This window comes from Vipera ursinii (assembly GCF_947247035.1).
Source record: "Vipera ursinii genome assembly, chromosome: Z".
Taxonomy (NCBI): domain Eukaryota; kingdom Metazoa; phylum Chordata; class Lepidosauria; order Squamata; family Viperidae; genus Vipera; species Vipera ursinii.
This window is the reverse complement of record NC_139517.1, coordinates 25,895,910-25,967,998: the sequence shown is the minus strand read 5'-3', so window position 1 is coordinate 25,967,998 and position 72,089 is coordinate 25,895,910. Positions and strand designations below refer to the sequence as shown.

Sequence of the window (72,089 nt, the reverse complement as noted above, 5' to 3'; positions counted from 1 at the left end):
ATACTGAATGAGATTTGCTTGCCTCATAGTATATAATACATTAAAGTAGAGATTGTTATTTACTTCTGCAATAACTGGATCTATTTTTTCTCTTCAAATGCACTCTCTACTATATGTTTCCATCTGTTTGAACTGAAAATCCTTTAGTCCAAGATGCTCTGCTTCTATTTTTATATAGTTTCCCCAAGAAATCTGTTTTTTCCCTCTACACCAGGGGTGTCAAACTCAATTTCATTGAGGGCCGCATCAGCATTGCAGTTGCCCTCAGGGGGCCGGGTGGGTATGGCCTGGGTGGGCATGGCCAGCTCTACATCGTTCGCATCAAGGGCGCCTATGAGGGCCTGGGCAGGAGTGGGACAGATCTGAGGGTCTCTGGCAGAAGGAGGGTCTCTGGGCCAGTGCCAAGGCAGTGGGGGCTGTTCCCTCACTGTTTCCAAGATGGCTTCGTGAGCCACATGAAACCACTTCGCGGGCCGGATCTGGCCCCTGGGCCTTGTGTTTGACATGTCTGCTCTACACTATTGTAATACGTAGACATTTAATAAGGCTATTCCAGCTGGGAATGGACTGGGTAGCTGCATACAGTTTTTGTGATTTTACAAAGAGAAATACCATTGTGGGAGAGTGTAGAAGATGGCAGAGACTGTGAAATACAATTTTTTGAATCAGCCTTGCAAAATATTATATTTTTCTTTGACATGCAATCCTGAATAGGTTGAGGAGTTGTTGAAAAATTGTAGGTGGGTAAACTTTTACTAGTGACTTTGATTGAATAAGTATGCATCAGAAGAGTTTGTTGTAGAATTCATAAAGAATAAAATTATTCCCAATATTCTTAAATAAACAAGAGAGAAGATTGGATAGTAAGCTGTTTTTAATTATAATTAGGATTTATTGACCAACAAAATAATAAAAAATAAGGGACAAAATTATACAAGGTAGAGGAAACAGAGAAGTCACAGAAAAGCAGAATCAATGAAAAGCTGAAAATAGAATAGAATAGAATAGAATAGAATAGAATAGAATAGAATAGAGTAGAATAGAATAGAATAGAATAGAATAGAATAGAATAGAATAGAATAGAATAGAATAGAATAGAGGTGGAGGGGACCTTAGAGATCTTCTAGTCCAGCCCCCTGCTCAAGCAGGAGGACCTATACCATCTCAGACAAGTAACTGTCTAGTCTCTTCTTAAAAATCTCCAGTGATGGAGCGGCCACAATTTCTGGAGGCAAGCTGTTCCACTGGTTAATTGTCCTCACTGTCAGGAAATGTCTCCTTAATTCTAGGTTGCTTTTCTCTTTGATTAGTTTCCATCCATTGCTTCTTGGCCTGCCCTCTGATGCTTTGTTGAATAACGTGACCCCCTCTTCTTTGTGGCAGCCCCTAAGAAATTGGAATACTGCTATAATGTCACTCCTAGTCCTTCTCTTTATTAAACTAGACATACCAAATTCCAGGGTGTGTTTTAGCCTCCAGTCCCTTAATGATCTTTGTTGCTCTTCTCTGTACTCTTTCTAGAGTCTCAACATTTTTTTTACATTGTGGTGACCAAAACTGGATGCAGTATTCCAAGTGTGTAACATACCAAGGTGTTATAAAGTGTTCTATGTTTTAGTTGCTAAATATTTTCAGATTAGGTAATTGCTAGACAAAATATGAGCATGAGAAATTGTAATTGCTTCACTTCTCTTTGCATCAAAGAAATAGCAGGAAAAGGAAATTGTAATTATGCATCCCTTTTCAAGGTACAACTACATATCAAGATTATTTCTGGAATACAGATGTTTGGATTAGTCTAAAACTAATCTGAATTACCGGTGCTTACTTTTTAGATGGTTTGCTATTTTTTTCTTGATTTATTCTTATTTAAACATGAACAAAGCTCAGTAATGTATATGGTTTTAATTCAATTATTTCTGTTCTAAACTACTGAATAATGATGTTTGATACTATTAAAAAAGCTAAGAAAGAAATTAAATAATCTACTCTTTTTATTATCAGTCATTTATCTTTCTATAGTTTATGCTATTTTTTATGCAAGTGCCTATGATATCCATTTTTATACATAGTTTTCTCAATATACATTGTTTTAGAAAACATTTTATCTGAGAATGACATATTATAGCTGATTTCTTTCACATCCCTATATATTATATTCTTGTCCTGCCCTCTGGTGCTTTGTTGAATAATGCAACCCACTCTTCTTTGTGGCAGCCCCTCAAATACTGGAAAACTGGTATCATGTCTCCCCTATTTCTTCTTTTCTTTAGACTAGCCAAACCCAGGTTCTGCAGCCATTCTTCATATGTTTTAGTTTCCAGGCCTTTTATCATCTTAGTTGCCCTTCTCTGAACTTTTTCCAAACTCGAAACACGTTTTTTGTGATATGGTGACCAAAATTGGCTGCAGTATTCCAGGTGTGGTCTTACTAGGGTTTTATAAAGCAGTACTAATACTTTACGTGATGTTGATTATATGCCTCTGTTTATACAACCCAGGATTGTATTAGCTTTTTTGGCTACTGCTGCACACTGATGGCTCATAGTCAAGTCATCGTCCACTAGGACTCCAAGGTCCATCTCATAGTTACTGTTTTTAAGCCAGTTCTCTCCCAATCTGTACTTGTACCTTTGATTTTTCTTACCTAAATGTACGACTTCACTTTTCTACACATTGAAACTCATTTTGTTGATAGGGCCCATTGATCAAGTTTGTCAAGATCTTTTTGGATCCTGAGTTTGTCTCTTTGGATGTTGGCTACTCCTGCCAGTTTGGTGTCATCAGAGATCCCCTTCAGTTCCCTCATCTAAGTCATTTATGAAGATATTGAAGAGTATTCAGGGCCACTTCTGTGAACTGAGATAATTCCATCCAAATATGAGTTTCGCAGTGTTTTGTTTTCTCTCAATTAACTCCCTTTTTCTTCCTATATTTATTTTGTAACTGGGCATAAGGATACTATATTCTTATGGCCTGCCCTTTTCAGTTCTTTTGACAATCATTCATTCCTTGCCATAGATCACATATTATCCATTATATCTCCACCAGTATTTACATTAAAATGTCTCCATCCATTTTCCCGTTTTCAATAATATTCTATCAAGGTACACAAAGATTGTATATTCACTTGCATTATTTTTCCACAGGTATATCCATCTTTAGAGCCATGCTTCCAATTTTCCCTGTCTAAAAGATTTTGGACTTTTCAGATCTATTGTCTTTCTTGCATCATGTGGTCTATCTAAAATTCATTGCAAATAATTTAGGTTCCCTGACAACAACAAGTTTTTAATTCTGTTCACTCTGCTGAAGGCTCTTTGTTTAGCACTTTTCATGTACAGGACTTCCAAAACATTTTTTTTTTAATTTCCAGCAATATTGCTTGACATTTTATTTGTCTTTTTAAAATTTGTAATCAATCTTGGCTTTCTGGCTACATTCTTTGCAACTACCTTTTTCTACCCCACACACTTCATGTGATGACTGCTGAGTACTGTAGTACCTTTGCAAGATTTGTAGTTTGCTATTACCTTCCTCCTAGTGTTGAGAGAGCATGACTGGCACAAGGTTACCCAGCTGGCTTTGTGCCAAAGGCAGGACAAGAACTCACAATCTCCCACTTTTGCTTGATGCTTTAATCTTTAAAATGAATTGGCTCTCATCTTATATTGATACACATGATATGTTTCTCTTATTCTCACTTTCAAGGCACTCATTCATTTTACAGTTGTTATTCATGAAATTGAAAGTAAAGTCTGTAGTTGAATTAGTTCAGCATTGGCATATCTCATTTTTAAAGAATATCAGCTCCCCCCTGCCCAAATGCCCAAATTCTTCTGTACTGCCTTGCTGTGGTGGGAGGTGTTCATGGGGAGAATGTGTGAAGAACACCCAAAGTGTATGCCAAGAGAATCTTCATACAAAGACATGAAGGTCATCTCAGCTGCCCAGCTATATTTATTTTTATTTATTTATTTTATTGTATTTATATACCGCCCTTTCCCTGAGGAATCAGGGCGGTTTACAGGGAGTTAAAAATCAAACATACAAAAGTTAAAAACCAAGTTAAAAAATATTAAATCAACCCTGTACTATTAAAAACCCCAATTAAAATAATTTTCTCCTCAGCCTGGGCCCGAGAGCTCAAAGAGCCAGGTCTTCAGGCCCCGGCAGAATGATCGGAGGTCGGGGGCAGTCCTCAGCTCCACCGGCAGCTGGTTCCAGAGGGCAGGCGCTCCCACTGAGAAGGCCCTATCCCTGGGTGTCACCCGCCGGCAATCTCTTACCGGCGGAACCCTGAGCAGACCCTCCCTGTGGGAGCGCACTGGGCGAAGGGCGTTTGATGCTGGCAGCAGGTGTTCCCTCAAATACCCCGGACCCAAGCCATGTAGGGCTTTATAGGTAATAACCAGCAAGTACCTTTATTAGGTAGCAGCATATGGAAGATGCTGGAGGCAGATAATTATTTTGGTGACAAGGTATCAATTCATAGCATATGGGAGAAGACAGTGGCAAACTATTATTGTATTATTATTATGAAAACCACATGAAAAAAATAAAAAAAATGATTGATTATTGCAAGATGGCTAGATTCAGTTACAGTAACATGAGTGCACCATTGAAAGTGCTGAAGAACCAAATTGGGAACAGAGCATCATGGAGAAAATCGATCTAAGTCTCAACAAGAAAGTTGAGCATCTAATCAAATCCAGTTGCTGAAGTTTTAAAACACTTATTATTTTTTAAAATGAAGACAACAGAACTGACCCTTTCCTATGGGAAAAGGGAAAAAAGCAATAAATCAGGAGGGACATTTGTTCTGATGAAATAGTAGATAAGGAAGAGAGGAAATAAAAACAAATAGCTTTAAGTTTTAGAACAGAAATGAAAGAAGAAAAAGGAATACAGATGGTTCGGGACAGCAGAGGAGTTTTGAGGATATTTGAGAAAAGAGAGCACCTGGCTAGGCTCAGAGATTCAGCAGAGTTATAAAGCCTAATTGCTAGACACATTAGAAAAGTTTAGGAAAATCTAGGACTGAAGACTACACTGGAAATTTAAAAAAAACAAAATCCAAGAAAACAGCAATGACAACAATGAACTGCATAGAGGTGTCCATAAAGTTGCCAGGAATCAACTTCAGATAATCAGGTCTTTATTTTCAGGTAAAACAACAAAAATACTGATATGGTCATTCTGAACGTATTTATTTATACATATTCCTATAGATCAGGTAGTAATTTGTTCTACAGGATCAGAGGCAAGCAGCCTGATTATAAAGACCCAACTCTGTAATGTTTGGTTTTTAATTTAATCTTCACTGATGGTAAGAGACCAACCATGGTTTACTTAATCAAGACAAAGATTTTTAGGTGACCACAACCAACACAGACTTGTAGAAATTACAATGTTGGATAAACCTGTTAAATTCATCATTAATAAAATATTTTTATATTTTATAATATAATATTTTATATTTTATATTTTTTTTATAATTACATCTTCTTTAGAATAGTCAGCATTCATTCTGGATCAGTGTATATCAGTTGCCAAGATATTATGATTTATGGGATTATGAGAATACTACTGTTTTAATTCACAAGACGCTGGAAATACAGTATGTCACAAAAGTAAACCTCTTTCTTTTTGCACTATTCCCATTTAGATAGAGATGTTCCTATTGCTACTCGTATGATCTTTCTTATAGGTCACATTAAAATAAACAGAGATACCCTACTACTGAGAAAAAAATTGAGAACTAAAGATGATCTCTTTCTGTCCAACTTTCAGCAAGGAAGAAATTGCTCTTTGATCAGTTTTCTTCAAGAGTACATATCAGTATTTGAACATCATGGAACTGGGGACTGGAAAAGAACCAGTAGTCCCAAAATAAAAGACTTAAATTCAAAGGAAACCAGAAACAGTTATATTTATAGTTCATTAGCTCTTCTTATTTAGAATTTTCTTTCAGTGGTTGGTTCAGTGTTTCTTCAATTCTTCCACTGTACCCCAACTCGTCAAAGATTGAATGAATTATTTTTTGCAGGTAAAGCTTTGAGGTATGGTACTTTTTCTTTCAAATGCCTAATAATTACATTTTTAATAATAGTGGAAAAGTCTGAAATTATTATATAATCATGGCCATTAGTAATATAAACTCATTCTGGACATTAAAGAATTGAGATTGCATAAATCTGCACCCAAGCTGCAGATAGGTATGTTTTATTATGCCAGCAGATCAAGGAGATAACAGTCCTTTAACACTGCTCCAACACTGGAAGTTTTTAAGAAGAGACTGGCCAGCCACTTGTCTGAAATGGTATAGGGTTTCCTGCCTGAGCAGGGGGTTGGACTAGATGACCTCCAAGGAACCAAAGTCCCTTCCAACTTCCTCTTCTTCTTCTTCTTCTTCTTCTTCTTCTTCTTCTTCTTCTTCTTCTTCTTCTTCTTCTTCTTCTTATTATTATTATTATTATTATTATTATCATCATCATCATCATCATCATCATCATCATCATCATCATTATTATTATTATTATTATTATTATTATTATTATTATTATTAACTTTATATTAATTTTAAATACTGCCTTTTAAATATCTTGGAATTGGAACAACCCAGTCCAAGCTTTAAACAACTCAAGCTATTAGACTTATATATACTGAACAGTATGAAAATTATAAGAAAATAAGAATTTGTATTATGATTGTCAGCCTTGTTACTACACTTTTTCCACCAAAAATAAGACATGACCTTTGATGATTAATTTATGATCTGAAAAAGTAAAAATATTAGTTTTAAACTGGATTTCCAAGATAATATTCAATGTAATATAAAAATATGAAGTGAATGTAGCAATATCTAATTTCAAAAGTACAGTCTATTTACCACCATTGTCATGCCTGTGTTATTTGAAAGAAAGAAGGAAAGGTAAACATATACTTGGGCATTGTTATAGGTCAGGATTCAAATAATTTTACAGCAAGTTTTCCAGCTGAATTGCAATATAAATAAACATGACAAAATCTCTTTTGTTTTAGATAAAATGTTTGAATCTAAATTAGAGTAGTTGAAATAGGACTTCACTTCAATCAGTTGGGCAGCTATAATTTCCCAGTAAATTATACTCCATTCAGTGGAGTTTATACTAATGAAATATATGAACGCAAATTTATATTATCTAGCTACCATACTCTAGTTTTCACACAACTATATTGGTGATCTTTCCTGGACTTGATTTAAAACTTGGCATTTAATTATCACAAGATAAGAATAGAATGTGGTCATAGCCCACTTCTAGTTGCATGAAAGATGAATTTGCTTTAAATAAATGTAATACTCTTTCACAGAAATGACAGAATTTCATTGACAATTTCAATTGTTATGTATTTTATTTCATTTTTACAGATATCATTTTGTAACAATGGCCCCAAGTGAAGAACAAAATCAAACCATTACCAAATTTCTTTTGCTGGGATTTGGAGATTTTGGTGATCTGCAGTTTCTTCTCTTTATCCTCTTACTGATGGTCTATATTATGACCATGGTTGGGAATATCCTTATAATTGTCCTGATTGTTACTGATTATCATCTTCACACTCCTATGTACTTCTTCCTGTGTAATTTGTCCTGTCTTGAGACATGCTACAGCTCTAATATTCTTCCAGTAACATTGACCAACCTTCTATGTGATGGTCCAATAGCCATTTCTATAATTGGCTGCATGATACAATACTACTTCTTTGGTTTCTTGGCAGCCACTGAATGTTACCTTCTAGCAGCAATGTCTTATGATAGATATGTAGCAATCTGTAATCCACTACTTTACAAAGCCATTATGAATGGCAGGGTTTGTCTGAAGCTTGTGGCTGGATCCTGGATAAGTGGATCATTGGCTATTAATATAACTATGTATCTAATGTACCAGTTAAAATTCTGTGGCCCCATTGAAATCAACCATTTCTTTTGTGATTTCAATCCAATACTAAATCTTGCATGCAATAATACACATGTAATTGAAATTTTAACTGCATTACTAGCTGCTGTATGTTCATTGCCACCTTTTATGTTGACTTTGACATCCTATGTTCATATAATTTCTACTATTGTGAGAATCCCATCCAGCAATGGAAGGCAAAAGGCCTTCTCAACCTGTTCATCACACCTCATGGTGGTGTCCCTTTTCTATGGTTCAATAATGATTGTCTACATTTTGCCAAAAACAGATGGACTGCGAGAAATCAACAAAGTTTTGTCTCTGTTTTATACAGTCCTGACACCTTTATTAAATCCCTTGATATACAGCCTAAGAAACAGGGAGGTAAAAGAGGCTTTTGGAAAAGCAGTTGCTAAATTATGTACTGTTAAAAGAATACATCACTGGAATTTAGTTTGAACGTTTAGTAAAATGCTAGTTGGGTTCCCATTTGGTTAAAGATGTTGGTTTTTTGTCTCTTTCTCTTCCACTACACAAGCCAACTATTTTTTCAAAGGGTACATATGATTAAGATGTCTTCTGTTGATTTAATTAAAGTCTGGTGGATTCACAGTAAGACTATGATTTCTGGTGAAACACATTGCTGTTTGTATAGTACTTCCTGGCCTGACCATGCAACCATAATGTTATGGAAAGCTATGATAGCACTGAATATATGAGGCAAAGATAATAATATCAGATGAGTTTCTTGTAGTATTATTCATGTTGTACTCTGTCTCCTTCCACTTAATCTCCTGGTATTTGCATACAAAGATAACTAGTGGACCAAATAAATTAGATAGATTCTGTCTTTTATAAATAGATAAATACAACAAACAAATAAATCTTTTACTATATTATTCAAAGTATGTTTTACAAATGTTATATTTGGAGTTTCCCTCCCAATAATTTAAAATGTATGTTCTCTACTTTCAGCTCAACAGATCGCGTTTTAGCACAATATAATAATTTGTCTTCATTTGCTTAAGCTTGTCTCATATATAAATATATTATTTAATATAAGCAGTACAGGGATACTACATAAATGCTAAATGTTTAATCAGAATATAATTATGTGATGTGAACCATGTTGATTCACAGGGAATCAGCATCTTTTTGATACTAGCCCCTGTAAACTAATCACTAAGGTAGAAAATCTTCAATATTTTGTGTGTAATCAAACATTATATTTTGAAGTTATATTTAAACTAAAATACATTTATTCAGCCTGGTGCTTTCTAGATATCTTAGGAGCATGATTGCCAGAATTATAAGATGGGAATTCTTGGCAAATCTAAAGCATAATGAAGAGAAATAAAACCTAGATTATAATTCCCATTATTTGAATGAATGAACCTTTATTGTCAAAGTACAACCATGTATACATTGAGATTGGCTGAGCCTCCCTTCGTGTCCCCCCCACAACTCACAGTGACAACAAACCCTCCATCTTGTTACACCATGTGAGCTAATTGCAAAACACACCGGCCTCACAAGTCAATCACACATAAAATTATAAAATTATTTCCCATTCAAGAGCCTGACAGCCCATGGATAAAAACGGTTCTTCAGCCTGTTGGTACAGCTGGCTATACTCTTGTATCTCTTACCAGATGGTAGGAGAGTAAAGAGATACTGACCAGGGTGTGAGTCATCCCTGAGAATTTTCCTCACTCTTTCAAGGCAGCGAGCCCTGGCGATGTCATCCAGTGGTGTCAGGGGACAGCCCACAATGTTTTGTGCTGTGCTCACCACACTCTGTAATACTTTCCTATCCACGTCTGTCAGGCCAGCATACCAAATCACAATACAGTGTGAGAGGACAATCTCTATAGTAGACCAGTAAAAGAAGTTCATTAGCCGTTGTTCTATCCTGTTCTTCCACAAGACCCTGAGGAAGTGGAATCTCTGTTGGGCCTTTCTGGCTACCTGGGTCCTATTAACTTTCTAGGTAAGATCTTCACAGAGGTAGACTCCCAGAAATTTAAATGAGGAAACTCTCTCCACACAGCCCCCCCCAATGTAAAGTGGGACATGTTCCTTTCTTTTCCTCTGGAAGTCAAGCACCATCTCTTTTGTTTTGCTGATGTTCAGGTGCAAGTTGTTCTCTGAACACCATATGGATTGTTTTTGTACCTCCCCCCAGTAGGCTGTTTCATCTCCACCTGTAATAAGACCCACTACAGTGGTATCATCTGCGAAATTAATTATTGAAGTAGATGGGTTGGATGATACACAATTGTATGTGTACAATGAGTACAGGTAGGGGCTAAGCATGCAGCCCTGTGGTGAGCTGGTGCAAAGCTTCAGACCCAACCCTCACTGTTTGTAGCCGATCCCTAAGAAAGTCTAATCCAATTGCAGATGGAGGAGGAAAAATTCAAGTCAGTCAGCTTTTCAGTAAGAATGTTCGGCAAAATGGTGTTGAAAGCCGAGCTGTAATCAATGAAAAGCATCCTGACATAGCTTCCAGGTTTCTCTAGATAGCTTGCTACAGAGTGTAGAGCAGTAGTTATGGCATCGTCTGTCGACCTGTTCCCCCTGTAGGCAAATTGATGTTTGTCGAAGTCCAGTGGAATTGCTAACATCTCATCATACACTCACTTATTTAAACACACACACACACACACACACACAGACACACACACACACACACGAGTTACAAATAACTCAAGGCAATGAACCTATCCAGTACACCTTCTTCTTCCTATTTTCCCCACAACAACAACTCTGTGAGGTGAGAGTGACTGGCCCAAAGTCACCCAGCTAGCTTTCATGGCTAAGGCAGACCAACTCATGGTCTCCTGCTTTCCATGCTAATTGATCAGTATAACAAGATATGTAGTCTAATAAAAGTATGATGTTTTCAACCTTGATCTAAATAAAGTTAGATTTACCCTTACAGATGTAAAACCTGAAATGGATCAAATTGTATTATGGGGGGGAAAGAGTAATCCCCTCCTTGTTCAAGAATAGGAATGTCCTGATTTCATCTCAGTTCTCTAATTGGGATCATATATCTTTCCTGCATTCTTAGAGGAATATTTTCCATTCTGACACTCAGGGTATTTTGGGAAGAAACCTGTGAGAATCCTCCAGGTTTCTGTCTTATTTTGCCAATTCTAGTTCAAAACCATTTGGAAAATTGGACAACCCAGAGTTAGATGTTACATGTTTTGTGCCAGCCATGGCAGTTCCCCAAATAGGTCATCAGATGGAGCAAAGAGGCTTCTTTGCTCCCCTGCAGCAGCCCCATTGGCGAGAGAGTTTTATGGCTAGGGAGGGGCCGAGACCCCCCATAAATACCTCTGCCCAGGGGCTGCTTCTTTGTTCTAGTTCTGCTTCTCTTTCTATCTTCTCTCTTGCATGCATGGATGCTTCCATGCCATATAGCTCTTTTTATATAACCTGTCGATGAATAAAGCTTCATAATGACTGCATCTCTGCATTCTGCCTATTTCACTTGGAAGCACCTTAACGTTCCATCGATCTCTTGTGAAAGCTGCTTCACAAGTTGGTAGCAGAGAGGATGGTTAAAGGGAACGCTTCCAAAGCCTGCAGCTAATGCCTAGATTTGAAACTGAAATGGATGGCCGGAAATCGCAGATTGTGACCAGGAGTCTTCAATCAAGATCAACAGCTCTAGCCCCTGAAGCAAGTCCCGCTCCAGGTGAGAGCACAGATGGCTTCCTTCTGCACACCACAGAGGGAAGCTTGGAAGTTTTACAGTCCGCCCAAGACTGTCAAGATGCAGCAGAAGCGCTCTGGGCCCAACGCAAGCAACGCGTGGATCAAATGTCTACACCAGAATGCAAGGAACTGCTTCTAAAACTCCTTGAAGTACAGGAGACCCCACAAGCCTCTCCACGAAGGACATCAGTGCAGAAGGACTATGGATGCCGGGTAAGCCCCCCCTCAGCCACCACGAGGCTCCTCAATATGGCGCCTGTCACCCTGAGTAACCCCGGGACCCCAGGGCTTTCGGCGCGAAATCCCCTGCCTAACTGTGACCTACAGCTTCCTGGGGCAACAGGAAACAAGATGGCTCCGCCCAGGGAGACCGCATGGCCCGGCACAGGAAACAAGATGGCAGCCCCCTGTGCGCCCACATTTTCTAACAGAGAAAGGCCTCAACTTAGTCTGGAGGCCCAGCAACCCCTGGCATCCGGCCGTAGCAACATGCAAACTCCTGGGCTCTCTCCAGCAGAAACCCTCGTGACCTATGATGGCAATAAGACTGCTCATTACCCCCCAAGGCCCCCGACCCTCTCTCCGGGGCCCCCAGTCTTCCTTTCGCCCCCGCCCAGGCGCTCTCCTTACTTGGCCTTCGGGGGGGGGGTTGGCCCCCTCCTCCAGCATCGGCTTTAGCCATCCCCAAGGTCTTCAGGAACAGCAATGGGCTTCTCAAGGCAATCCAGGGCCGGGGAGGCTCCAGGAAGTTTTTCCAGAGCATTTTCAAAACCAAGTGCCGGCCGGCAATCTTGGGCGCTGCCCACCCCCTGATCACATGTTTTCCGGACATGCCCAGTACGGGCTTTTTAACCCAGAAGGGGGGCCATCTGAAAATCAGAGAAATATACCACCAACGCCCACTAGAGGGGTACCTTTACCATTTTTTTCAATGCCAACCTCCCAGATGCTCCAGGAATGGGATAATACGTTTCTGCTTGCCTCCATGTTGCCTCCCAACTTTGAAAAATTGAAAATTGGGGGTGAGAACTATCACAGTTGGAATAGAAATTTGCAGGTATGTCTATTAAAGGATGGGATTCTTGAAATGGCCCTGAACCCACCACCTTTCCCGTGGAGCTCACAAGAAGAGTGGCTTCATAGACAGACTTTTTCCACTCTGATGGCGTCCATCAATGATAATATGTTCCCTAGCATTTCAGATGGACTCACAGCTTGCGCAGCCTGGCGCTTATTATACAATTTATTCAACAGCAAGAGCATGGGTTCTCTCACCAGACTCACAACTGAGTTTTACAACACAAGACTCAGGTTTGGGGCCAGCATGGCAGAACATCTTGGAAAATTAAAATCCCTCAGGGCACAACTAATGTCCAAAAATTACCGAATACCTGAAGAGAACTTGGTCGCAGTTATTGTGGCTTCCCTGGATAAAAGTTGGAACAATTTTATTATTTCCCTGGAAGGGGGCAGGAATGAACCCATGCCTCTGTCCTACCTCGAGGGCAGACTCATTGATGAAGATAGCAGACGTAGACATACGGGAGAATACAACAGAGTCACCAGCCAGCCAGCCAGCACACGACACCGCAACTCAGAGCGGGTTAATGCTCTACTCAAGTGTTTCACCTGTGGCTCTGAGGGGCACCTCAAGAAGGACTGCCCCCATTTTCAACAAGGCCCCAAGCGTGGTCCCAATCAAGGTAGGGGCAAGGGACAAGGAAGGGGCCGTGGCGGGGCCAAAAGTACTAACAATCTTGTGTCTACCTGTGCCCCCACCACAAGAGCTGATAGCTCCACTGACTTATGGTTACTGGACTCTGGAGCTTCTTTTCACATTACCAATATGAGTCAAGGTTTTAAAAGGGTAAAGAAAATTAAATCATCTGTCAAGGTGGCCAACGGTGATAAAGTTTTAGCTATTGGGGAGGGCACGGTTTCTGTACCCGGGCTTGGAAAAGTTGAAGGTGTCTTACACGCGCCCTCTATTGCCAACAACCTATTGAGCATTATCAAGTTATGCGACGATGACAGGGTGGAAGTTTTATTTCGCAAAGGGGGAGGTCATGTCACCCGGGACCAGAGGGTCATTGGAAATATAGCCATCATAGATGATTTGCCATATTTCTCCCCCTTAGAAGGGGCCTCACAGACAACCCCAAGGCTGCTTAACGACCGCAAGGGTGAAGCGGTTGCATCCAAGCCCCCACAGCAAGGCAGTGTGGATAAGAAATCCCAACCTCAGCTGTCACCTGAAGCACCGCTCAAGGCAACCAAAGCCAAGAGGGTGTCAGTCGGGAAGCCACTCCATGATAAGTGTGCCCATATTTTGCACCGAAGATTAGGTCATGCAAGCTTCCCTGTGGTTAAAAAGACGGGAGAGTTTGCTGAGGGAGTCCAGCTCAAAGATTGTGAGGTATTCCTGGACTGTGCAATCTGTAAGAAGTCAAAGAGGAAGGCTGCGCCTATTCCAAAAACATCACTGCGTAAGACCCAATTCCCATATCAACTAGTCCATGTTGATTTGGTCGGGCCTTTCACACCATCCCTAGGGAAAAGTCAGTATTTTCTCACTGCAGTTGATGATTTTTCACGGTACGGCCACGTGTATATCCTCACAGAAAAATCTGAAGCCTTTGATGCCATAAAATCACTCTACAACTTTGTAGAGACCCAGTATAAAACCAAGATCGCACAACTGCAGAGCGACCGCGGAGCTGAGTTCATGTCCCGAAAATTCCAGGACTGGGTAAAGCGTAAGGGCATCCGCCATTTTCTTACCGCGCCTTTCACCCCCGCTCAGAATGGTGTAGCAGAGAAAAGAAATGGAGTTCTACAAACTATGATGCGTAGTCTGATTGCAGACGCAGGGGTCGCAGAATCATACTGGGCAGAAGTGGTAAAATACGCCAATTATACCTTAAACCGCACTTGGACCAGTGTTGTGAACCAGACCCCATATTTCCTAGTTCATGGTAGGAAACCAAATCTGGGACATTTACATGTGTTTGGGTCCTATGCATGGGTTCACATCCCCAAGCAGCTGCGGAAGAAGGGGAGATCTGTCTCCCAGAGACTGAGGTTCTTGGGCTACGCTCCTGGCTCCAAGGCCTACCGTTTCCTGGGAGAAGGGGGCAGGATTGTGACTTCCCAATCTGCCTCCTTCGAAGAGGACTCCAATTGGGCCCAGATACACTCCAATGATCTGAGCCCATATATCAACCGTCCCAACAAGGGCACACCGACTACAACATCACCTGAGATGTCCACATACCCTGCCACCGACGAAAGTGTGGAACAAGACGAAGATGTCATCCCACCTGGTTCAGATGGGGAGGATGAGCCGTCCAGTTCCCCAGCAACGCCTCAGAAACCCGCGGAAGAAAAAGGCGGTGAGTGGCAGAAGGTAAGGAGGTCAAAGCGGTCCAACAAAGGCATCCCGCCAAAGAGAATTGACATTGGGCACATCGCGTCTGTTAACAGCATTGTGGTCACCCCAAAATCCTTCTCTGACATCCAGGAGCTACCCATCGAAGAACAGGAGAAATGGCAGCTCGCGATGGAGAAGGAAATGCAGAGCTTAAAACAACTCAAGGTCTTCACCCCCCAGCAACCTCCAAAGGAGAGGAAAGTCATTGGCACAAGGTGGGTTTACAAGGCAAAACCACTTGCCAATGGCCTCTACCTGTATAAGGCCCGTTTGGTAGCTCAGGGATTCGCCCAACGCTATATGGAAGACTATGGCGAGACATACTCTCCAACTGTCCGGGCAGAGAGCGTCAAGACCGCCCTCGTGACTGCAGCTGCTCTGGGGGAGGAAGTCTTCCAATTCGACATCCAGACGGCTTACCTCCATGCCAAATTGGACCGGCAGATCTACGTGAAGGCCCCTCCTGGCTACCAGCAAGAAGGGGAAAATACATGGTTACTCCACAAAGGGTTATATGGTCTCAAGCAGTCAGGGAAACTATGGTATGACTGCCTTAGAAAAAGTTTAGAACGAGTTGGTTTCACTGCATCCCGTGCAGATGAATGTGTTTTCACACGCAACTCAAAGGGTACCACAGAAAGGGTGTTAGTTTATGTGGATGACCTACTATATGTAGGACCCGACAAGGAAGGGTGTGATGAATTTGCCAAGGCCCTGGAAGAAAAGTTCACTTTGAAATCTTTGGGGCGGATTGACAAGTACTTGGGTGTGCATATTTTGGCAACTAAGGGGGGGTTCGCTCTATCTCAAAAAGAAAAGATAGAGGAGTTATTGGCCAAATGCAAAATGGCAGAATCTAATCCCACGCATAGCCCAATGCAAAGCGACTTTTACAACCATACTCACAAGGACGGTCCTGAGTTCACAGATAATACGCTTTACAGATCTGTGATTGGCTCCTTGCTATATATCAGCAATTGGAGCAGGCCTGACATAGCTTTAGCTGTAAATCTATTGTCCAGGCATGTGGAACACCCAAAGAAATTCCACTGGACTGCTGTTAAAAGGGTACTTAGGTACCTCAGGGGCACGACCGATGCCCTCCTTGTGCTGGAACCAGAGAAGGGGGAGACGGCCCAGCTCTCTGCTTACTCAGACGCAGACTGGGCTGGCGACACCAAAAGTAGGCGGAGCACTTCTGGTATCCTCATATTGCTAAATGGCTGCCCAATACATTGGCATGTTAGGCAGCAAAAATTTGTTTCTTGCTCCACGGCCGAGGCTGAATTTGCCAGCCTGTCAGACACGGCCAATGATTTGACTTGGTTCAATGATCTGATAACGAGCATCTGGGCAGCTCCTCCTCTGCCCATCCAAATTCTAGAGGACAACACAGCTGCCATTGCAATCTCAGAGGCTTATGCAGTAGGCTCTAGATCTCGCCACATAGACATACGCTATAAAAATGTCAGACAGCTTGCCAAAGAGGGTTTTATATGTGTAGAGCACTGTAATACAGCTGACCAGATAGCTGATCTGTTCACCAAACCTGTTCCCATTGACCGGCACAACCTTCTGTGTAAGCGTTTGTGTTTGGTCTTCTGAATGTTTTTATACATGTCTATGACACCTGCTTGCCCCTCACACACATTCACTGGTCCCTGTCATTGGCTGGCAAGAAGGGGAATTGTTACATGTTTTGTGCCAGCCATGGCAGTTCCCCAAATAGGTCATCAGATGGAGCAAAGAGGCTTCTTTGCTCCCCTGCAGCAGCCCCATTGGTGAGAGAGTTTTATGGCTAGGGAGGGGCCGAGACCCCCCATAAATACCTCTGCCCAGGGGCTGCTTCTTTGTTCTAGTTCTGCTTCTCTTTCTATCTTCTCTCTTGCATGCATGGATGCTTCCATGCCATGTAGCTTTTTATATAACCTGTCGATGAATAAAGCTTCATAATGACTGCATCTCTGCATTCTGCCTATTTCACTTGGAAGCACCTTAACGTTCCATCAATCTCTTGTGAAAGCTGCTTCACATTAGAGAAGTGCTTTAGCTGTAGTGTGATGATGTAATGAATTTGGGTATTTCTATCTTCACTTTCCTTTTGCAGTAGCAAGGGAATTGAAAGCAGATTTTTGAATGATTATTTTCTAATGGTTTGTGGCCAATTTAAAAGTGCCTTCTTTGTGTTGCACCTTTCTTGCACCTCTCTCTCTCTCTCTCTCTTTCTCTCTCTCTCTCTCTCTCTCTCTCTCTCTCTTTGTAGAGCAAGGGTCTGATATGAGTCATCTGGAAAATGTTAAGAGGTGCATGAAAGAATGGAGCTAATTGATGCAGTGAAAAGCAGAAAGTGGTCCAGATTAAAAATAATACCCTTAAACTTTCAGTTTTCACTTTTACAAGTTATATATCTTCTACATAGTTTCTTCCACCCAATTACTTTCTGGAAATCAGAAATATCAAAATTTCTAAGTCTGTTAAAATGTAAGAGTGAATTGCTGTGGTTGTGGGTTGCACAGAAATTCTTCCAGGGTGTGCATCTGGATTCCATTTCCAAGATAATATGTCCCAAATGTAGGGGTGAAGTATATATATATACTTCACCCCTACATTTGTATATATATACTGTATGCATATGCATGTATGCATGTTTGTATATATGTATCTGTATGTATGTATGTATACACACACACACACACACACACACATACATATGTTTGTGTCTGTCTGTCTGTGTGTGTATTTAGAAGACAAATTTGCCCTATCAATTGCATTAACAATGATATCCCCATTTTATGTTTTTCCTGTTTTATTCTGTTTGGGGAAAATAAGCATATAAAACCTATCACAAGCTATTCAGACTTGTTTTATTTTTCAGATTCTTCTTCTCCCCAAATGAATTTTTATGCTTTTGTCTGTCCTTAAGCATTTTGGGCATTGTGTTCAAGGGAGTTGTGATTGTCTGGCTATTTTAAGTTTCCCCTGGGCATCAGCGTTTAGAGACACTGGGTCTTCCTTTAGGATAGGCTGAGCTAATTTGCAGAGCAGGGACTGTGCCATTCAATATAAGTTTAACATAAGGTTAGGATGACATTGTTCTTTCTTTTCTTTTTTGAGACAGTGTCCAATTAGATTTCACTTCAATTATTCCCTGTATTTATGTCAGTCCTGAGTCTAATTTAGAGGTCAAGGCAAGATTAAACAGAGAACCTGGTGCTGATGATGACAAAAGATGAAGAGCTACTCATTGAATATCATACTTCCCACAAAGGTAATTAAAAAGTAAATGAAACTAATTTCCTCTGAATCTCATTTCCTAATTTCAGTTAGTGCTGAGAAAAATGAACAGATTGCTGAAGACTTTTGTTCATCTTCAGGACAGCTCTTTAACAAAACAGTACTATGAACTTCACATAGCAAGAGTGAATTCAATGAGACTTTCCACAAACAAACAGAAGTTGACAAACTTTTATTTTAGAACCATAACTTCTGAACATTTCCCTGATCTCATCATGCTCACCTATTTGTTCTCAAATCAGTTTTTCTCAGGCTCTTATATCTTGTAGTGCTGTGGCTTGTAAAATGGAATTCAGACAATTTCATTCACCTTTATGTATTTCATATTCATAAACTGCTTTATAATTGTGGCACTTGTTTAAGAACTGCATATATAATTTCTGAGCATCTCAAATAATTTTTGTGTCATATTTATCATACACATTTGTATCATATTTGCAGGCATAACAGAAGCAGAACAAGAGAACCAAACTGAAATCACAGAATTATATTTGATGGGATTTGTAGGACTTGGGGATCTGCAAGTTCATGTCTTCTGTCTCTTCTTACTTATCTACCTTGTTACCATGGTTGGGAATATCCTCATCATTTTGCTGATTGTTACTGATTCCCAACTTCACACCCCCATGTATTTCTTCCTGGGTAGTTTCTCTTTCCTGGAGATGTGCTACAGTTCTAATATCCTTCCAATGATGTTGGCTAGTCTCATTCATGGTGGGAGAAAATTAATTTCTGTAACTGGCTGTATAATGCAATATTATTTGTTTGGTGTCTTGGCAATTGCTGAATGTTGTCTCCTAGCGGCAATGTCATATGATAGATATGTAGCGATCTGTAAGCCACTCCATTATACAACATTAATGAATGACAAAATTTGTGTCCAGTTTATAGTTGGATCATGGATCCATGGTTTATTTGTTATGAGCATAGTTTTATATCTAATGCACCTGTTAAAGTTAAAGTTCTGTGGGCCCAGTGAAATCAATCACTTCTTTTGTGAATTGAATCCAATATTAAAGCTAGCATGCAGTGAAACCTATTTAATTGAACTTGTAACTACTTTGTTATCTATCCTGTGCATCATGCTTCCTTTCTTTTTGATTTTGGCATCTTATGTTTTTATTATTTCTACTGTCATGAGAATGTCATCTGTCAGTGGAAAGAAGAAGGCTTTCTCAACCTGCTCCTCACATCTCACGATGGTATCCATTTTCTACAGCACATTAATGATTGTCTACATTTTGCCCAAAACAGATGGCCTGAAAAGAATCAACAAAACTGTATCGTTATTTTATACAATTCTGCCTCCTTTGTTGAATCCCCTGATATACAGTTTGCGAAATAGGGAGGTAATAGAGGCACTTAGAAAAGCAGTTGCTAAATTGTATACCATTGCAAGATTACCACTGTAATCTAGTATGAACACACACACACACACACACACACACACACACACACACACAGAGAGAGAGAGAGAGAGAGAGAGAGAGAGAGAGAGAGAGAGAGAGAGAGAGAGAGAGAGAGAGAGAGACATCTATCTCTATCTATCTCTATCTCTATCTATCTCTATCTTTGTTTATGTTATGTTATTTCCCAATAAAATCAAGATTTGGGATTCTTTGAGAACACCATCACATTTCTTAATTTCTCCAGATTACTTTGTTAGAGATTAGGGATACTAAAGAATTCTGCCATGATTTTGTTCTTCTCACCAAGAAAGCCAAAGCAGGGTGAATAAACAAGTGAATTTGGTTATTTTTATTCTATTCTGAGAAATAAAGATTCTAATGAGTTGTATTACATCTCATAAATTGTATCAGTTGGGTTGAAAGATTCTTCCTATTTTAATTTTTAAGAAATTCAGCACATTTTAAAAAAGGAAGAATTTTATAGAGGTTTTTTTTCCTCCTGCAGAACTTCCTGGATTAACCAAGTGATTATCTTTGGAAATGTCATTACACAAGCATCAAAGCATCTGCTGTCTTAAATGGGAGGGTGGAGACAGAGGTTGAATTGCTGCTGACTCTGCTGACACTGAGCTATAAACAGTGGTGGGATTCAGATATGTGAACAACTGGTTCTCTGTGTGGATGCCGCTTCCAGAAGTCTGTTCTGGGCCTGGGCAACAATAAATTAGCCACCAGTTCTGCCAAAGTGGTGTGGACCAGCTGAATCCCACCACTGGCTATAACCCCTCCCCATGTAAACATCTGACATTTACAGAGAAGTTTGAAAGAAGCAGTAGGAAATTTCATGCCAAAGCTAAAGCTCCTTTCATTGGATTGACTGATCATAATCAGCAGAGACTCTTTTTATAAAAACTCTCCATAGTTAAGAATTTTCATTTGTAAATATTATATGCAGGTTATATGTCATCACTGAAACATTCTGGATGTAGGGAATTGTGGTTCATCTGGTCATTGTTGTTCCTGTTGTAGTTGTTGTGTTGCTTTGGCTGTTTGTATTGTTTGTGTGTATCAATCTCCAGATGAAGTTTCCTGGGTAACCATTTCTCTAGAAGACTTTTTATAAGTGTTTTTCTTCTGTTGATCTGGCTTCTGTGTTATTGCAATGGGCTTCTGCTCTCCCAAACACTGTTCTGATGCAGCTTTGTTTGTGGCATTTGGGGTGGTTCCTGTGGAAGCTGAAGATTTGATCTGTATGTTCAGATCTTCATCCAGAGATTGCTACACACAAACAATATAAACGCTCAAAGCAACAAAACAACCATAACAGGAGCAACAGTGACCAGACAAATATATACCAAATCCAGTGCAGCAACTGTGAAAAAAACTATGTGGGCCAGACAGGAAGAAAATTATCAGAGTGCATGAACATTTCCTGGCTATGAAAAGACACTGTCCCTCATTTCCATCCATGAAGACTCCGAAGGACACAGGTTTGATCTACCTGGGACCACAGTTGTAATCCAAGCAAAATCAAGGAGAGAAAGAGAATTCCTCAAAGCCTGGTTCTTCACCAATAAGTCAATAAACAGACACATTGACATCGACCCAATCTACCAACCGCTGAGAATGAAGGAACTACTTCAACACAATTCCAAAGGAAGCATTTAAAATGAGCAAACAGAAACCCCACCACATAGCAAAAATCACAACCCCTCACAAGAAACCATGCCACATCCAGACAAGAACAGCCAGCCAAACAACAAACAAACCCCAAAACAGACCTGAAAACAGACCAAGACTCAGAGGCAAACAAACAAACAAAACACCATTTGCATCACACAGACAATACTTAAACACCAAGGACCATGGCCCAACAATAACAACCAGCCTATCAAAGAGCCCCAAACCAGACAAACAACACCCACACCAATTTAAAGGCCAGTGCTCTGACAGACAAACACAATTCAAAGCACATTGAAGATATCCCCCGAATGGAGACAAAATGTTTGCAGCTAAATTGCCAAGCTGGGATATCAAACCTACAGCCCAGCATATGTCTTTCTTATTTAAAATAAGGACAAAGGAAGGAAACACATTCTCAGTTCAACTGTAAACATGATATGTGTCAAAATTTAAGACATGATTCAAAGATTCATATTTCTTAGATGGGATGGGAACTTTAGAAAAAATAAATATTCTCTTGGTGAGCTAATTGATAACATCTAACAAAATTTTTGCCTGTCAAAAAAATTAATGGTCACCTCAGTTTGGACTTTAAGTGTCAAATCAGTAAAAACAGAGAAAAGTAATTTCCTTCAAATGTCACTTTCTAATTTTAGTTTGTGTAGAAAAAGTGAATGGATTGTCAGAGACTTGTTCATGTTCACAATAAAGGTTATTTAGTGGAACACTTACACTGAATTCTGTGAGACTTGCCACAAATAAACAGTAAATGATAACCCAATGAACTTTAATTTTCTAACCACAATATCAGAATTAGTTTCTCTGACCTCATAATGTTCACCAGTTTGTTCTCAAAGTTTCCTATATATTGTGTTGCTGTCATTTCTAATTATCAAATTGTTAACAGAAACAATTTCATTCACTTTTATGTATTTCATGCGTTACAACCGTGATAATTAATTATGAGATAAAAGGATAAGAACTACATAAGTTACTTCTGAGCAGCTCAAATAAATTAGATATCATACTTTCAGAAATGGCAGAACCATTTCCAGATAACCAAACAGAAATCATGGAATTCAGTTTGCTTGGATTTGCAGGATCTGAAGATCTACAGTAGGGGTGTCAAACTGCCGGCTCATGGGTTGGATGCAACATGAAGAAACCGTGCCCACCCCATTGCCGGCAATGGCGAAAAAGCTCCGTTACGTCGCGCGACGTCATGTGTCATCACAAGTTTGACATGTCTGATCTACAGGTTCCTTTCTTCTGCTTGTTCTTAGTTATTTACTTTGTTACTATGGTTTGGAACATCCTCATCATTTTGCTGGTTGTTACTCATCCCCATCTTCACACCCTCATGTATTTCTTCTTGGGTAATCTGGCTTTCCTGGACATCTGCTACAGGTCAAACATTTTTCCAATGATGTTGTCTAATCTCATCTATGGTGGAAGAAAATCCTTTTCTGTAACTGGTTGCATGATGCAATATTATTTTTTTGCTATTTTTGTGGTTGCTGAATGTTGCCTACTCTGGGCAATGTCATATGATAGGTATGTAGCAATTTGTAAGTTGCTGCATTACACAATATTAATGAATGGCAAAATTTGCCTCCAGTTTATAGTTGGATCATGGATTCATGGTTTATTTGTTATGAACATAGTTTTATATCTTATTTATCAGTTGAGGTTCTGTGGCCCCACTGAAATTGATCATTTCTTTTGTGAATTGAATCCAATATTAAAGCTAGCATGCAATGACACACACCTGATTGAACTTGCAACTGCTCTGTTATTTATTACGTGTATTTTGCTCCCTTTCTTCTTGACCTTGGCATCTTATATTTTTATTATTTATACTGTAATAAGAATGTCATAGGGACGTAGGGACGTGGTGGCTCAGTGGGTTAAGACGCTGAGCTTGTCGATCTGAAGGTCGGCAGTTTGGCGGGTCGAATCCCGAGTGCCACGTAACAGAGTGAGCGCCTGTTACTCGTCCCAGCTTCTGCCAACCTAGCAGTTCGAAAGCACGTAAAAATGCAAGTAGAAAAATAGGGACCACTCCGGTGGGAAGGTAACAGCGTTCCGTGCGCCTTTGGCATATAGTCATGCCGGCCACATGACCACGGAGACGTCCTCGGACAAGCGCTGGCTCTTCGGCTTTGAAACGGAGATGAGCACCGGCCCCTAGAGTCGGAAACGACTAGCACGCATGTGCGGGGGAACCTTTACCTTTTACCTTTAAGAATGTCATCTGTCAATGGAAGGAAAAAAGCTTTCTCAATCTTCTCTTCACACCTCATGGTGGTGTCCATTTTCTATAGCACCTTAATGATTGTTTACATGTTGCCCAAAACAGATGGCCTGCAAAACATTAACAAAGTGTTGTCTCTGTTTTATGCAATCCTGACCCCTTTGTTCAATCCCCTGATATGCAGCTCACAAAATAAATAAAACATTTGGCATTTTTGCTTACTCTTCATCCATAACAATAGTGTTCTCAAAGGACCTGTGTTTGTCTGAAAGTTTTCAGATTCCCTTATACATCATCATCTAGAGACCTGTTCTTTTCCTTTAGGATAAATCAAATTAATTTACACAGTGGGGACCATGACCTTCAATAGAAGATAAATGCAAAGCTAGGATGTTGTCTCTTTTAGAAATGGTGTTCAATTAGATTTTACTTAATTAGTCCTTTTATTTTGCTACTCCTGAGCCAATTCTAGAGGTGAAGGTAAGATTCCATATACAATCTGGTGCAGATAGTCAGAGAAGCTCAAACTCTGCTCACTGAATGTCAGTTTTCTGTAAAGCTAATTTAATTTTTTCTACACCTAAAAAAACAAACATAAGAAAGGTGTAGTACATTTCCAGACAATAATTTTTCCCAGCTTTTCTTCAATTTTCTTCTTCAAGGGAATGCTATGCAGCAATACTATATCTTCCTGTTTGTAGTTCTGGCCAGTCAGACTTTCTCTCAGAATGTTCTATTCAATTTAATTCCATTGTTATCACAAAATGATACTTTATTTAGGATGCCTTTGAATCTTTCTGAAGTTTTAATTTTAATTATTTTAAAGTTGTATTTTTATAGAATTTTACCAAATTGTTGAACTAGCACTGGAGATTCTTTTTTTTAATAAAAGAATGCTGGTATTGTGGTATAGAAATATACCACAATATACCACAAACCCTATTGCAGATAGGTGAGCTGCTAATATATTAGTAACTGTTTATAAATTGGTCCTTTGGCTGGAATTTCTGGGAAATATAATCCCAACCTATCTAGAAGAGGCTGGGTTAGAGGTAAGAATTATACGGTTATGAAGTTCTAGATCAAACTTCAGATTGGATATTCTTTTGAACCCTAGCTTCTTATTTTTCTCAGATATGCTGTCTAATGCCTTCATTTTGAAGTAGCTCTCAGGCAAAATAACTTAAAGAAGGGAAATTCTTCACAAAGGGAAAAACTTCATGCTTCCTTGAATCATTGTCTAACAGTGCTTACTGAATAAATATTTAGAAATTGCTATATAAAATGTGAAAAGGACAGGGACATCAGCATATAGTTTCACCTAAGTGTATAGCACCTGATTACACATTTTGAGAATAAACCCTGAAACACTTTTTTCCAAACAGAGAAAAAGGAAGTCACAAAGCATGTATAATGCATGTAGGAGACATTAATTGATGCCAACATTCAAGGCAGTCTACCAAATAATAAGAAAAAAGTATTAGTATATACTGTATAATCCAAATATTAAATAGAATGAAATACCATGTTTGTAATAAGCTCTTACATGAACAAGCAAAATGAAAACACAAGCAAAGCAGTTGTTATATAAAATAATGCCCAATGGGATGCTTATTTGCATAGTATGATTGGGATGAATACACAACACACTGTGAAACTGAAAATAACTGGTGGGAAGAAGAGTGTATTTTCATATTTCTTGTGCTTTGCCAAAACAGTGCTCCCTCATGTGCTCCAACATTTCCCAGAATTCCCAACTAGCAATGCTCAAATGTTTCCTAAAATGGACTGTGGGAATTGAAGTATCTAACTCTCTGGTGATAAGTGACTGCAAACTGAATTGTTGACTTTAATTCATGCCATCTAATGTGAAACAAACCAAGCTGATTCTCAGATTTTCACCTTGTTACATACTGTATAAGACATAACATATAAAATGAGAAATGGACCCAGCAAGTTTTAATTCTACATGTATGTTGCAAATGAGCACATGCCTTTCCTATTTAAATGGAGAAAAGAAAGAAACACAGCCTCCGTTAATCTCTAAACATATTTGTGGAAACTTAAGTCAGGATTCAAATAAGTATGTATATTTCAGAAATGGGAAGAGAATATTCCCTAGCTGAGGTAAGTGATAACACCTTGCCAATGTTGCCTGATCTGAAGAAGATAAACAAGTTAAAAAGGGAACTCATTTCCTCTGGATTTCACTTCCTGATTTTAGTTATTATAGGGAAAAATGAATAGATTGCTAAAGATTTTTGTTAATCCTCTAATGATGGTTATTTAACAGAGCACTTGCCTTAACTTTCACTGAATTCAGTGAGACTTTCCCCAAATAAACAAACACAAAAAGCTAATAAATGTTTATTTTTAGCTACAGTATTCAAAAATTTCACTGATTTCATTATGCTCACCTTTTGTTCTCAGAATTTTTCTCATGCTTCATATGTTCTGTTGCCTTAGTTTGTAATTATCAAATTGTTGACAGAAAAATATTTTAACATTATTTACTTTAGTGGATTGCATTTTTGTTTTATAACTGTAATAACTGTTTATGTGTTAAAGAGAGAAAAATTTCTGAGCAGCTCAAATAAATTAGATATCATATTTGCAGGAATGGCAGAAACAGAAGATAACCGAACAGAAATTATGGAATTCAGTTTGCTGGGATTTGTAGGGCTTGGAGACTTGCAGTTCTTGGTAATCTATATTGTTACTGTGCTTGGGAACATCCTCATCATTTTGCTGGTTGTTACTCATCCCCATCTTCACACCCCCATGTATTTCTTCTTGGGTAATCTGTCTTTCCTGGAGATCTGCTACAGTTCAAGCATCCTTCCAATGATGTTGTCTAATCTCATCTATGGTGGAAGAAAATCAATTTCTGTAACTGGCTGCATGATGCAATATTATTTTTTTGCCATTTTTGCAGTTGCTGAATGTTGTCTACTAGGGGCAATGTCATATGATAGGTATGTAGCTATTTGTAAGCCACTGCATTACACAACATTAATGAATGGCAGAATTTGCCTCCAGTTTATAGCTGCATCATGGATTCATGGTTTATTTGTTATGAGCATAGTTTTATATCTTATTTATCAGTTAAAGTTCTGTGGGCCGAGTGAAATTGATCATTTTTTGTGAACTAAATCCAATATTAAAGCTTGCATGCAGTGACACTCACTTGATTGAAATAGTAACTATTTTTATGTCTGCTATATGTATCTTGCTTCCTTTCTTCTGGACCTTGGAATCTTATATTTTTATTATTTCCACTATAATGAGAATGTTATCTGTCAGCGGAAGGAAAAAGGCTTTTTCAACCTGCTCTTCACACCTCATGGTGGTGTCCATTTTCTATAGCACCTTAATGATTGTCTACATTTTGCCCAAAACAGATGGCCTGCGAAACATTAACAAAGTATTATCTCTGTTTTCCCCTTCATGGATTACTGCCTTGTCGTGGCGAAGGGGCTTGCGTAATTCAATGAAGCTATGAGCTATGCCGTGCAGGGCCACCCAAGACGGACAGGTCATAGCAGAGAGTTCTGACAAAACGTGATCCACTGGAGAAGGAAATGGCAACCCACTCCAGTATCTTTGCCATGAAAACCCTATGGACAGTACCAAAAGGCAAAACGATATGACGCTGGAAGATGAGCCCCTCAGGTCGGAAGGCGTCCAATATGCTACTGGGGAAGAGCAGAGGGCTAGTACTAGTAGCGCCAGAAAGAATGAAGCGACTGGGCCAAAGCCGAAAGGACGCTCAGCTGTGGATGTGTCTGGTGGTGAAAGGAAAGTCCGATGCTGTAAAGATTTTTTCTCCATAGGAACCTGGAATGTAAGATCCATGAATCAAGGAAAACTGGACGTGGTCAAACAAGAGATGACAAGACTGAACATTGACATCTTAGGTATCAGCGAACTAAAATGGACAGGAATGGGTGAATTTAATTCAGATGAACATCAGGTATACTACTGTGGGCAAGAATCCTTCAGAAGAAATGGAGTAGCCTTCATAGTCAATAAAAGAGTAGGAAAAGCAATACTGGGATACAATCCTCAAAATGACAGAATGATCTCAGTTCGAATCCAAGGCAAACCATTCAATATCACAGTAGTCCAAGTCTATGCCCCAACCACCAGTGCTGAAGAGGATGAAATTGACCAGTTCTATGAAGCACTACAGCACCTTATAGAACTAACACCAAAAAATGATGTTCTTATCATCATGGGGGATTGGAATGCTAAAGTAGGAAGCCAAAAGATAACTGGAATAACAGGCAAGTTTGGCCTTGGAGTGCAAAATGAAGCAGGGCACAGGCTGATAGAATTCTGTCAAGAGAATACGATGGTCATAGCAAACACTCTTTTCCAACAACCCAAGAGACGGCTCTACACATGGACATCACCAGATGGTCAACACAGAAATCAGATTGACTATATGCTCTGCAGCCAAAGATGGAGAAGCTCTATACAGTCAGTAAAAACAAGACCAGGAGCTGACTGTGGCTCAGACCATGAGCTTCTCCTTGCAAAGTTTAGGCTTAAACTGAAGAAAGTAGGGAAAAGCACTAGGCCAGTCAGGTATGAATTAAATCATATCCCTGTTGAATATACAGTAGAGGTGACAAATAGATTTAAGGAATTAGATCTGATAGACAGAGTGCCTGAAGAACTATGGACAGAGGTTCGTGACATTGTACAACAGGTAGCAACCAAAACCATCCCAAAGAAAAAGAAATGCAAGAAAGCAAAATGGCTGTCTGAGGAAGCTTTGCAAATAGCTGAGGAAAGGAGGGAAGCGAAAGGCAAGGGAGAAAAAGAAAGATACACCCAATTGAATGCAGAATTCCAGAGAATAGCTAGAAGAGATAAGAATGCCTTCTTAAATGAACAGTGCAAAGAAATAGAAGAAAACAATAGAATAGGGAGGACCAGAGATCTTTTCAAGAAAATTGGAGAAATGAAGGGAACGTTTAATGCAAAAATGGGCATGATAAAGGACCAAAATGGCAGGGACCTAACAGAGGCAGAAGAGATTAAGAAGAGGTGGCAAAATTACACAGAAGAACTATACAAGAATGAGCTTAACGTCCCTGATAATCACAATGAGTTGGTCACTGACCTCGAGCCAGACATCCTAGAATGTGAAGTGAAGTGGGCCTTAGAAAAGCTGAGCAACAACAAAGCTAGTGGAGGTGACAGTATTCCAGCTGAGCTATTCAAAATCTTACAAGACAATGCAGTAAAAGTGCTACACTCAATTTGCCAGCAAATTTGGAAAACTCAACAGTGGCCACAGGATTGGAAAAGATCAGTTTACATTCCAATTGCAAAGAAAGGCAGTGCCAAAGAATGTTCAAACTATCGCACCATTGCACTCATTTCTCATGCTAGTAAAGTCATGCTTAAAATCCTACAAGCTAGACTTCAGCAGTATGTGGATCGAGAACTACCAGAAGTGCAGGCAGGATTTCGAAGAGGCAGAGGAACTAGAGATCAAATTGCCAACATACGCTGGATCATGGAGAAAGCTAGGGAGTTCCAGAAAAACATCTACTTCTGCTTCATTGACTATGCTAAAGCCTTTGATTGTGTGGATCATAACAAACTGTGGCAAGTTCTTAAAGAGATGGGAGTACCAGACCATCTTATTTGTCTCTTGAGAAACCTATATGCGGGTCAAGAAGCAACAGTGAGAACTGGACACGGAACCACTGATTGGTTCAAAATTGGGAAAGGAGTCCGGCAAGGCTGTATACTGTCGCCCTGCCTATTTAACTTATATGCAGAGCACATCATGAGAAAGGCAGGGCTAGATGAATCAAAAGTTGGAATTAAGATTGCCGGAAGAAATATCAACAACCTAAGATACGCAGATGATACCACTCTAATGGCAGAAAGTGAAGAAGAACTAAAGAGCCTCTTGTTGCAGGTGAAGAAGGAGAGTGCAAAACTTGGGTTGAAACTTAACATTAAGAAAACCAAGATCATGGCATCTGGCCCTCTCAATTCCTGGCAAATAGATGGGGAAGAAATGGAGGTAGTGACAGATTTTATTTTCCTGGGCTCCAAGATCACTGCAGATGGGGACTGTAGCCAAGAAATTAAAAGACGCTTGCTCCTGGGGAGGAAAGCCATGGCAAATCTAGACAGCACACTAAAAAGCAGAGACATCACCCTGTCAACAAAAGTGCGTATAGTCAAGGCTATGGTCTTTCCAGTTGCAATGTATGGTAGTGAAAGTTGGACCATAAGAAAGGCTGAGCGCCAAAGAATTGAGGCCTTTGAACTGTGGTGCTGGAGAAGACTCCTGCGAGTCCCTTGGACTGCAAGGCGATCAAACCGGTCAGTCCTAGAGGAGATCAATCCTGACTGCTCTTTAGAAGGCCAGATCCTGAAGCTAAAACTCAAGTACTTTGGCCACCTAATGACTCCCTGGAGAAGAGCCTAATGCTGGGGAAGATCGAGGGCAATAGAAGAAGGGGACGACAGAGAATGAGGTGGCTGGATGGAGTCACTGAAGCAGTAGGTGTGAGCTTAAATGGACTCCAGAAGATGGTAGAGGACAGGAAGGCCTGGAGGAATGTTGTCCATAGGGTCGCGATGGGTCGGACACGACTTCGCAGCTAACAACAACAATCTCTGTTTTATACAGTTCTGACCCCTTTATTCAATCCCCTTATATACAGCCTACGAAACAGGGAAGTGAAAGAGGCCCTTAAAAAAGCAGTTGCTAAATTGTGTACAATTGGAATGATGTACCACTTTAATCAATTATGAACTTTTTTTTGTTCATGTTCTGCATAATCAATTATGAACTTTTTTTGTTCATGTTCTGCATTATTCCCAATGAAACCAAGATTTGGTCCCTTTTGAAGACAGCATCATGTTTCTAGATTTTTCTGCAATATTATATTAGGGATTGCATACATTGAAGAGTTCTGCCATGGTTTTGTCCTCCTTACTTGAAAAAGCCAGAGCAGGGTGGATAATATGCACAAGTAAATTTTTTATTGTTCATTCTACTCTAAGAAATAAAGTTTTTGATAGGTTGTATTCATTCTGGCTAAATATAAAGAATTTTAGAGACAGCCTGTTTTTTTCTACCTGCAGAAGTTCCTGGATTAAGCAAATGATTATCCTAAGAAATGCATTCACAAAAGCATTAAAGCATATGATGTCTTGAATGGGAGGGTGGAGGTACAGGTAGAATTGCTGCTGAGCTATGACTCCCTCCCCTTCTCTTCTTTACAGAGAAGAATTTGAAAGAACCAGTAGGAAATTTCATGCCAGTCTCACAGCTACTTCTATTGGAGTGAACTGATCATGATCTGCAAGGGCTCTGTTTTATAAAAATCCTCCGTAGTTAAGAATTTTTCACTTGAAAATATTAAAAGCTTTTTACTTGGAAGTATTAAATGCTTTTTGATCTGATTCATCTTCTATTTTGCCTTCTGCTTTTTATGTTCTGACTTATGGTTTTACATATTTATTGCTTTTTAATTTAATATGCTGCCCAGTATCATTGCTTGTGAGATGGGCACCCATGTACATTTGATAAATAAATTACATATATGTTATATTTAATTATATATGTATCACTCTGTAATAGATTCTGTGTGCATAGTCACAGTTACACTGTATTAACCATAATATATTAGAAACAATGATAAAATATTTAATAGCAACATAATTGTTTTAATTGACAGTGGCACTAATGTTTTGCATCCAGTGCTCCTGAATAAGTAAAAGAAGCCAATCTTCAAAATCTTCTGTTTGCCATTACCCAACCAATCTGCCCTGTATTTATTTGAACTGCTAATATTTTGGAAGATAGACCAAAGATCTTCAGAAGGATCTTGACAGAATTGAGCATTCGGTCCTATCCAACAAGATGCACAACAGGTTTAGAATAGGTGATATCTGGCTCACAAGTAGCAATTGTGAGAGGGATCTAGATGTCTTTTAGTGGATCATCACTTGTATGAATCAGCTGCCAAAAAAGCCAATGTGGTCTTAGATTGCATCAACAGAGGTACAGTATCAAGATATTGAGAAGAGATAATAGTGCCTTATGCTGCACTGGTAAGGCCACATTTGGAATATTGTGTACAGGTATGGTCAATATGATACAAAAAAAAGATTCTGAGACTTTAGAATGTGTGCGGAGAAGAGCAACAAAGTTGATAAGGGTTCTGCAGGTTAAACTGCAGATGATGGGAATACTAGTTATATCTAGTCTACTAGTCTTGTCTAGATGTACTGCTATGCTGTAATCCACTACTAGATGTCATTCAATATCCATTTTCTGACTCTTAAAACAGAAGGTTGATTTCTTGTATTTCACCCCAATATTATTTAAATGAGAAAGTTTTAACAATTTTCTCAGTTTTCAAATTTGTCAAAACAGTAGCTTTATATTACTTCCATTTCAGTGTTATATATTTCTGTCCCCCATAAAAAATTAAAATTCTGCTTCCATTCCTTTGGAAAGGTAGGGCTGCAATCCCCTTCCTTCTCATGTTCAGAGGTTTTTAGCTTCTTGGGAGCCTTTTCCAGGAAATCCAGTTGAAAAATAGTAAAGAAGGCATCAATATTTTCACCCAGTTCCAAACATGCTATTTGTTGTTGTTAGTTGTGAAGTCGTGTCCGACCCATCACGACCCTATGGACAATGTTCCTCCAGGCCTTCCTGTCCTCTACCATCTTCTGGAGTCCCTTTAAGCTCACGCATACAATCTGCTAATTAGTGCTTTCTTTCTTCGGTTGTCAGTGGCTGGAGGCTGGCCACAGGAATGTAGGCAGTCTTTCCCCTGCTGGTTTGGAGTGCTTTCCTTGGATCAAACAGATCGATTACTGTCTCTCCTTCTTCATCATCGCCCCTCTGGGGCGACTTTAGGCCCTTTTAGGGCCCCAAGCAGGACAAAAATGGTGTGGAAAGCAGAGCCCTGCCTTTCTGTGTCCATGTTGCTATGACGCCAAACTGAAAGTCCCTAGGCCAAAAAGCTTTTGATTTTTTTATTTATAAATAAATATATTTATTTATTTCTAATGGCAGTGTCTCCTCATTAACTGTATTAGTCTTCTTTCTTTTGATATTGGGCAAATAGTATAATTTGCAGGGAATTTTATATAAGTTAGCATTTGAATATCATATGTGATGCCCAATGGTAAGCATTGTGCCATTGTGTTAAACAAGCATTTCATATATCTCTCCTAATGTTAATACTCCTAATGTTAATATACAAATATATTATGGAACATGTTGCCTATAAAAAGGTTTCTCTGTTCTTCTTTAGTTCTTGTTATTCAATGGCTCACTAAAACATGTTTTGTTCCTGTAAGACTAAATTGTATCTATGTACTTTGTTTATCATTAAATCATCATCTTTGCCCTCATCATCATCTTCATTCAGTAAGCTTGGTTTAACTCAAAAGATTGACAGAGAAATTAATGTAGATTATTTCATCATTTGGGATTAAAAGGGAACAAAGAAATTGGGGAAAAGTTTAGTACCATAATTCCTCAATAGGTAGAAGGGCAGGAGGTCTATTTTTTCCTTTCCTTTCCTTTCCTTTCCTTTCCTTTCCTTTCCTTTCCTTTCCTTTCCTTTCCTTTCCTTTCCTTTCCTTTCCTTTCCTTTCCTTTCCTTTCCTTCTTTCCTTTCTTCCTTCCTTCCTTCCTTCCTTCCTTCCTTCCTTCCTTCCTTCCTTCCTTCCTTCCTTCTTTCTTTCTTTCTTTCTTTCTTTCTTTCTTTCTTTCTTTCTTTCTTTCTTGTTATATGTATTTCATTAACAAAAATGTTAATAAAAATAGATTAAAGGTAAAGGTACAGGTTCCCCCGCAAATGAGTGCTAGTCGTTTCCAACTCAAGGGGCCGGTGCTCATCTCTGTTTCAAAGCCAAAGAGCCAGCACTTGTCCGAGGACGTCTCCGTGGTCATGTGGCCGGCATGACTAGACGCCAAAGGCGCACGGAACGCTGTTACCTTCCCACCGTAGTGGTCCATATTTTTCTACTTGCATTTTTATGTGCTTTTGAACTGCTAGGTTGGCAGAAGCTGGGACGAGTAACAGGCGCTCACTCTGTTACGCGGCACTCGGACTTCAATCCACCAAACTGCCGACCATTTGATCGACAAGCTCAGCATCCTAACCCACTGAGCCACCGCGTCCCTCTAAAAAATAGATTACTTCTTCTTTATTCAGAGAAAGAATAATTATTATACATTTCTTGAAGATTTTTTTTTTGCAATTGTTTTCCAAATTTATAATAAGCTAACTGGTGCAAATACATAAGTGTTTAGTTTGCAGGTTCCACTATATCTGTAATTAGTCACAACTGTAGGAATCAACAATAAAAGCAATGCAATTTGAACAATTTATTTTAATAGTTGATTGATACAGTATCTACAGTTCAGTCTTCCAACTCATGATATGGATTTCTAAATAATTTAATAATCAAAATTTTAAACATGTATCTAACAAACATTAGTTAATTATACTCATGATGTACACAACAAAAAGATGCACCACTATTTCTACAAAAAATTTCTGAATATCAGAATAGAACAAAACAATCAATTTGTCTTTAGAAAAACACATTTCAGATGAGATCCTACAGAGGCAATAATTTATTTATTTAATTTTTAAATTTTTTTATTAAGATGCAAAGTAAAATAAAAAACACAAAGCAAATAGTAGGACACAATGGGGAGGAAAAAGAGAGAAGAAAGGGAGGGAAAGGGAAGAAAAAAAAAGAGATTAACTTCCATCCAAACCCTAACCCTCTGTTGCAGTAACACAGAGCATTAGCATAGAGCCTCAACTTTTTACTTTTTCACAATAATAAATACTAGCCACTTCCGTAACAACAAATCAATCTAATTGGTGAAACCCAAAATCAAAGTTTCATTCTTTGCAACCTCAAACACAAAGTCCAGAAAGCAGTCTCCATGTAGAAACGAAGGTACTTGAATTCTTTTTTAAAATCAAAACAGTCAGTTTTGCCATCTTTGCCAACTCCAACAGCTTCTGTAGCCATTCATCCATAGTAGGAATCAAAATGTCCTTCCAATTTTGTGCATACATTAGTCTTGCTGCCGTCAACATATACAAGATCAAAGTTCTGAATTGTTTTACCAAGTCTTGCTGCCATCAACATATACAAGATCAAAGTTCTGAATTGTTTTACCAAGTCTTTTTCCACTAAACCCAAAAGAAAATTTTCTGGTTTCATGTTTATTTTTACTTTAAGGATTTTCTGTATCACAATATGAATCCTTCTCCAACATTTCTTTGCTTTATCACATGTCCACCATAAATGATAAAAAGTCCCTTGTTTACATTTATTTTTCCAACATTCATTTGAAGTACTTTTATACATTCTAGATAATTTGCCTGGTGTTAAATACCAGTGATACATTATCTTGTAGAAATTTTCTTTTAAGTTGTAATTCAATGTACATTTTAAACTTTTCATCCACATATTCTCCCATTGTTCCAGCATCACATTATAACCAAAATTCCTTGCCCATTGTATCATAAAATGTTTTATGTGTTCACTTTCCAAATTCAATTTCAATAGCATTTTATAAGCCTTGACAATAATATGTTCATCACTGCCACACAATAATATTTCCAATTTATTTTTAATGAAGTCAAACCCAAAACACTTTTTATCTAGTTTAAATCTTTCTTTCAGTTGTTGGTATGTAAACCAATGACAAACATAATCCTCTGATTTTAACTCTTCCCTCGATTTAAGAATAGGGTCACCTGAATTGAAAAGTATTATTTTACCATAGGTCCACCAGTCCCGTTTCACCACCATTTCTTTTCTTAAAAAAACTTCCGGGGGGGGGGGTACCAAAATATTCAACTTTTTGGAGAATCTTGTTTTTGTACTTGTTCTATACCTGTAGTATGGTATGTATGATTATTAAAATTAAAATTAACTTTAACTTTATCATACCATAAATAACTGTGCCATCCAAACCTTAATTCTTGACCTTCCAAATCAAGTAGGTTCTCACACTCTTTTAAGCAGGCCAGGTAACATGCATCAAAACACAGTTTCAAATCTGGTAAACGCAAGCCCCCTCTTTCCTTAGCAACTTGTAATGACTTATATCTAATTATTGGTTTCTTCCCTTGCCATATGAACTTGGAAATATCCCTTTGCCACTGTTTAAATGGGACATCAGGTGCAAGTATTAGTAATATCTGGAACAGAAAAAGCATCTTTGGTAAAACATTCTTCTTGATTAAAGAGATCCTGCCCAATAATGATAGATATAATTTATTCCATCTTTGTAAATCCTTTTTGATATCAATCCAAAGAGGCACATAGTTATTTTAAAACAATTTTATATTTGTATTTGTCAAAATAATGCCCCCCCAATATTTCACCTTTTTCTCAAACTTAAACCCCGACTCCTTAGTGAGTATATCATTATCCTGAGATGGCATATTCTTAGTCAACATTATGTTTATTTATTTTAAAACCTGCTAAAGACCCAAATTCATTTAACTTCATCATCAAATGTCCTAGATTATTTTTGGGTCTTGTAAGAATATGACCAGATCATCAGCAAATGCCCCCAGTTTTTAAATTTCTTTCTTGATACTTATGCCCTTTATTTTCTCATCTTGCCTAATATCTCTATTCAAAACTTCCAACTTCCAAATTATAGCAAAGGAGACAAGGGACATCCTTGTCTCATATCCTTTTGAATTTCACATTAATTGATTAAATCACCATTAATAACAATTTTTGCTTGTTGTGATATATAAATAGCTTTAACTCCTTGAATAAAATTATATCCAAAGTCCATTTCTTCCAACACTTTAAACATAAACACCCAATGCATCTAAGAATATTGGGGCTGCTTGTTACTCATTATGATATTGTAAATATTCAGTAACATTCAGGACAACTCTCACATTATCCCTTATCTGTCTTTGCAGCAGAAAGCCAGATTGATCTTCATGTATATATTCTAGTAAAATGTTCTTTAGTCTTTCTTCCAAAACTGAAGCAAAGAGTTTATAGTCCAGAGGGTGTGTGTGTGTGTATAAAATTGGATTAAGATAAGAAGACCCTATCTCCTCCCTGTGTACATCTTGCTTCCTTCTCCCCCTCTTTGCAATTTTAATTTACATTTAATGTTACTATTTATTGTTTTAATGTTTTAAACATTAAAGTGTAAGCTGCCTAGAGCTGCCTTTGGCAAGATGGGAGGCATATAAATTTAATAAATAAATAAATAAAAATAAAAATAAGAAGAAATAAATCAAAATCTATGATAATATATTGGCTTGCATTCTTGAAAAATGATATATTTTGCATCCAACTCTCCTTAGTGCTTTGTGGACTTCTTGGTTTCTTAAACTATAGATCAAAGGGTTGATCAGAGGAGTCAAAACAGTGTAGAAAATGGAAAAAAAATTATTCAGTTCCCTCAAACTGGGTATATCTGGCAAAATGTAGACAATTATTAGTGTACCATAAAAAAGACAAACCACCATTAGATGAGATGAACAGGTTGAAAAGGCCTTTTGCCTTCCAGCAGCAGAAGATATTTTTAGAATTGTGGCAATAATGGCAATATAAGACATTAGTGTAAGTAGAAATGGAGTGATAGTGAAAATAACAGTCAGAAGGAAAGTAACATGTTGAACTATTGTTGTGTCACTACATGCAAGTTTTTCAAGTGGAATCAAGTCACAAAAATAATGATTTATAATGTTAGGACCACAGAATGATAACTGAGCCAACAGTGCTATTGTTAGGCAATTTGCTAGAAAAGAACCAATCCACAATCCAATCATAATCTGAACACCAACCATAATTTGCATGATGGAAGTATAATGTAGAGGTCTACATATTGCCAGATATCGATCATAGGACATGGCTGCCAGGAGATATGTTTCGATGCAAACACAAGAACCAAATAAGTAAAGTTGGACCATGCATCCAGTAAAAGAAATAGATTGTTGACCAGTAAACAAATTGTCCAACATCTTTGGTAAGATGATTGAACTATAGCAGGTCTCCAGGCAGGACAGATTTCCTAGGAAAAAGTACATGGGGGAGTGAAGATGGTGGTCAGCTATCACTAAGAATATAATGAGGAGATTCCCAGTTATTGTTGCAAGATATATCATCAAGAAGAAAAAGGAAAGAAGAGGCTGCAACTCTGGGAGAATTCCAAATCCTACAAGAATGAATTCTGAGATTATAGTCTGGTTCCCTGTCTTTATGTTGAACATTTCTTCCATTTGGAAATTATATTTTCCTTCTGCATATTTCTTATTGATGGAACCCATGGCAGGCCTGTTAAATTGTAGAATAAAACAAAAATGAAATAGATTTCAAAATGTAAATTCATATATGATTTTGTGTTGTATTATCCAACCAGAATTCCCCCTACCCTTATCTTCTTAGGTAGAGAGGCTTGAAATAGAGTTGCAGAAGTGTTGCTGAAGTCACTGTGAAGGCACAGCAATATTTATGACATATTGTGTTTCAAAAATAGCCCTGTGTCATTTCATGGAGTAAATAATACTTTGTGTTTTGACTCTAATTGGAAATTTAGATTTAGGAATATGGAGTTCCACCTTTGTCAGAGAATGTTCAGTATACTGTATAGTTTTACTGAATTCAGTTTTATTGTATCACAAAGCTACAAGTAGGATTTATCCTTTCAATTTAATTGAAGTTTATTCTTATAATGATAATTTTCAATTTCTTTAGATAATAGACATGAAAATCTGAATAATGGAATATGATCTAGGACTAATAGTTGGACAATAGTAAATATTGCTTATTAGTTGGGCATTGTATACCAACTAAAATATATATCAATATTTTCAAAGATATATTTTAGATTAGGACTATATATAAGAGTATCTAAACTGTTACTGAAATCACATAAAAGATCAATAATTAGGGAAGAGGAGATTAAAAGGGCTTTTGCCTTTTTTGTAGCAGATTTCTTTATTAATATTTCCCTTTATCTTTTGAAATATTTTTTTAAATATTTAAATATCCTCCTTTCAATATTTCTCCTCCTGTTGCTAAATACTGACCAATATTAACTGTAATACACAATAAATGGAACTGAGATAATAACAATTCAATTCTAGGGAGAATAGATGTTAAAATATTACAAAAATAAACTAGTGCAATTAAGCTCTATGTTCTGCTCTATTTTTAAATACAGAGGACAAGGGGACATTTGGGTATTACAGGAACAGAATAAAATGAAAAAATGCTTTGGAAATATGCACTACGGTCATACCAAGTTTCGCTTTGTGGAAATAATGGTTCCTCATTTAGGAAAGGTTTCAAGTGTTCCTATTTTGTAGATAAAGAAAATCAACAATAGGTTGACTTTGCCCTTACCTGCAATAACTCTCTTTTCAGGAGATTTCAATCAATAACCAAGGATTGCTGTAAAGTTTGAATGTCAAAACTAGATGTTCAGCACACTAAAAAATGTTTCAGACAGTTATATTACTTTACATAAGGCAGGGGATTTGCTGATTTGCTCTTTGAAAAAAAAGTATGATGCAAGCAGACTCATAAACCTCAAGGATCTGTTAATTCATTCATTCATTCTTTCACAATTTTTAGATCTCTTTGATTTAGATAAGGAATAGGAAAGTATAGTTTTGTAGTTGGTTGGAAACTCCCTTTCTATCTGATTATTGGCAAAATTAGCTTAAACTAATGGTGCTGGACCAACAAATTCTGGAATATGTGTTTGTTCATCTTGGTTTAGGTGAAATCTACCATAGTTTTCAGACTCTTTTATATTTTGTTTTTATATTTTCTTTTCTTCCCTAGCTAAGAATTTCAAAACTATCTATTTCAAAAGTAAGAAGGAATTCTACTTTGATATTCAAAGAAAAAACATTCTAATTTTTAAATCATAGCTACTTAGTCTAAGTTTAGAAATGAAATAAATTAAGCCTTATTAAAACTTTCATGGAAATTGCCAGGGAATCCAAGCTTGCTATCTATATTAGAAATCTGAGAATACATTCTGGAAGACAAATAAAAATCACATTTGGATTATTGCCATGAAAACCAAGTGGATATGTTCATGAGGTCACAGCTCAACTTGACTTGAAAGAGTATTTAGATTTATACCTTAAGGACACACTTGTGATCAGTGTAGAAAGAGTAATTAATAATTTCTTACTGCATACATAAACATGCAAGCTTTGTTTTGTTGTTCTTGTATAATTTGTAATATCTCCCATATGAATTTTAATATACCAAAAATAGTTTGATATGCTTGGCATAACCTTTAGGGTTTTTTCAAGCAGATAGTTTAGTATCCAGCTAATACAGTAGGAGATTAGAACCTAGTAATTAAAGGAAATTATTGTTAATACAAAGAGAAAAACTACATTTAAAAGAATAACAGAATAACCAAGTTGGAAGGGACTTTGGAAATCTTCTAGTCTTACCACCTACTCAGGCAGGAATTAATCTGTTTTGGATTATTAGAAGGTGAGTGTTTCATCACTAAATATGGTTCAAAATTTGGAGCTAGTTTATCCTTATCCTTTTTGGCTCAATTACTTCAATATTAAAGTAATAAACTGCAAATTGTTAAAATAGTATAATATGAGAAATAATTTAAAGATGCTGTTATATAGAACATTTCTGCATTATTTTACATTCCATGAATTGTGGATATGTCATACCTTTCTGTAATGTGAAATTCTATGATTTCAAGGCAAAATGTTCTAAAATATTGATTCCATACTTTTTTTAAAAAAATAATCAGTTAAATAATATATTTACGCATATCCATAATATTTGAAGTTGTTATTATCAGTCTATTCATTACACAAATACTAGATAAAAATGAGATATCAGCTCCCAGATTTTTTTCTCCATTCTGTTCCATTTGTCTTCTCAATGGAAGACAAAATTGTGTTGGCTCTTTTGTGACTAATGTAGAAGTTAAATTGAAGACAAATCTGTTGTTTTTCTAAGTGATTTCAAATGTGTATTTTTAAAGAAAAGTTTTACATAATTGTTGTATCATTAATTATTAATTAATTCTTTGGCAGGAAAATTAAAATAGGTTTTAAGACCATCTAAAACAGAAGTTTGCATTTGATAAGAAAGAAATGTACATCTTTGGGATGGAAAATGAATGGAACATGACAGAGATCTTACCTAGGTATATAAACAATTCAGAGGTAAATCTTTATGTATTTGTATTCTGTCTGCTAGATATATATAACTCTGAGGAGATTGTGATAGGCAGATAGATGATAGATAAAATATTGCTGTCATTTTTGTAATAACTGAAGAGTAGCATAATTTTTGTAATCTGAGTAATCTAGTTTCTGTGATCTGTTTTGATCAGTTCAATAAGTGCACTGCTGATATTAATAAACACTTATAAAAGTAGATATTCTATAAAAGCAGGTAGTGTAGACTTAAATGTAAAATCATGCACTATGAAAATCTGAACTTGACAGTAACATCAGTATGCTAATAGCAAAGAAGTAAATTTAAACATCACTAAATACAATTTAGCATTATATTTATTCTTTCTATGTTTTCAAGGATTCACAAGAGAAATTCTTTTGAAAAGAATGCATAAAAGGTTGAAATGATACCTCTCACTTGGTGGCAATATATTTTTATATTTTTATTTAAATGGTGATTTTTTAAAAAAAAAGGAAAATAAAAACTAATGCAAAGTAATAAAAAGCAAGAAGAGGAAAAGAAAAATAATTCAAAGATAAAACTAAAAGTGCAAGAAAGAAAAGAAAAAAGAAAAATAATACAAAGAGGTAGCTTTAGATCTTTACAGCAGTGCAAATATAATTATAAATTTTCCAGTTAATTTGTGGCCACAGCATAGCTCTTTTCTTTCTATAAACTATCTTGTGTAATCATCAAAACTGTTAAATTCATTTTTTCCTGTTTCATGCAAAAAGTCTCTAAGGAGTTTCCACTAAGCAATAAATGTAGCTGTATTTTCTTCTACCGAGTTCTAAAAAGTTTTTCCAACTGTCCATTAATTTAAAGGTAGTGAATAGCTGTGTATTGAAGAGTATAGATATAGACTTAAGCACTTAAGCACTTAAATACTAGAAGGCAAAATACAGTTCAAGTAGATGTATGAGAAAGTCTTAATGTATCCTTCCTTCCTTCCTTCCTTCCTTCCTTCCTTCCTTCCTTCCTTCCTTCCTTCCTTCCTTCTTTTTCTTTTCTTTTCTTTTCTTTTTTCTTTTCTTTTCTTTTCTTTTCTTTTCTTTTCTTTTCTTTTCTTTTCTTTTCTTTTCTTTCCTTTCCTTTCCTTTCCTTTCCTTTCCTTTCCTTTCCTTTCCTTTCCTTTCCTTTCCTTTTCTTTTCTTTTCTTTTCTTTTCTTTCTATTAGGAAGAAGGGCTTTTCAATGAAGAATGAACAATGAGAACTATACTTTCACTAATACCATTCCTCTTTATGTAACTTTGTGAAAATACATCGCTTTTAAATGTATGATATTCAATTTGCGTTATTAAATGGGAAAAGAATTGAGATCACTATACTAAATGATCAAAGTATCAAAGAAAAAGGAAAGATGACATTCTGTTCACCAATATTAATTATGTTCTTTCAATTGTATTTCAGAATCATCTTACTTTTCACCAGCAAGGAAAAAATCAATCAACTCCTATTGAATTTATCCTTCTGGGATTTGGCAATCTCCTTGAAATGAGAATAGTCCTCTCCATATTATTTCTTCCTATTTATACTTTGTCCATTGCTGGTAATCTCGTAATTGTTTCACTGGTTATGGTTGACCAGCATCTTCATACCCCCATGTATTTCTTCCTTGTTAATTTGTCTTGTTTGGAGATCTATTATATTTCTACCATTCTACCAAAGATGCTGGCTAGTTTTGTAACTGGAGATCGATCTATATCTGTCTTTGGATGCATTGTACAGTATTTTTTCTTTGGGGTTTTTGTAGCCACTGAATGCTACCTTTTAGCAATGATGTCTTATGATCGATATTTAGCAATATGCAAACCACTGCATTATACCACACTGATGAATACTAGACTCTGCCTCCAATTGGCCCTCACATCTTGGATGAGTGGCCTTTTGACCAACACTATCATAACCTACTTTCTGCTGAAACTTACCTTCTGTGGACCCAATGAAATTGATCATTTTTTTTGTGATATATATCCAGTAGCAAACATTTCATGCAGCAATACACGCTTAGTAAAACTTGCTACATCGATTTTGTGCATAATTGGAACAGGGCTTCCTTTTCTCTTTACATCGGCCTCTTACATCTGTATTCTTCATACTGTTTTACAAATTAAATCTAAAATTGCCCAACAGAAGGCCTTTTCCACATGTTCATCCCACCTCATTGTAGTGACAATTTTCTATGGCTCAGTATTCCTTGTCTATGTAGTTCCAGAGACTGAAACACTAAAAGAGCTACACAAAATCTTTTCTATATTCTATACTGTCCTAACTCCTATGCTCAACCCTCTAATCTATAGTTTGAGAAACAGAGAGGTAAAGGAAGCTCTCTTCAAAGCCATCAGAAAATACAGCAACATTTCATAATCTCGTAATGCTTTAAAAAAATTTAATGGCAGATCAGGATATTCTGAAATGATTCTTTTCTGCTTTCTAAATAAAATAATCTGATCCACATCAGTCCTTCATTGATGACAAGATTACTTCTCAATATGTTTCTATACATGTGTATGCAGATAAGTATTTCAACAATGGTGATATTTTAGGTGAACAGAAGTGTCTTTCTGCTTTTAAAGTTGTATTTTACTCCAGAAATGTAACAATAAATCTACAGAATGATATGAATCAGAAATTCATGTTTTCATTCTTTGTTAGCAAGAAATTATTGACAGGGTTTTTTTAAATCATCCAATGTTAGTGTTAGAGTGGGACAGAAAATGAACGGTCTTCAAAGTGTATGTGTGTGGGGAAATAAAGAACTATCTTCTTCTCTCTATATCCTCCCCACCACCACCCTACTCTTTCCTTTGTTTTTGCTGAATTGTATCTACTCTGTATTCCCTGATACACACATATGTAAAAGTTCATATAGTAAACACACAGTATAGCGGATTTCCATAACTTTCTACCCTCAAGGTAATTTTGTCATCCCTGACTAATGTCTGACTGTTATGGAAGAAACAGCTCAGCACATTTTGGGAACATTTCTGCAATCACAGATAGTAAGAAGGGTTTAATAAGAGCATTGGTGGAGCAGTGGGCTAATGCCTCCTTAAGTAACACCAGCTGCCTGCAATCAGTGCAGGTTCGCGTCCCACCAGGCTCAAGGTTGACTCAGCCTTCCATCCTTCCAAGGTAGGTAAAATGAGGACCCAGATTGTTGGGGGCAATTAAGCTGACTTTGTAATAATGCCGCTTGGGGTGTGTGTGAAAGCCCTAATAAGCAGGTATATACATAGAATGAAGGCTACTGCTAAGCTTGTAAGCCGCCCTGAGTCTTCGGAGAAGGGCGGGATATAAATGGAATTAAAATAAATAAATAAAATAAATAATAGTGGAATAAACTGTCCACAAAAATTGTGGATAAGTTTTCCTTAATTGGATATGTTCCCCTGAAGCTGAGAGAGGCATCTAACTGGATATATTTTGGATACCTGTATCAATGGCATAAATGCTTCCTTCCAACTCTCTGCTTTTTCTCCCTATCCATTTGTTTTCTTAATGGCTCTGAATTGAATTCATCACTTCATATTATTTGGTTTAGGTTATACCATGTTTTCCCCCAAAAAAACATTTAATCTAAAAATAAGCCCTAGCAGATGTGTGGCCAATATAGGCCCCACCCCAAAAATAAGCCCTACTTAAGACCCCACCCACTACATTGCACCTGGTTGCACAAAGCGCATGGGTGAGGTCCACAGGTAAAAATCAAGCTAGGGTGGGAATGGGGGGCTGGAGCTGCCCCACATGTCCTGCAACTGCTTACTTTAGGACAGTTGCAGCCAGGCCTCCCATGCACTGACATCTGCCTCACCTTGCTGGCCCTCTTCTTCTGTGGCTGCTCACCACTGCTTGTGCACGTCAGCCCCTGCCTCCATTTTGCCATCTGAGGCCTTCTGGAAAGGCCTCTGCAGCTGACAAATGAGCTGAGGATTGATGCACATGGCATCTCCTGGCCTCCATGTTGCTTGATTCGCAGCACCAGATGCCTTTCTGGAAGGCCTGTGATGATGAAACGGAGGCCGGGGGTGTCACACATGCACAAGTGGCAGTGAGTGGCTGCAGAAGAAGAGGGCCAGTGAGGAGGGGCAGATATCAGGGAATGGAATGCCTGGCTGAGATGGTCCCAAAGAAAGCAGTTAAGACATCCCCTTTTTTGGAGGCAAAAATGGACCCATGTCCCTCCTGGCTGGTTTCGGCTCCCTGGGAGTTGACAGGGGGCTGCCTTCAGGCAGTTGTTAATGCTTCTTTGATGGAGAGTGTCTTCCCCTCCTGCCCTGGACCCGGCCTCATTGAATAACTACCATCCTGTCTCCAACCTTCCCATTGTAGTGAAGGTTGTTGAGAGTGTGGTGGCGTGTTAGCTCCCGCAATTCCTGGAGGAAGCAGACTATCTGTACCCATACCAGTCTGGTTTCAGACCCGGCTACAACATGGAAATGGCATTGGTCGTACTGGTGGATGATCTCTGGCAGGCCCGGGACAGGGGCTGTTCCTCTGTCCTGGTCCTACTTGACCTCTCAGCGGCTTTTGATACCATCGATCATGGTATCCTGCTGCGATGGCTCGAGGGGTTGGGAGTGGGAGGCAATGTTTTATGGTGGTTCTCTTCCTACCTCTCAGGCCGCTCGCAGCTTGTATTGGCAGGGTGACAGAGATCTACACTGAGGCCCCTCACTTGTGGGGTGCCTCAGGGGTCGGTTCTCTCCCCCCCTCCTGTTTAACATCTATATGAAGCTGCTGGGTGAGATCATCCATGGCTTTGGGGTGAGGTATTACCAATATGTGTATGATACCCAGTTGTTCATCTCCACCCCAAGCCAAGCCAGTGATGTCCTTGATGTGATGTCCCGGTGCCTGGAGGCGGTGTGGGTCTGGATGGGAAGGAACAGGCTCAGGCTGAACCCCTCCAAGACTGAGTGGCTGTGGATACTGGCATCTTGTATTGTCCAACATGTTCCATCTCTTTTGATGGGGGGAGGTATTTCCCCTCTCAGAAAGGGCCTGCTACTTGGGTGTCCTCCTGGATTCACAGCTTAACCTGGAAGATCATCTAACGGCTGTGACCAGGGGGGCCTTCGCACAGGTTCGCCTAGTGTGCCAGTTGTGCCCCTTTTTGGACCGAGATGCCCTATGCACGGTTACCCATGCCCTCATCACTTCTCGCCTGGATTACTGCAATGCTCTTTAAATGGGGCTGCCCTTGAAGAGCACCCGAAGGCTTCAACTGGTGCAAAATGCGGCTGCGTGGGTGCTTATGTGAATATCTCTGTACTCCCATGTTACACCACTCCTGCGCGAGCTGCATTGGCTTCCGGTTACCCTCCAAGTGTGATTCAAGGTGCTGGTAATAACCTTTAAAGCCCTACATGGCTTAGGCCCGAGGGACTTGCGAGACCACCTGCTGTCATTGTCAACCTCCCATCGCCCGGTTAGCTCCCAGAGTCAGCCTCCTCAGGGTTCCGTCAGCCAGGCAATGCCGGCTGGCAACCCCCAGGGGGAGAGCCTTCTCTGTGGGTGCACCGACCCTCTGGAATGAGTTGCCTCCGGAGCTGCAGACGGCCTCTGACCTTTGGTCCTTCCGCCGTGACCTGAAGACCTGGTTGTTCCAACAAGCAGGCCTGGGCTGACTATGATTTTTAATTAGGCTTTTACTGGGTTAAATTGTTTTGTAATTTTGTATTTATTGTTTAATTCTCTTTTACATTTTTTACTCTATGTTTTTTAATTTTTATTGTTGTGCGCTGCCCTGAGTCCTCAGGGAGAAGGGCAGCATATAAATTTAATAAAATGAAATGAAATGAAAATATCATAAGACTAGTAATGACAAAGTAATGTAAAAGTTTTCATTATTTTAATGTAAAAAAGAAGTTGTTTAGCAGATGAAATCGTGCTAAAAATGGATCTCATGACAAATCCTTGTCAGAATTAAGAAATTATATATAAAAAATAAAAGTTAATATGGATGAATATGAATAGCCTTCCTATGCAATATAGATCACCTTAACAAATAATATCAATGAGTTAAAATGGAAAAGAAAGGTAATCTCTTTGTGTCTTGTAGGAGACATTGTTAATATATTTAGCCTGTTTGGGAATAAATTGTTATGTAGGATATAATTTTGATCCATGGGTATGGGTGGGTGTGGGTGTGCAGGTATTTATACTGTTAGCCTCTAGGCGGTGACCAATAGGTTTGAAGTAACAGTTTCCCGTCCAAAACCTAATTATCTGCCTGGAGACAGTAAGTTTGGCTTCAGTAACAGCAACCATTACAACACAGAAATCTAGGTCAGACATTTAAGCAAGTGATCCAAGACATTTAAGAAAACAGTTAAAGCCAATACATTACACTCTGTAACATCTTTTGAAGTTGGGTTGAAACTCTTTTATTCTTGATTATTGGCAAGATTAGTTTAAATTAATGAATGTTGGACCAAAATTTTTTGTAGAGTTTAATTCTTCATATTGATTTAAGTGAAATATTTCATAGTTTTTCAGATTGTTTCAGATTCTGTTTTGTTTGGTTTTAATTCCCTGTTTAAGAATAAAAATTATTTCAGAAGTAAGGTAGAATTCTCATTTGGTATTTCAAGATGAGGCATCGTGATTTATAAATGACAGATGAGCTCAGAAAGTTTTTATATTTTATCTATTTTATTTTTATACCCGTGTAAGCTACCTTGAGTTGCCATGTGCAAATAGGTGGCAATATATAAGCAAACAAACAAACAAATAAATAAATAAAGTCACCAGCAGTCAAATTTAACTTAAAATCATCCACAGACAAGTTCACTTGAAGGACAATTTGAATTTATATCTTAAGGACATTGTATGATCATTGTGGAAAGACTATTAAAAGCATCCTAACATAAGCTCGGAATTGCTTTGACCTGCAAAATGTATAGCAAATAAATCTCATATTAATAATAAGTAGTAGACATAGAACTTTTCTTGTTTGAATATTGCTTTGTTTCTCTTGTTTGATTTGTAATATCTCCCATTGTAGGAATTTCAGTAGACTAAAAATAGTTTGAGATGCTTGGCATTACTCCCAGAATTTCTTATAATCTGGCATTTTAGTACCCAATTAATTTATCAGGAGATAAGAACCTAATTATGAAAGAAATTTCCCTTTAACTCATATAGAGGAACTGGTTTTATATGCTTTAAGTTATTAGAAGGTGAAGGATTTTTCAACACCAAACCTTTAAAACATTTAGAGATAGTTTGCTATTGGGTTACTTCAGTGTTGAAACAATTAACACTGAATTAACTATAAATGGTTGAAAATAAGCATGGACTTACTTTGAGAAAAGACTGTTTTATTATTGCCACAGATGTAAAATAGTTGAAGTTATTGTTATCAGTATCTTTATTCAACAATTATCAGTTGAGAATGAGATATCAGGTCCCAGATTTTTTTTCTATCTGGACCTCAAAGATAACCAAATTTTGATATGCTTTTTATGATTAACACAGAAAGTAAATTATACACTTTTATTTTGAAGAAATTTCAAACGTGTGCATAATCATTAAATGTTTAAATATGCTCATATACTGCATGAAAGAAAAACTAAGAACGATTTTAGGATCATTTAAAAGAGACATTTGGACTTAGAAGATATAAAACATACATCTTTGGGATGGAACATGAATGGAAGACCACCAAAATCTCACCTAAGAATCTAAGCAATTCAGAGGTAAAACTTTGCATATTTGTCATACTCTGTGAGATGTATTTGCAGTAGAATATATTTTATTTATATAAATTGACTTTTATGAGGAGATAAATGTTAAATTGATATGTGGTAGCCAGATATACGATAGTTGGATAAAATATTGCTATTATTTTTCTAATAACAGAAGAGTAGCTATTCTTTGTAAATTCGAGTACTCTGAACAGTTTTACTTAATTCAATAAACTTATCACTTACTTTAATGAACTTTTATAAAAATAGATTTTCTAAGTATTGTAGAGATAAAGTAAAAACATGCAAAATGAAAATCTAGAACACAACATTAACATCAGTGTGCTAACAAGCAGAGAAGCAAAATCAACTATCACACAGTACAAGTTAGTAGAATATTTATTTTTCCTTCTGCAGGCAAACAAACCAATGCATTAAAAGATTTATTCTTAATTTACATGTGAATTCTGGGAAGATGTTTCATGAATTCCAAATGTTGCTCCTTTTGAGAATTCTAAATTATGCCAGTGAGAAATATTTAATCTTTGTATGTATTTTTCTCCATCTCTTTTGTAAGCTCTTGAAATTACAAAGGTGGGAATGTTTGTTTTCCATTGATTTGGTTTTTTTAATAATACTACTATATTAAAGATATTTTTTAAGTTGTAAAGGATTTCAAGGAGACTTCTCAAATTCTAAATCTGTAAGTCAAATTTTGATATTTCTTTGTAAGTGAAGGGCTAATCTACATAAATAAGTTAATTCATTTCCCTTTTAATAAAAAAATAGAAAGAATAAATCTTTCCTCCTCCAAACTTTGGAGGACTTGGAATGGTTAAAATAGCATTTTGTGTACTAATAACAAATTAACATGCCTTTATTACTTAGTATTTGGCACCTATATAAAGGAAATTGCAATACTGTTATTCAGGTGCAAAAATTTAGAGGTTAGAAGAGTGAATAATGCAGTATCCTTCTACATATCATATGAAGCTGTCAGAAGCAGAGCTGCTATTCTAGGCTAGAGGAACATAGAAAAAAAAGAAGACACTTTCCCTCTAGATCACAGTTTTGATGAGAATCCTTTCCTTTCTGCTTAAAATAAAAATACCTAGATATCTGGTGGACAATGCTTCTTCTAGCTTTGCCAAATGAAAAATGTAGAGCCTGATATAGGATCAGAATCTGAGGATAAAATATATTATATACAGTGAAATAACTCTATTGTTTCAAAATATATTTGTTTTTGTTGAGGAGGACAAACCACCACAGAAGGATATGTGTTTCAAATTCTATAGGTAAAATTCATATATACTTCTTCTCCTTATCTTAAAATAATCTTCTAAGGAGACTGATTGGCAGCAAAAGTTTCAGGGTAAAAGAAAACATGTTCTTAAATGAAGCTAATTTAATTTATAGAATTGACCGGTGCATAATAATAGCTATTAGGAAGAAGGTTTTGAAAGAAGATCAGACACATCAATTTCCTGAAAATCCAAAGGATGTCTGTCATAATAAACTTCACTAATAGATAGATTTGGGTTTTTTGTTTGATTTATTTAGGACAGTAAATAGCTGTGAAGAGAATGATATTGGATTATTTTCAAGATATATGTAACCTAGGAACAAGCAAGATTTAAAATGTCAATATAGGCTTTCTTTAGAGAAAAGTGGCATAAGAAAAAGGTGTTTTTTTCAATGAAGATCAATAATGAAAGGATACCTAACTATGTTTTGGCTATCTCCTTCTCTCCCTATATAACCCTCTCTTATTTTTACCCTCTAAGATTCTAAAAATTAGATCTATATCAACAATTTCAAATATACAATTGTAATATTACAGTGACAAATTTGTACAAAGGATTGTCTCTTTTGAGATATGCAGTGCTTTTTTTTTTGTAAAAGTGCCGGAACTCACACATGTCATACAACCTGCCTTGCCTACCCTACAAGGTTCCATCCAAAAAAGGTGCCAGAACTCTGTTCTGAGCATTCTATGAGAAAAAAAGCCCTGGAGATACGTATTTATGTGCTAGAGAGGATAAAAGTAGAAAAGTAGGGTGTTTGCTTTCATGGATTATGCAGTTAATAAAAAGAGGCAGAATAAAGAAACAGCAAGTGATTTCATTCTTTTACAATTTTTGAAACTATTGATTATATAAGTTAGTGTTTTAAAATGAGAGGAATTAACAAGTTTTAGCTATCTAGTTTTGTGACACATTAAATAACAGCCACATAAATATCTGATCCTACAAACATTTAACTTATGAAAAAACCTTATGTGCAGTAATACTTCAGGTGATTCTCTTGTTTCCCCATTTGGAACAGCAATCTAACGTCTAGAACAACACTGGTCCTTCTTTACCAAAAAAATTACCTAATGAAAAAAAAGTCCTTTCCCAATTTCCTTTTCCACACAAAATCAGAATTATACAAAAGTTGTAAAAGGAACTGTAATTAAGTTGTGACCTGAACAAATTCATTAGAAGTTAACAGCTGGAGTTTTCTTATAGACACAAATTAAGTGAAATAAGTTTTAATTTATTTGATATGAGAACTTTGAACAGGTAGTCCTCAATCTATGACCACGACGGAGCCCCAAATTTCCATTGCTAAGCAATACAAGGTAAATTTTGCTCCATTTCATGACCTTTTTTCTACTGTTGTTAAAACAAAAAATTTCAGTTGTTAAGTGAATCCTGTGGCGGTTAAGTAAATCTGGTTTCCTACATTGACTTTGCTTATTGGAAGGTTACATATGGTGATCATATGAACCCAGGACAGTGCAACTGCCATAAAAATATGCCAGTTGTGAAGTGCTCAAATTTTGATCATACGACCATAGGGATGCTGAAACGATCATATGAAAAAGGGTCGCAAGTTACTTTTTCAGTGCTATCACAACTTTGGATGTTCACTAAACAAATTGTTGTAAGTCAAGGACAACAGAATTTATGATATAGACATATACAGAGTGTATCCACTAGGAAAAACTCTCTCTTTTACTTCTTGCTCTCCTTTAGAGCGTTATTTTATTTTGGGTTCCTTTAATTATTTGATTTATTTGTGTATTTTTTAAATTTATCTATTACTTATCCCAGATTTTTCCTCCTCTGTCCCACTTAGGTTCTCCTTTTCATCCTGCCCAATTTCTTCAGCACTGACCTTTCCATTTAGTATAAGGCTAATTGTGACAAAGGAGTTGAACTTTCCTAGTTTGAAGCTGAACTTACAGTTTACTTTTAAAGGTAGCTTAGTCTTCAAAGAGTAGTTCTAGTCTTTGGCAAAGAAGGGAGCCATAGTGATCCCATGACTATCTTTTCTATAAGAACTAACTCTGAGCCAGGTTGCTGTCCTCAAATTCAAAATTTTCAAGAAAACAGATGAGAAATTCTGCTGATTTTTCCCCCAGAAACAAATGCTCTCAATGACTGAACAAAAGTTTCCTGCAAAATAAAAAAATGTATTTGCAGAACTCATGGTGAAAAAATCCAAATGATGTGACTTAGGATGAATACATGATCTAGCCAACCCACAAACTTGGAGAATGAAACTTCACCCTCAATACCTATCTTCCTGATTTGCCAAATTGCTGCTTAAATTACTTGTCTCATTCTGGTTGGCAGGGCGCTAAAATAAAGTTCCCAATATTTTTTTTGTAAGAACAGTATCTATTAAAAAACATAAAACCTTGTAGGCTGTTCAGATATGCGATACTCAACCTGCATTATTTAATGGAAACAATTGAGAATAACATACTAAATATCCAAAATATTTACAAAGAAAATGTTAGACTCTGATCTTAAGAGAAGAAAAGGAAGGACAGAATTTTGACCAGCAAGATTAATAATATCTTTCATTTTTATTTCAGGATTTCTATACTTTCCACCAAAAAGGAGGAAATCAATCAATTACTACAGAATTTATCCTTCTGGGATTTGGCAATATCCTTGAACTGCGAATAATCCTCTTCATATTATTTCTTCCTGTTTATACTTTGTCCATTGCTGGAAATCTCCTAATTGTTTCACTGGTTGTGATTGATCAGCATCTTCATACCCCTATGTATTTCTTTCTTGTTAATTTGTCTTGTTTGGAGACCTGTTACATTTCAACAATTCTGCCCAGGATGCTAGCTAGTTTTATAACTGGAGATCAGTCTATTTCTGTCTATGGATGCATCGTACAATACTATTTCTTTGGATTTTTTGCAGCCACTGAATGCTATCTTTTAGCAATGATGTCTTATGATCGATATCTAGCAATATGCAAACCACTGCATTACAACATTCTCATGAATGGTAGACTCTGCTTCCAATTGGCCCTCACATCTTGGATGAGTGGCCTTTTGACCAACACTATCATAACCTACTTTCTGTTGAAACTTACCTTCTGTGGACCCAATGAAGTTGATCATTTCTTTTGTGATATATATCCAGTAGCAAACATTTCATGCAGCAATACACACTTAGTAAAGCTTGCTACATTTATTTTAGGCATTATGGGAACAGGGCCACCCTTTCTCATAACAGTGGCCTCATATATCTGTATTCTTCATAATGTATTGCAAATTAATTCTAAAACTGCCCAACAGAAAGCCTTTTCCACATGTTCATCTCATTTGATTGTAGTGACACTTTTCTATGGATCAATATTCCTTGTCTATATAGTTCCAGAGACTGAAACACTAAAAGAGTTACACAAAATCTTTTCTATATTCTATACTGTGCTGACTCCTATGCTCAACCCTCTTATCTACAGCTTAAGAAACAGAGAGGTGAGGGAAACACTCTTCAAAGTAATTAGAAAACATAGCAACAAAATTTCATAATCCCATAGAGCGATAAAAAGGTAGATCAGGATATCCAGAAATGATTTTTTCTGCTTTCTAAATAAAATGATCTGATGAGCAGACTGCTTCTCAGCATGTTTATATGTATGTATGTGCAAATATATATTTAAATAGTGGGGGAAAATTAAGAAGTACTCAAGTATTTTTCCTGCTTTTAAATTTTCATTTTGTTGGAGACATGTAACAATGTAAGTCTGCAAAGTGGTATGATCCAGAAATCATTTTTTTCATTCTTTATCTGCAAGAAGTGATGGTCAGTTTGCCACCCTCCAAAAGACACTCACATGTTAGTGTTCCTTTTTGCAGAGTCCAGAAGTCCAAGGACAGCCTAAATGAGTGGTTGCCATAGTGTATGTGTGATACAAAATAAAGCAAAATTTCTCTTCCCTCTCCCACTGCATTTCCTTTTTTTTGCTGAATTTTATCTACTCTGTGTTCCCCAACATCCACATACATAAAATCTTATATAGTGGAATTTCACAACTTTCTGTCTACAAGATAATTTTGTATTACTATTCCTTGTATCCCTGATCATTGGCTGGTAGTTATGGAAGTCATAGTTCAGCACATCCAAACACATGAGTTGGAGAAAGTATTTTAGGATTACCTCTTCAAAATCCCCCAGATTCAGGTTTAATAAAATTCAATACTCCTTATTTGCATATCAGATTATTCATGATTGTGAATCCTTTGAAATGCATTACTACTCTTTAAATACACATAACTGGAGATTTTTAAGAAGATATTGGACAGCTATTTGTTCAGGATGGTCTAGTGTCTCATGCCTGAGCAAGGGGTTGGACTAGAAGACCTCCATTTCAATTCTCTTATTCTGTAAATACATTTTTCAGAGGTGTACTTATTATCTATATATTACTAAAACTCTTGGCACGTAAATAGGGCAACAATTTTTGAACCAAAGTATCTCAAGTTGGCTAACTAAATGTATTCAAACTCTAGGACCCATGATTCCTAAAGGAATTAAATTTTGGGAAGTTGCACCTGCTTCAGCACTATTGGTTGCTACTGCACTTTGGACTGCTGTGGTCATATGTCCATTTTCAATGTTCTGTGACAGTTTCCCAGTCAGTCTCACAATCTCTCAGTCCCTGCCCTACCTATAACAGCTACTTACCTGCTTGCAGGAAGGGGAAGGAGAAGGAAAAGGGAAGGGAGGAAGGAAGGGGGATTTCTGGTACTCCCTGCCCAATTCCCAGAAAGAAATTCAATATGGAAGGTGGCAGAAAATTGGAATATGCTCCTGCTCTGTTTTTTGCCCGACTTTGGTGATTCCACTTCTCTGCTTATATAATAAAATATCTCTAAAATGATGTCCCAGTAGGGGGATAATTTAGTTTATTTTCCTTATCTTCTTATTTAAGTTATTCCTTATCTTATGGTCTTTATTCATTTATCTTTTGCTATTTTAAGAATTTTTGTTATTCATATTTCAGTCTCCAGAATTCTTTTAAGGGTCTCAAATTCATCTTTTCTATTTCATGCCCAGTAAACAAATATTTTTTGGGTTTGTGGGAAGGATTCCTGCATATTGCCCCCCTTCTCTGTCTCCTTCTCCTTCTCCATCTCCACCTCTACCTCTACCTGTAATTCTATTTCTACTTCTACTTTTACTTCTACCTTTACCTTTACCTCTACCTCTATCTTTACTTCTACCTCTACCTCTTTCTCATTATGTTGCTGTGTAAACCATGGTGTTTTTGCTATGTAATAGTCATTTTATGGACACAGAATGCTTATAAGGAATACATCAAATCTGACTGAGCCCATATCAGTACCTTTAGTTATTCCATTTTTAATTTGGAAAATTGATAATTGATCCACGTTCAATTAAGTTAAAGATAGATATGAAATGCAACAAGAAGTAAAAGGTACTAAACTTTTTCGCATGGTTTTAACATCATGTACTTTTGAAATAATAGAAAATATGTTTAGCTCAGGTTTTAGATTTTGGCTGTGGTTTGTGCTCCCAGCTTGTTTCAGTATAATTGTTGAATGTTTCGTTACCAAATTAACAAAGTTTGGTAATGAAACATTCAGAAATCATATTGAAACAAGCTTGGAGAACAAACCACAGTCAAAATCATGTAATTTCCCCCAAGCCCTTAATAAATTGAACATTTAATTGGTGGTTGGATATTCATCTTACTCATTTATATTTAATTTAATAAGGATATACAGTAGAATAACACTTATATGAAAACTCTCAGAAAGTTTGATTTCTTCTGTAAAGTTTTGCCAAAATTTTCTTAGCGTTCAACAATCAAGAATGTGTTAGAGTTGGATTTAGTGCTAGAGTTAGTTGAATTGTGATTTTCAGCTTATGAATCTATATTGCAATAATTGTGAACCTGAAAGCACTATCTCAAGCTTTACATGGAAAATATGAAAATAAGACAATAAACATTTTTTCTGGGAATTGACAACTTTACTGTGACATAGGTTTTTGAAGGTTCACATACTTTGTTGGATGCTTACAACATCATTTTGAGAGAGGACAAATGCATACAATAATTGTCATATGAAAAAATTATTCAAGCTTGCTGGTTATTTCACATTCTCCATAGCTGCTTAAAGGCAACCACACTGAATCTCATTACTTATTCCTGATTTGTCATGGCTCAGAAATTAAGCAGAATGGGCATTGATAATACTTTGATTGTAAATGTCAGAGAATCCCTGAGCCATACGAAGTTGAAGCAAAACTGGTGGCAACCTTGGAAGAAGACAATGCAAACATTTTCTGTATTGTTATCAAGAAAACTATATCAATCTATTCATGAAATCAATGGATTCAAGCATGACTTGAAAAACGTTAGGTTTGTACCTCAAGAATACATTTATATTAATCTTGAGACTTATGCCTATACATTTTAGACAAATGAAAACAATAATTAATTGATGTAATTATAAAAAGTTATAATGACTTCACTCTTGCAAAATTATGCATGGAAGTCTTCCTTTTCTTTTCTGTTTGAAAGTTATTTTGGTGCGAGTGTTCAATTTGAAATTGTTTGATTTGAAATATCTCCCATGATGGCAACTTCAGTGGGTTATTAAAAATAGTTTGAGATGCTTGTGATAACTTGTTTATTGGACCCATGTTCCTCCGGGCTGGTTTCGGCCACCCGGGAGATGACAGGAGGCTGGCTCCAGGCAGTGGTCAATGCTTCTTTGACAGAGGGTATCTTCCCCTCTGCCTTGAAAGAGGTGGTGGTGAGGCGGCTTTTGATACCATCAACCACGGTATCCTGTTATGACAGCTCGAGGGCTTGGGAGTGGGAGGCATGGTTTTATGATGGTGGGGTGCCTCAGGGGTCGGTTCTCTCCCCCCTCCTGTTTAACATCTACATGAAGCCGCTGGGTGAGATCATCTGTGGCTTTGGGGTGAGGTATCACCAATATGTAGATGATACCCAGTTGTTCATCTCCACCCTGAGCCAACCCAGTGATGTCCTTGATGTGATGTCCTGGTGCCTGGAGGACGTGTGGGTCTGGATGGGAAGGAACAGGCTCAGGCTCAACCTCTCCAAGACCGAGTGGCTGTGGATATTTGCAACTCGTACTGTCCAACAAGTTCCTTCTCTTTTGATGTGGGGGAAGGTATTGCCCCCCTCAGAAAGGGCTCACAACTTGGGTGTCCTCCTGGATTCACGGCTCAACTTGGATGATCATCTAATGGCTATGACCAGGGGGGCCTTCGCACAGGTTCGCCTAGTGCGCCAGTTGCACCCCTTTTTGGACCGAGATGCCCTATGCACAGTTACCCACACCCTCGTCACTTCTTGTTGGATTACTGCAATGCTCTTTACATGGGGCTGCCCTTGAAGAGCACCCGGAGGCTTCAACTGGTGCAGAATGTGGCTGTGCGGGTGCTTATGGGAGTATCTCGGTACTCCCATGTTACACCACTTCTGTGCGAGCTGCATTGGCTTCCAGTTGCCCTCCGGGTGCGATTCAAGGTGCTAGTTATAACCTTTAAAGCCCTACATGGCTTAGGCCCAGGGTACTTGCAAGACCACTTGCTGCCATTGTCAACCTCCCATCGCCCAGTTCGCTCCCACAGAGTCCGCCTCCTCAGGGTGCCATCGGCCAAGCAATGCTGGCTGGCAACCCCCAGGGGGAGAGCCTTCTTTGTGGGCGCACCGACCCTCTGGAATGAATTGCCCCCGGAACTGCGACGACCCCTGACCTTCGGTCCTTCCGCCATGACCTGAAGACGTGGTTGTTCCAACAATCGGGCCTGGACTGACTACGGTTTTAATTAGCTTTTTACTGGTTTTTAAATTGTCATATAATTATTGTATTTATTGTTTAATTCTTTTTTAAATTTTCTATTTTATGTTTTTAATTTTTATTGTTGTGAGCTGCCCTGAGTCCTTAGGGAGAAGGGTGGCATATAAATTTTATAAAATAAATAAAAAATAAATAAACTCCCAGAATTTCTTTCAAAATGACATTTTAGTGCTCACCTAATTTATTAGAAGATGAAAACCTAATTAATACGTAACTTTCTCAGTTAATACATATTGAAGAATTACACTTATCTGTTTTAGATTATTAGAGAATGGAAGGTTTTCTCAGCATCAAGTATCTTTTAACTTTTAGAGATACTTGAATTACTTCAATGTTGAAGTACTATGCTACAGATGGTTAGGATAAAATAATAGGAAAGTACTTAAATATGTGGTTATGTTGAGGCATAAAGGCATTATTTTATATCCCATGTGAATGTGCCTGTCTCCAATCCAATATGCCTTTAAAACATTATTTTTGTTGATTTTCAGTCATTCCTCCCCTTTTCCATTCATGTTTGCCTTTTTCTTTTCTTTCTCTTCTCTTCCCTTGATTTGCAATTTTCTCTAATGCCTTTTTTAGGGGGAAAAAGTGGCTCAGACTGATTCTCGGAAATCAGGGTGTTCATGAGTGTCAGACATGGTTGTGCATGACAAAGAGTACTTTGCTTTCTAAATATTTAAAAATAATATTTCTATGATGTTTCAAATTAAAAAATGTTGGCAAATTCAGCCCACTGTGAATTTTAAAATTTACAGACAAATCTCAAGTTAAACTATGGATTTATTTTGAATGCCTCAACTTATATATTGGCATTCTAATCTGTGAAATAAATATTGTGAAACTCCTAAATAAAGTCTGAATGATCCTATATGCATGCCTTTTAAATTGTTCATTCCAGTTTTAATTTGCAGGTTACTTAAACTAGACAAATAATTTACACTCATTTGAAAGTACAAGAGATATGCTATATGGCTATGAAGCATATGCTAGATAGTTGTGAAGTATCACATATAAAAAAAACTATAAGTGGTACTTATGCATTTATAAAATTTTTCTCACTCCTGGATCCCTTCTGAAGTGTCTCATTAACATTCCTGAGGTGTGGCTCTGTAAATACAGTATTCAGGCAACCATCATTAACCCTTATTTTACAGAAACAATGCAACTGTTTTTCAGCAACTGTGCTTTGAAAGTGTTCCAAGTCCTACATAGTAGGGATTTGTGGCGTACCTGTCACTTGAGACATCAGGTTGCCATTCGTTTCTGTAAAGCATGAATTTGAAAGAGAAAAAGGTCAGGTTTCTGAGGCAACAAAGCTAACAATCAAACAGTGGAAGGGTGTCTTTTAAGACAGAAAAATACTCAACCACCTTGTCTTAAAAATAAGCATCCATCCAAGAGTCCTTCATTTCCCCAAATCTGAAGCTTCACAGAGAAATAAAAGAGAGACAGAGAGAGAAGGAGAGGCGCGCGCGGGGGGGGGGGCTATTAGCACAATGCATTTTATTCCCTGTGAATATATCAACCAAATAAACTATTGTTAACTTTCTAAAACTACCCCTGTCTTCTCCATGCCTTAGTTTCGTTGTAAATGCCACATTAACTGACCTCTTGTGGAATAGAATGAGTCATCAGCAGAAAGCCAAGAGGCACACAGAGAAGAAATGAGGAAGGGATCATATTACAGCAGTTTCCAGACTATATTCTGGGGCAATATTCAGCACTGTCTGCTTTCGGGAGAGCTGTAACTTACAGTGTCATGAAGCAAAACTTTGTGCTCCTTCTGTGAACAGAAGAATTTTTTTGCTTGCCAGAATTTATAAAATTTGAATATTCAGAGGAAAGTTACTACTGACCGCGTGTTCCCTATATTGACCCAAAGAAGCTAGAATACAAAATGGAAACAAATGTGGCTGGAAAGGTAATGTGGCTGCTTTTATTTTCACACATCAGTAGAATTAAAAACACAGCTGTACGTTTTTTTTTTTAAATAACATTGCACATTAAGATGAAATCACTAAGGTTTGTCAACAAGATGCAGTAAAGTAGCACTAATGAACGCAGACATTTCCTTCCTTCCCAATATTATAAAATTTTAATATAATGGAGCATTAAAGGGAAGGGACATTTATTAAATCCAAGTTTCTGTCTTTGATGTAATTCACACTATTTGCATTTATATAATTTGTAGACTAATGAAAATGACCTAAAAACAAAATATACATTTATACAAATAATGTAAATTGATGTACATGAGTTTCTTGTCTGAATTGCTTTGGAAAGAATGAACTATTAATTGTGTTTGATATTGGGGAGTCTAAATAAAAAGTATGGCATCCAGTCTGAACAATGGAGGCTTTAATACAATGTTATTTGAAAGAATTTTATGTGTAGGTTGGGGGAAGATCATCTCTACAGCAATGATCCAGCTAATCAGTTCGCTTGAGAGTCAAAATGTATTAATTCCCCTTGTCAAACTTGCTAGTAAAGTTGAATATATTTTCTTGTGTTTCTTGTGTATGTGCATTTGGTAGGGAAAAATCAAAGTACGAATTTCAAAATCTCTCTCAGATGGTGAAGAAGTAGCTATAACTGCTCGGAAGAAAAAGGTGGAAAAAGCTCTTGCTAAGCTTGGGATGCAGTGTGATTTGGTAGGTTTTCATTAATATGTCTACCTGAGAGGGACTAGTAACAAACCATGATAAATGCCACAAAGTCTCTGAAGATCTTTCATCTAATGAAGTCAAAATTTAAGCAATTGTTGTTTAATTTAAAAGACTTTCTATGTCACTACCCTCCCATTTCCCAACTCTTGGAAAGCCACATTTAATTGATATTAGAGTATTTCCAGAATTATCTTTTTTCAGGTTTATGACAGTGTTTAAAGTGTTAAATACATCTCCTAGACCAGGGGTTGGCAACCTTAAACACTCAAAGAGCCACCTTTTTTACCTTTATGCTATATATAATATATGCTATATATGCTATAGTGTGTTGCATTTATGAAATCAATGAACTGCTACAAAGAAAATAAATTTTTATGCAGGAGAAAGAGGGGGGGAAAAAACCCTTTCTCCTTCATCCCAACAGGTGAAAACAATTTTAGTAGCTTACGTACCACCTTTAAATATAGCATAATTATCCCCATACCTCATATCTTAATTTAAAAAAATCAAAATATTTCATTAAACGTTCTTTACTAAAAGTCCAGTAAGGAGAACCACATATATTCTTATATATATATATATGTGTGTGTGTGTGTGTGTGTGTGTGTCATATGTTAACTCTTAGATTACCTTGCTAGGCCCCAAACATGGGGCAAATCTTTATTTCCTGTTTTCAGCCTTATCTCAAAGGCCATCGAACAGGCTGTAGTCACACCGGACAGTTCATATATTTGTGTAAATTACTAACAAAGAATTTAGGGAGGCTGATATGCATTTCGGATTTGCCCCATGTTTGGGGCCTAGCAAGGTAATCTAAGAGTTAACATATGACACATATTTCTCCCCTTGCAAAAAGGCTAACAAAGCGAGAGAGAACCTGTGGCTCAAGAAGTAAAAACACTGCCTAACGTGCAAGCAGCCCAGGTTCGAATCTCAGAAGGGTATGACTGACTGATGAAGACTAATGAGTCCGAAATGCATATCAGCCTCCCTAAATTCTTTGTTAGTAATTTGCACAAATATATGAACTGTCCGGTGTGACTACAGCCTGTTCGATGGCCTTTGAGATAAGGCTGAAAACAGGAAATAAAGATTTGCCCCATGTTTGGGGCCTAGCAAGGGGTGTGTGTGTGTGTATGTGTATATGTGTATATATGTATATGTGTATATATATATATATATATATATATATATATATATATATATATATATATATATATTTCTTCCCCCCTCTCTTTCTCCCTCTCCCTCCTTCCCTCCCTCCCTCCACCCTGTCTTTCTGCCCTTGGTCTGCCAGTCCTCTTCCCCCAATCAATATGTTTGTGTGTGTGTGTGTGAGAGAGAGAGACAGACAGAGAGAGGCACTTGCGCTTCCCTTCTCTTTCTCCCTCCCTCCCTCCCTCTTTCTCTTTCTGCCCTTGGACTGCCAGTCCTCTTCCCCCAATCAGTGTGTGTGTGTGTGTGTGTGTGTGTGTGTGTGTGTGTGTGAGAGAGAGAGAGAGAGAGAGAGAGAGAGAGAGAGAGAGGCACTTGCACTTCCCTTCTCTTTCTCTCTCTTTCTCGGGGGGGGGGGGCTTTAAGGCTGTGGACCTTCTGGACCTCCATCTTCTTGCAGGTTCCAACCAAATGCTTTGTATCTCGCCGAGGTTCCTGGGGTGTAGCCAAAATAGTTGTGATCAGAGTATGCAGATAAAGCAGAATTACACTGGCATTGGAGGCAAGTGGAGGAAGCAGTTGGCGCAGGCAGGGCTCACTCCTAGCCTGCCACTTGCCCTTCCTGGGATGGCCTGACACACTCTTTTGCTTACCTGCTGTGAATGAGGCAGTGGTGTCCCGACTGCAGGAGATGGAGAAGCCCTGCTGGGTGGAGGTGTTGCCCAAGAAGTGGGACCTGGGTGAGGGGGAGCAAGGGAAAGGCAAGCGGGCTGGGGAGGGAGTAGGTGCTCTGCTGCAAGCAGCAGAGGAGAAATGGGGCCCCCCAGTCATGCTTATTACGAAGCATTTTTTCTGAATCATTGTTAAACAAGTTTCAAGTACAGCCCTATTAAATGCCTACTTATATTCTTAAATATAAGAATCTCAGCAAGTTTTAACCCCTTGCTGACCTTGTTTGATTTTGAAAACTAAAAATATTTGAACTGCATAGTACTGATAAAAGAATACTAAAGAATCAGATGATCATTAAAAAAATCTAGGTAGAAGGCAAGAGCAAACCTGTGGTATTCTGTTATCCAATAAATTGGATGGATAGTTCCATGAAATAATAATAATGAATTGTGCTTAATTAATAGGAGATGTGATCTTTATCTTCCCTTTTTGATCCCATTAGGAGAACATCCCCAGTATTGCTGTCCTAGGAGCAGGAGGAGCTATGAGGGCTATGATTGCACTGTATGGCACTCTAGTAGAGCTGAGGAACTATAACCTTTTGGACTGTGTCATGTACTTGGGTGGGGTGTCAGGTTCTACCTGGTAAGTCTATGCTACTGACAATGAAAACAAATAGTTACTGCTTACATTACTACATCAGTTCATCTTTAATCTCAATCATCATCCTGTTTTTATTAGCAAAAGTAAAAAGTCCAGGGGATCAGGCTTGAAATTGGGAGAGTGTAAGTTCTAGGGCTGCCTTACACACAAAACCAGCTAAGTCAGGCCCCCCAACCTCTGGGCCATGAGCTGTTCAGAACTGAGCTGCGGAAGCTGTGGGTGAGCATGTGTGTGCTAATCCCCACTTGCACAAGCAGCAGGGCAAGCAGCGAGCATATGTGCATGTGCTCTATTTGCCTGAGTGGCATCCCAACTTGCATAAAGCAGTGGGCGAGCAGCAGGGGAGCAAGTGTGCACACACTTTATTTGCCCACCACTTGCACAAATGGAGCAGTACAACTGTGTGAACTTGCTGGCCACTCACATGGCCCCTGTCCTCCTCCCTGTGCCAGTCCACAAAGCCAGAAAGGTTGGGAAATATTGAGCTAAGTGACTCTGAGCTAGTTTCTCTCTCTCTCTCTCAGTCCTAGAAAGAAGGCAGTGGTAAACAATTTCTAAAAAATCTTTCTAAGAAAACTGGAGGGACTTGTCCAAGAATTGAAGATGAATTAAGAAAACCTTTTACACTAACTCAGAATATAGATTTGTTGGTTATGACACACACAGACTATTACATGAAACTAGTGACAATGATTTATCAATATTTTTATGGTTTAGATTAGTGTAGGAATCCAGCTAATTGTGTGTTTTTTTATTAACAAGTCATGTGGAAGTATACTAGATGTTAGCAAAATGTATAAACCTAGAATGATGAAACCTTTAGAAGCCAATTTAAATTAACTAAATATACACTGGCTCTTCAATTAACAGTATCAATCTGTCCCCATTTTTTCTGTCTCTCTTCTAAAAAAAATGGAACTATTCTTGTAATTTCACACTAATTTTGTTTGTCTAAAAAAAAGAAACACAAGGCAGTGTCATTTCACACTGAAGTTACCTTCATTAAACCAAAAGAACCTCTGAAGAGCACCTATGATCTTATGCTAAAATAGCCGGTGTTAAATAAAAGAACCAGTGGTATTTCATACTGATTCTGCCTTCCTTTTATTTTTGTATTCATGTCTGCTGATTAAAATAAAAGTCTGATGTATTCTGACCTCCTAGTACACAGGTCTGCAACCCGTGGCTCCGGAGGCGCATGCGGCTCTTTCAGCCGTCTCCTGTGGCTCCCAGTCCTCTGCCATGTGCAGTCCAAAAAAAAAAAAGTGGGACTAAAAAAGTTCAACCAATCAATTCAAATATGCAGGATAAGTGCATATCTCGCCTTGGCTCCACTCTTCAGTCAAACCCTGTTCTGCGCATTTGTGCATGTACGCGCATGTGCACACATTTTTTGCGGCTCCCAGTTTTTCCTTTTGTGAGGGAACCGGTTCCGAGTGGCTCTTTCACTGTTTCAGGTTGCTGACCCCTGTCCTAGTAATATGGCTTGCAAATAATTAGACAACAATGTGTCATAATAATTGACATATTTTTATGACCTGAATTTTTTTGGAGTGGATACAGCTTCTTCATTAAATGCATAAAAGATTGTCCAGCGTTAATATGTAAACATGTGTTGCACAAATATACAATGTTAAAAGTCTGTTAAAAACAAACTTTTAAAGCATTCTTGAAAGTCATATTTGCATTCCAATTTTTTATATAAGTAGAGAATTTCACTTACAGTTACCAATAAAGTGTTAGTGAACTCTTATGTTTTCTCTAATATTTAGAATTTTGAGAGTTTTATTCTTACATGAAAGTAGTTTTTGTTCTTATCAGAATGAAAAATCAGATTTCAGACTCCTTATTTTATAGCATTGTTAAAGTAAAATAAACTCTTTGAGGGTGACCTCCATGCATTTTTCCATTATTCTAAAGACATTTGGCCTGTTCTTTTGAAAGGTGCCTGCCAACCCTATACAAAAATGAAGAATGGTCAGAAGAAATAGAGAATTTGAGTAAATGTCAGTTTGAAAATCTTGTCCAAGGCCAATGGGATTCTAATAAGGCAATGAAAGCTGTTCTAGAGGCTACAGAAGATGAATGTTACTCTCTCACTGATTTCTGGTCCTATTTTCTTGTGCATAAACTGCTAAATAAGGTAGGTGAAAAACAATATTCAGATTTCTTTGATAGTTAAAACAAATGAACAGCCTTTTTCGACTCTGGGTCCCACTGGATGATCTCGCCTGATGTCCTAGGAATTCACCCTCATGTTGGTCATGTTCATGAAATCATATTCATGAAAAATATAATGTAGTATAATAAGTATAGTACAATGCATTACATATAATGTAATGAATATCATCTAAAAATAGAACACCCATATCTTCCTGCATGTCATGAGTCAAGGTAATATCTCCCTTAAATTGAAAAGAAAAAATAATAATTAAATGAAAATAAATTTATTTCAGTTGGAGGAAGAAAAATTATCTGAACATGCTGGATCCTGTGAGAATGGAAAAAACCCTTATCCTATCTATGCAGCTGTGAACAAGCAAACTTATGAGAATCAAGATGTAGGCAAGTATGCTTGTCTATATATGCAGATTTTGCTGTTTAGCAGACAAAACTGTCACAAGATCTTACTTGATGTAGAAATAACTCTTACTTTTTTTGCTACCACTAATGTTAAAAACACCAATGTCAAATTCTAAAAATCAATTGTTCAAAGCTTCTAAATGAGACATTTGCAAATAATACTAGGTTATACTTATTAAGGATCAGAAATACATTAGTGATTTATGCCTCACATAGTGCAAAAAACATCTACAATAATAATTTTGTGGTTGAACTTTTCCACTGGCAATATCTTAGCCACAGCAAAGTGACCAACTGAATGTCATTTCCAGTTCTTCTGTGAACATCTGAAAAAAATAGTTATAAACACATGGTGACACTATTGGATCAGAGCCACTGTACATGCTGCAAAAGAAATTTAATTTCTTCTGTATCCCATGTATTTCTACAGTAAATTTTATCTAAAAAAATGGGGAGTTAATAGTCTGTATCCAGATGCCATGATAAGAATAGGCAAATTTACAATAAGTCATGGTTCTAATCTTATTTTTAATCTCAATCAAAGTCTTGCATAAAGTCCAGGTCTGGATAATGTAATCTAATTTTACTGATTTTATTAGAATGCTAATTTTCACATTTTTTTGCTGTAATGTTTTCAGGTACCTGGTTTGAGTTTACCCCTCATGAGGTTGGAATTCCTGGATTAGGAGCCTATGTGGACAGCAAATACTTTGGGAGCATATTTAAAAATGGGCAGCTAATCAGAGAGAAGGAAGAAAAAAATATTTGCTACTTGCAAGGTACATCGTCTGAATTTTTTGTCCTTCAAACAAAGGAACATTTTTGTATTTGCATAGCTACTTAATGCAAATGCAGAGAGGGAACATGCCCCTGAAAATTTAATATACTGTAGTTCAAGCAAATCATTTCATCAAGGATTCTGTGGAATAAGTTGTTTAAGAACATAACCAAAAACCATTAATAATAATCCGAGATATAAAAAAAGAATGGTGTATGGCTACATTTCCTTCTTTTTTTTCCTGTGTTATATGATGGAATTTTGTTCTTTTTTAAAAATGGAACTTTTATAAACATTAGATTATAATATGGTGTGGGGGGGTATTTTTCTTATTTTTAGGTTTATGGGGGAGTGCCCTTGGAGGCAAGCAAGAGATTTCAAAGACTATATCAGGTATTGCTCTTTTTGTGCTTGGATTAGTATGATATTGAATTAATCCATGAATCAGGGGAGATTCACAAAGAATCCATGTACATGCTGAGTTGTATTTATTGAACCAACTGTCTCTTCGCAACCTTAGAACCTATGGTAGTAGCTTTCAAATCTTTTAAGTCTATGAATTCCATTATCTGTAATCATATGGCTAAGGCTTATGAATGTTGAATTCCAAAATATCTGGAGAGCATAGATGTGCTTACCCCAGTTCTAAGGAGTCAAAGATATGGAAGATATGTTCTATACTGCCAATAGAAGAGAATATATGTAGCCCAGAGCTGAACTCTGGAGACCTTGGTGTACTTTGAGCTTCTTTTTTTCTTGTATATGTTTTATTACCTATTGTTATTCTCCAGATATAAAAACCCAACAATTGATTTTCCAGATGTGTTCTTACACCTTCTTTTTTTCTGTAATTATTGTAGTTATAGATAGTGAACAAGGTCAACTCTAATAGTCTTGAAAGCCTTTCTAGTAGTAAATAGACTAATTTAGTTGATTCTAGGTTCCTATTTCCTTGTTTCTGATGCAAATTTCCAGTGCTAGGTATAATGTACAATACCTAGGGTGGCAGAATTTCCAGGTTTACACAAATATATTACTAATTATTATAAATGCCAGGGAAGTGTTATGGGTAAAAGAATCAATTATAGAGAAAGCCCAACATTTTGGCAACATATTGACTAAAGCATGTTTCTGGTTGTTGAAAATTATGTTGCAATATTGTGTTAGAAAAAGTGAACTGTTATAACTAAGAATGTATTCATTTATATTTTAAGATGCTTTAAAAGATTTTGGAAAATATGAGAGATCAGAGGACCTTACTTCAAAAGATTTAGGTAAGGTTTACAGTAAATGTGCCCCTTTCTTTCACTTTTCTCCCCTAGCATTTTCTGCTGTTTTTCAGATCAAGCAAATGTTGATCCACAGGTTGCACTAGGAATTCAAAGTCAACCAGCTGGCTTTGGTGCCTAAAGCAGGACTAAAAACAAAGTCTCCTGGTTTCTAGCCTGGTGTCTTAACAGCTAGACCAGTCGGCTCTTCTCTTTCCTTCACTCCCCCCCTCCCACATCTTTATTGTCTAATTTATGTGAAAGTCTAAGTCTGAAGTGATCAAGTTGAATTTATCCAAATGACCAAATTGTTCATGATTGACTCTAGCCAAACTCTGTATTACAAAGTTTTTGTGAAGAAAAAATGAGTTGATGATCAAAGAGGTGCCATTTAGGTTTCTGGAGGAAATAAATCAATAAATCAGTAGTCTTCTATCTATTATACAAAATGTGTCTGTATGAAGAATTATTTTCTAAATCCACAGATTAAACAGAAACAAGAGGGTCTCCTAGATGTTGCTGAGCCACAATGTCTTCTAGCTAATTACAATTATTCAATGGCTAGCTGGATTTTCAGAAGCCTCTAATTAGCTTAGAATAGTATTTCTTCAAATTATGGAGGTTCACAAAAGAACTTTTGTTTGTATGTAAAAGTATCAATATTTATTGTATTAAAATTTAACTTTAATGCAGTAACTGCCAGTACTACTTCTCAAGGTTATAAAATGAGATTTTGATGTGTATTATTTCTTTAATGTTTAATTTTCATTTTGCAGACTGCTTGACTCCAGGGGTTCCCAGATCATACTTTGACAAACAGTGGTCTCTCATATGGGCCCAAGGTCCTTGAGAAAAACAGAATTTGGGAACTGTCAGGATGAACCCAACATACAGTATATGTCTTAAAAATCGAAAGGAATGACAAATTCATTCTTTTGTTGCTGTACTCATTAATAGGGTGATATTTTGATATACTTCCTGATCACCATAATGGATTAATAGTCTTTATTTTATACTAGCATTCATCTCTTTTTGTTCTGTTGCCCTACCCCAGTGTATAAATTATGTAAAAGTGAAGTAATAGATTCTGTGTTCTATCATAGTAAAAGTACTATATATGCTCTTTAACTTAATCTTGCTTAATATTAATCTTGAAATGTTATGTGATAACCCAATGGACAGTGCTCTAATAATTATAAGGATGCTATTAGAAAAAGCAAGAGATTACCAGATGTATAGAAAACTTTAGATCAGTTTTCTAAAGCACAGTTTGTTGATATGAAAGCATAAACATAAACATACCAATTTATACTTTTAATCGATTAATCCGAACATTCTGTATACTCACTAAGTATACCCAGTCAGTTCCCTTTGGATTCTTGTTTAAAGGGGAATGTTCATTGAAGTTTCTTGTTCCTTCAGTTTTTAGCAAAAATTGAAAGCCATTTTTGACTAAAAAGTGACATTAAATAGTTTGAACATAGAGAAATGTTAATTTCTCATGTCTTAATTGCTTGTTGGGAGTTAAGGAATTATGAAATAAAAATATGAAAAAGAATTCCTCATCCAAGTTTACTGTTTACACGAGTGGTGAAAGACAAGGTTTGGTTATTTAAGTAAAGTGCTTGCCTAAGACAAATGTTATCTGATTCTAGAACAAGGCAGATTTTTTATTGCTGTTTTCTTGTCCTGCACCTGCAAAAAAGCCAATGCATTTCTAGGCTTCAGCAATAGAGGGATAGTATCAAAATCATGTAAAGTGCTTTATACTGCAATGGTAAGATACTGTATCCAGTTTTGGTCAGCATGATTCAAAAGAGATTCTGAGAAAGAGTGCAGAAAAGAACAACAAAGATGATTATGAGGCTGAGAGCTAAAGCATATAATGAACGGTTGCTGGAACTAGGTATATCTAGTTTAATGAAGAAAGGGCTAGAGGTGACCTGATAATACTTCCAATATTTGAAGAGCTGTCACAGTGAAGAGGGAATCAACCTGTTCTCCAAAAGAGCAGGATAAGAAATAATGGATGGAAGTTCATAAAAGAGAGATCCAACCTAGAATTAAGGAAAAATTTCCTGTCAGTGAAACACCTTGCCTCTAGAAGTTGTAGGTGCTCCATCATGGAGGTTTTTGAGAAGACAGTGATTTATCTGGAATGGTATAGGGTCTCCTCTTTGAGCAGGGGATTAGAGTAGAACCTCCAAGGTCCTTTCCAACTCTACTATTCTATTATTCTGTTAATCTGTTATTCTTATCTTTTTAATTGTCAAGAAACAGACATTAAGAAATTAAATATACTCCATGAATGCTATCAGACACTCCTGGAACTGCAGTTATTGGAATCTACACATAAAGAAGAACTAGATAAACTTGATCATCTAGAAAATATTTTGAAAGGTAAGTAATATGAACCCCATGTAAAACAAAGGTTGGGGGCAGGATGGGAATGCAGAAGCAAACAAAATCTTATAGGATTTTTCAAAATCATTGTTGTAGGAGCTTTATGGGTCTCTTGGGGAATAGTGTTCCAAAGGGAAGACGACAGGTCAAATACTTTCCATTTTGGATAAACAATTTAACAACGAGTGTGCACAATAAAGATTTCTAAGAGGATAATTTCCCTGAGAAAAATATGAGTTATATACTTTACATCATCTACCTAATCCCTAAGAAAATATGACCATATCAAGGCCTTTAATAAAGATTTTAATGAACCAGAGTGGGGGTGAGGAATATTCAAAAGCAAGTGCCATGCAATATAAACATTCCATATGTCATTTGACCTACAGTTAATTTATATTGCAATAGTCTAATCCAGAAAATTAAAATTAACTTCAGGCCTAAGAAACCAAAATTACCACCCATTAGAAGAAACATCTACAAGGGACGTGGGGGCTCAGTGGGTTAGGACACTGAGCTTGTCGATCAGAAGATCGGCAGTTTGGCGGGTCGAATCCCGAGTGCCGCGTAACAGAGTGAGTGCCTGTTACTCATCCCAGCTTCTGCCAACCTAGCAGTTCGAAAGCACGTAAAAATGCAAGTAGAAAAATAGGGAACACTACAGTGGGAAGGTAACAGCGTTCCGTGCGCCTTTGGCATCTAGTCATGCCGGCCACATGACCACGGAGACGTCCTCGGACAAGTGCTGGCTCTTCGGCTTTGAAACGGAGATGAGCACCGGCCCCTAGAGTTGGAAACGACTAGCACGCATGTGCAGGGGGAACCTTTACCTTTTTAGAAGAAAATTCATTTTTAAGCATTGAATAGTCTATAAATGCTTCAGAGTAAAAATAAATAAATATCTCAACCTAAGACCATTGAATAAAATTTGCTACTATCTGTTAAAAATCTGATTGCAACTTTAGTTGGCCCAGTTTTCTTTTAAATTCATAAAAGTTTAAATGTTTAAATAATTAGTAATTATTTTCTGTCCATTCAGCTGAATGCTAAAACATTGAAACAAAATTCTTGCTGATTTAGATGAACTGAATTAGCTTGCCATCTTAAAATGCTTCCTTGTAAGCCCAAACCAAATGTAAATTTAGGGTACTTCTTGCATGGAATCTGCTTATTAAATAAAATAGGATAAAAATTAAGATGTGTAGCTTATTTGTAAAAATGTGTAAAATTTGTAAAAATAAAGCAAATATCATCAGTGGGGAAACTGCTGCTCCAACACCATCTTAAACTTTGACTCTAATTGAATGTGAAAGAGTATATTTTTGAGAAAGCATGAACAGAAATACACTGTTAATTGGTTCAATTGGTTTACCTCTGTGTACTTGCTACCCCACACAATTTACTGCCTAAAAAAAAAGCATTTTGTTTCCTGCTAAAATTTCCATCTTCCATTTCCATAAAGATTATAGTTCCAGCAAAAGCTATCAGTTGATCAGAGAGATGCGTGAGACCTGGAGTTCTGCAGATGAACAGAGACAAAAAGAAAAGTGTATGATATTATTCCAAACTTTGGATGCTGATTTTGGAGGCAAGTGGTTGTCATGTTGCTTCATTCTTCTTCAGAGCCTCTGGCTCTCTTAAGGCGATCAGAATTTAATGGATTTTTTTAATAGAAAAGGCTACACAATCTATCAATGGGATAGAATATTAGGATACTTTATAACTTACAGAGTGGCAAAAGGAATAACATCTGAGAAAGATATCTTAAAGATTATTCATATGATATGGCTTCTTTTTGTGTTATTTCTTTAATAGATGTACAAATCACCTCACAGGGTCTAGGTAGCAAACAATGACACATGGTAAAAAACCCACACTTAGATTTATAATTATTGGAAAAATCCTGTACATGATCATAAACATGGTTTGGATCTTCCACTAGTGGTTTATTCACTAAAGGCTTTCTGAAAAAGCTAGGTTTTAACAAAACACCATTGAAAGGTTTTGACAGAAGACTGAGATTTCATTGTCATAGCAAATTAATTTCAAGT

The 72,089-nt window shown here is 37.3% G+C and overlaps 5 protein-coding genes across 6 annotated transcripts in view; 4 read left to right on the top strand and 1 right to left on the bottom strand.

The window, feature by feature from the left end:
* Nucleotides 1-7,427: 7,427 nt before the first annotated feature.
* LOC310650111 (olfactory receptor 5G9-like) lies at nt 7,428-8,399 on the top strand (the record flags this gene model as incomplete). Its single annotated transcript, XM_083378945.1, has 1 exon — nt 7,428-8,399. One exon carries the CDS (start codon nt 7,428-7,430, stop codon nt 8,397-8,399), a length of 972 nt encoding a protein of 323 aa, XP_083235071.1.
* Nucleotides 8,400-25,839: 17,440 nt separating this feature from the next.
* LOC310650110 (olfactory receptor 6B1-like) lies at nt 25,840-43,357 on the top strand (the record flags this gene model as incomplete). Its single annotated transcript, XM_083378944.1, has 3 exons — nt 25,840-25,866; nt 26,308-26,586; nt 42,659-43,357. 3 exons carry the CDS (start codon nt 25,840-25,842, stop codon nt 43,355-43,357), a joined length of 1,005 nt encoding a protein of 334 aa, XP_083235070.1.
* On the bottom strand, nt 36,953-38,078 carry LOC310649254 (olfactory receptor 1E16-like; the record flags this gene model as incomplete). The annotated part of the gene is made up of 1 exon (XM_083377558.1): nt 36,953-38,078. The coding sequence occupies one exon, from the start codon at nt 38,076-38,078 to the stop codon at nt 37,050-37,052; it is 1,029 nt and encodes a 342-aa protein (XP_083233684.1). The 3' UTR covers nt 36,953-37,049.
* An 8,126-nt stretch (nt 43,358-51,483) lies between the features above and the next one.
* LOC310649253 (olfactory receptor 6B1-like) lies at nt 51,484-53,512 on the top strand (the record flags this gene model as incomplete). Its single annotated transcript, XM_083377557.1, has 2 exons — nt 51,484-51,612; nt 52,553-53,512. 2 exons carry the CDS (start codon nt 51,484-51,486, stop codon nt 53,510-53,512), a joined length of 1,089 nt encoding a protein of 362 aa, XP_083233683.1.
* A 6,015-nt stretch (nt 53,513-59,527) lies between these two features.
* Nucleotides 59,528-72,089, top strand: part of PLA2G4C (phospholipase A2 group IVC) — a 17,271-nt gene continuing 4,709 nt past the window's right edge. For both annotated transcript variants that reach the window (XR_014494349.1, XM_083379218.1), the window contains exons 1-10: nt 59,528-59,771; nt 60,385-60,501; nt 62,846-62,988; nt 64,951-65,149; nt 65,463-65,571; nt 66,228-66,368; nt 66,707-66,760; nt 67,582-67,641; nt 69,910-70,035; nt 71,501-71,626. Coding sequence is in view for 1 of the 2 variants with exons in the window: in XM_083379218.1 (XP_083235344.1) it covers nt 59,748-59,771; nt 60,385-60,501; nt 62,846-62,988; nt 64,951-65,149; nt 65,463-65,571; nt 66,228-66,368; nt 66,707-66,760; nt 67,582-67,641; nt 69,910-70,035; nt 71,501-71,626 (1,099 nt within the window). In the remaining variant the exon portion in view is untranslated. The remainder of the gene's footprint in view (nt 59,772-60,384; nt 60,502-62,845; nt 62,989-64,950; nt 65,150-65,462; nt 65,572-66,227; nt 66,369-66,706; nt 66,761-67,581; nt 67,642-69,909; nt 70,036-71,500; nt 71,627-72,089) is intronic.